The following is a 72,089-nucleotide window of genomic DNA, read 5'->3' as shown; positions in this document are numbered from 1 at the left end:
TATTGAATGGCTTATATGTGAGAAAAGCAACAGTTTAGTTAAATTATTTTGTTTTCTTATTCTTATTGGCAATAGTCTCCTTGAAATTAAAACATGTTTATGCTGTAACATTCGTTTTCAGTGTTTGCATAAAGCAACATTGTCTCAGCAGGAAATGTGTCATTATATCAATGGCTTTTAGACTGAAAGCAATACCAAAGTCCAATAAGTACTCAAATAGTACAGAATTGTAGAAGTCAATTAAAGAAGTCAATTTAATACATATGAGTATAATTTTCTCTGCAATTGAAGACAAGTTTTTTTTTCAGCAGAACTCATAATCACTGAATAGACATAAACAAGTGAAGAAAATTATTTTATAGATAAAATAATCAAAACCATTTTGACTTTGTGATGATGCAGTTTGCATTTGTAGTTTTGATTTCAAGGAACTGTGCATGTCTAAACATATAAGAGAGGTCCAAAACATTTTGAAACGATATAAAGAGAATAATTAGAAATATCATGATGGGTATTCAAAGGAATTCTTTGGTAGATACTGAAAAAACAGGACATTAATGAGAATGTTGCAATAAAGCTGTGGACTGGGCTATGAGTCTTAGTTGTATAATGTGAATTACAACATATAATTATAGCACTTACAATCTAAGTTATGAAATCAGCTAGTATTTATGGCCAATATCCACACATGCTGTTGTTGATGGCTGGCGAATATGCACAGCAATCAATGTAGGATAATAGAACTTCCAATCTCATCTTTTATCTCTGAAATTTTGCATTTGTTTTAACACTTCCACAAAATGTTTAAACAAGCTAACTTGCAGGGAGGCATCCCAACAATAGTTTGAACAGGAAAAAAAGACAAATAAAACCAGCATATGACCGTCCCCTTCCAATATAAAGGTTGGGTGAGCAGAAGACAACTTTTAAAAATCATTTGCAACAAAACTGCCTAACCTCTGCCTATTTGTCTAAAAGCAGGATATGGATTTACAAAGACAAAAGTCATAGTGTCCCCCATTCATGCTAGGGGAAACAAGGACTAATCAGTAAAGAAAATTTTGAATCACTATTGGCCTAGAGGAATCTGTATTAACAAACTTTATTAAGTACCCTTTACCTGCCATTTATTTGACTTCTCACAAGCTGTAGCCTCGTGAGATATAAAGTTGGTTTCCTTTGTTCCATCATTTCTCTAAAAGTTTACTGCTCTTTGTTGAAGATACTTGGTAAGTTGAAATTCAAAGCCACTTCTTTGAGGACTACTCATTCCCTAGACATATCTGTGTATGTACAAAATATATATGTTAGTAAGCTGGGTTTTTTTCATCTTGTTTTTTTTTTTTTTTTTTGACAAGGATCCTTTGCAACTAAGAACCTATGTTGAAAAAAAATGTTATTTTTCACCTGTAGTTTTAAAAGGGGGCTCTGAATAATTAATGTATGATAATTCTATCACTAGAGAGTAACTAACTAGACATGCTTGTTCCCAATCCTATGAAACACTAAAACTTGTATATTGTTTCAGTCAATGTTGAGAGATACTTATTCACAGGTCATAGGGATATCAGAGTCACAGCTTCTTTTGTGAGTTAGAAAGCATTCTAGATTTTAAAAAATATAAAACAACAAAAAAGAAATTTTCTATCCCTGATGTTTTTATCTGCAAATATATATAACATTTAATTGGATGAAACTTCTTCACCAGATACTAGAAAGAAACAATAAAATGGTATACATCTCAAACAATGGGTCATATATCTATATGTTTGCTGTAAAAAAATAGAGCTTGAAAGGCAGAATTCAAAGGAACCAGCTATTCTGAACATGTACAAAGGAAGTGGTTTCCTTAGCAACAGGAAATAGGTGAAAGCTCTCAGGAGTGATCCTTCCACCCATGTTTCCTTTGAGTTTGGTAATGTTTCCAACTCATGTAGGAAGGATAGAGTGAATTTATCCTGAAGAAACAATACTGCTAGTTAGGGAGGTTTTGCTGCATTTATGAGTTGGCAAATGCCTTGTTATTTACAGTTGTTGGCATAACAATAGTAGTGATTCTAGAGACTAAGCTTCTTTTTTTCTCCCTTCTGTGTATTCCCCAGACATATAAGCCCTTCAAAGGATGTTGTGAATTCTTAATAACTGATAAGGCCCGTCACAATAAAACAGCCACACACAAAAATGAAATCACAGCTTTTTGTACAAATCATCAAATTAGTTCATTAATTTCTGAATTCAAGTACAAGTGTGTTACTTTCTGCCTTGGTTTTGTCTTTTATAGAGAAATATCAGGACTTAATAAATAGGAAAGAACTTTTTTAGTATTGTTGAAGGAACATTATATTAATTAGCTAATACCCTTCAGTGGTAGGAATAAAGCTGAGCCATAGAGATCTTTTAATTTTTTTTCTTTTTCAACTTTCATTATACCTTTAGTTTTTGGAACAATGAAGATGTTTAAAAAATATTTCTGGAATAAATGAATTGCTTCACTTTTGACATTTTTTTTGAATCATCATATCTTATTTTGCTATAAGGAACCAGAGAAATGAGAACTTTTTTTGGCTAATTCTATTTAAATACTTAATTTATCATGCTCAATGCTAGAGGCTGGGAATATAAAGATGAATAATGAACAGCCCTGGCCCCCAAAAGGCCTGCAATCATTTTCACTATGAAACTTCAAGAATTTGAAATAATGTGGGTTATTTCAATAATTAGCTCTATTCTTTAATAGTTCATAAATTTATTATTGGGTTTGAATTTCATAATTACCATGTTTAGCAATAATAAAGGATAAGAGTGGTCTTGTAGAATTTGTGTATTTACAAATAAAAGTTTTAAGTAGGGCCAGGGATTTAGCTCAGTGGTTTCACTGTCTGCTACGCAAGTGCAAAGACCCGAGTTCGATCCCCGGTACCAAAAAAAAAAAAAGTTTTAAGTAAAAATCTTTTGGTTTTTAGATGTTTTGGAAATAAATCTTAAGTAATTAATGAAAAATACTGAGATAAACAAGTTATTCTTAAGATAGGCTTAAATGTTTAGAGTAATTGTAAGGGTTGAAGAAAAGGTAAGTCGATTCAAGGGAATAGAGTATTCATGCTCTATTCAAAAGTATATCTTACTAAATATAATCATTTTTTAAAACTTTTAATAGCTTTATTTATGCTATAACCAGAATTTTGTGTAGTTATCCAGTGCATAATTCTTCATAAAAGTATTTGAAAGACATTGCTAATCGCCTGATCATATTATATAAAATAAATATAAGTAATAATGATACCAATGAATACTTATTAAATTCATATTCTTTGTCCTTTATGAAACATGGTTTACATGCATTAGATTCATCTCATTTAATATGCTTAATAATAATGGAAAATAGATAATATTAACATTTTGAGTTTATAGGTGATGTAACTGCAGCAGTATAGAAGTTAACACCATACTCAATGGTAAGCAGCTAGCAGCTAGAGAAAAGAATAGAGATATCTATAAAATTACATAAATATATCATTATCTCCTATGTTTTATCTTTTCTTTCAAAGAAAATAGTGTTATAATAGTTATTTTATTCTGCAAATTTATTCTAACACATTTACTATGAACATGAAGTGCAGTATTAAACATACACTTGTAAGAAGTATTACTGAAAAATCTAATAAAGTTTTCTTGTTTTGTAGTAACTAAGGAGGTTTAAAAAAGCAAACATTATTTTTTGGAAAATATGACCATTTATTTGCTTAGATACTAACATGGTTTTTTTCTCAGTTACTGTACAAACTTATGTTTACATTTTCCTTTTGACTTTTCATGGTGTTTTCAGTACTGTGACTAAATTTATTCAGGCATTCATTTAAAAATATTTACTGAATTTCTACTAGGTCTTTAAAAAACTTAATAGCTTCTACAGATACACCAATGAGTAAATAATTTAATTGTATTTATGGAACATATGGTGTAGATGGTCCCTAAATTTGTTAGAAAAAGATGACTGAAAGAATTATGGCACTTGATAGAGAAAGCATAAGAAACAAAGGAAAGGTCTTGGAATCTCTTTTGAACATTTTGTTAATCAGAATCTAATGTTTCTGACTTTTGCCTCCTTTGTTCTCATTCATATGAAAATCATGTATGGTCATCCATCTTTCCTTTCCTGTTCTGTCCTTTCCTTTCCCTTCCTTTTCTCTTCTTTTTTTGAATAATTCCTAACCATACTACCAATTTTCTTCTATGGTGTGAAGCCTTATGGATGTTCCAGAGCTCTGTGGGTTGATTTCTATTTCAAGATAGGCTTGAGAGGTTTTCCTTTTATATTTGCAGATTTGGAGATTTGTTTTTGTTCTAGTCCCAATACGAATTGTACAAACAACCAATATTGTTTGCTTTATATAATGTAAGGCTTTTCATGTGTTGAAATGTACTATCTTTTATATTGCTATTCATAATATCCTTTGATGTAAAGAATTAGTTAATAAGGGCCAGGGATTTAGCTCAGTGTTTCTGTTGCCTGCCTTGCAAGTGCAAAGACCCGAGTTCGATGCCCGGTACCAAAAAAAAAAAAAAAAGAATTAATTAATAATAAATATATAAAATATTTGAGTCATTAGAGATACTAAAGCTCCCAGCTGTGGAGTTAATGTAGATGGAACAGAGAAGTAAATTTGAGTTTTTCATATTCAGTCTCTACCTACCACTTACAACATCTCTTTGCCTGGATCTGAGAAATAAATTCACTGCAAACAAGTATGTATTCATTTATTGAAGGAGCAAATTTTTAAAACTGAAAATCAATACTTAATGGGTCACAGTAAATATACTTAAGGTAAACATCAAATTGTTCCTGAGAATTTCTCTTTATATCAGATGATTTAAGATTTTTTTCTCAAAAACACAGAGATTCACATGCAAATACAGAATCATTTTATGAGAAATAACAAATTTCATAAGGCCAAATCTATCAAGCATACTAGTCTCAAAACTGTGTTCTACTAATTGTGGCGATCGTGTGCTCGCTTTGACAGCACATATACTAAAATCGTGTGGATAGTTCTGATTATTTAGAATTAAAGTCATTCTATGGCCTATACAAGAGAAATACTAATATGTTCTTCCTCAACTTCTGTTTTTCTTCCCTTAGGCTCTTTGATGTTCATCATCATAGGGTTTGCACCTGTTATTATATCGTTCTTTCTCATTTTAGCATACTCCCTTTTCATATTAAAATTTAAAATTTTCCATCTTCATTTACATTTATTAATGACTTCTGGGAGGTACCTTAATCATATCTGTAATGAGGTGTTACCTTCAATTAAAGAAGGTGGCCCTTCTCTAACCTGGTTTTCATGATCTTTATCTACCAGATTTTACAGGTTAAGACTCAAAGCATTGCAGTTCTCTGATTATAAAAACCAGTTCTCCATAGCCTTCTAATCATGAGGTGACTTCTTCCTTTTTCTTTCTAGCATTATAAATGAGATAAAAGATATGATATATGTTGTGCAGATGTACAACAGCATATAAAATGATGATGTAGTAGGTTAAAAAATGACTTGGCATAGGAAACAAGTGCCTTTCTTATGGCAGTTTTTTTGTAAATGTAGTTTTTGATCATTACTGTGAGAAGGGGTAAAGGAGAATCTTCATCTCATTTTGGAAATATGTGAAGTGTCAAGATATTCATAAAGAATATAAACCAGTGGTAGCTAGAAAATGGGGAAGGAGAAGTGCAATATGTTTTTATTTTTTTGTTGGTACCGGGGATTGAACTTGGAACCTTGCACTTGCAAGGCAGGTGGCACCACCACTGAGCTAACTCCCTGGCCCATTGCAATATGTTTCTAAATAGGTCTATGGGTTGGTAGAATATTTTAAAACACTCTAAGTCAGGTTCTTGTGCTAAAAATTGTCAATGACCTTGAGTGTGGTACTTTGATAAAGTGTCTTTATAGAATGCTGAATAACCAAATGTCTCCCTTAATATTCAGACAATATAAATCTATAAAGATGCATGACGGATCTATTGCTGCTGAAATGAGTGATGGGAATCACTCACATGCAGTATATCAAAACCTGCTATTAGCTAATAGGACATTTATGAAAACATAAGTAAATGAATAATTCAAATTAAGTTAAGTATATCCATTTTCTACGTAACATGCTCACTCTGCATTTTTAACATTCCTACATGATGCTAAGCTGTCTGATAGATCTATCTACCTTCCAGTCGTCTCAGAGAGTATATCTCAGTAAAGTGTTTGGAATGAAAAGTAAACTCTGACAACCACTTCAGTTATTCGAGCACTGGAGGGAGTTTCACCTCTCCACCTCATATTATGTTCAAACTTACCTCCGCAGGAGGATATGGTCACAGTAGTTTGCAAAATAACTTTTTATTAATGTAGGGAGGAATTAGAATTCTAGGTGGCCCTTGCAGAAGAGAAGGCATTAGTATGGAGATAAAATGGATAAAATAAAGCAGCAATGCAAGATGTAATGAATATGAAACCTTGAAAGAACAATTATGGAAAACACATGTACAAAGTTGATGATGAGAAGATAAAACTACTTAAAAGAAAAAATCAAAGTACTACAACTAAACGATTAACACAGAACAAAGGGGTATGTGAACAAAGATAAAATCAGTGACATACTTGCATATAAAGAAGTATACAGAAAGCAAACAAATTTAGCTGAAATTGAATTTTGTTTAAATAGTTACAGAGTCAGAAATTTCCATACAAATATGAAGTAATAGAGCATTGAAAGATCAATGTCTATGGTATAAATTAGTAAGTGGAAAAAGTGCTTTTTCTCTGATTAAACAACATAACATATCTAATTAACTCTACCCCTTCTGTTTGCTTTAACATTTTGTAATTACTTTAGTGATTAAGAAAAAGGAAATGATGGCTTTGAAGTTTAATGCTGGATTTAGATGACAAGATTAGGATTAAAATAGTGATAGAAATTGAAGATTGCTTTAATCTCCAGAATTTAAAGGGTAGAACCATAATTGACATTTTTCTTTTACTAAAACAAACAAATATACACAATTATTTTGAGTGACAATTACTTAAAAATATATCACACAATACAGAACATAGATGAACAAAGTAGCACTTTAAGACATTATACATCTCATTCATGAACAAATTATATTGTAAGTACTTTGCAAAATATGTACTAAACTCTTATCTCAACCCAACTCAAAATATGAAGAAAAATGTAATGAGAGAGATGAACAGGCTCATAAAGTCCTTAGATAAACTTTCATAAAATGAAATAACTGTATTACAGCACATCCTTGGAGTCAATCTAAACCATAATATTACTCTGCCCCAATCATTGAACAGTAAGTATGGACAGCCTGCATCTGGAGACACTGCATCTGGCTGGATTGGTCATAAAGAATTGTACATGCTTCAATGTGCATCCACTTAGCTATAAATATCACTAATTTCTCATTTTTTATGGCAGAGTGGTACTCTATTTTATAAAAAAACCCCACATTTTCTTTATCCAGTCTCCAGTTGATGGACATTTGGGCTGTTTCCAAGTTTTTTTGGTTTTTTGTATTAAATTCTTTTATTGGTACTTTGTAGGTATACGACACAATTACATTTCTCATTGGGAATTGTACCTTTATATAATGCATGTTGGTTCTTATTTTTTCCCCATTCCATACCTAATAGTTTCTCTGGTGTGAGAAACTGAAAGTGTAAATAAGGACTAAATGTATAATAGGTAATGTGAAATAGGAAGAAAAGGGGCAAAGGGGAACGAAGTGGGAGGGGTAGGGGAAAGGATAGAAGGGAATGGGATTAATATGAGAAAATGGAAAAGTAGGAACAAAATCTTTGTAAATAGGGAGGACTGGAGGGGTTGAAGGGAGGGCTGGGCAAGGGTGAAAAATAAGAACCAAGAGAGACTATGTAAAGGTGCAAATTTCCAATGATGAATGTCATTATATTGTATACCTAAAATGTACCAATGATTAGAATGAGTAATCAATAATGTAAAATAGGAAGAAAAGTTCCAAAGGGGTAAGGGTAGTGGGAGGGGCAGGGGAAAGGAAAGAAGAGAAAGGAAAAAATGATGAGAAATGGAAAAAATGGAAATAAAGTCTTTGTAAATAGGGAAGGGTGGAGGGCGTGAAGAGAGGGCTAGGAATGGGGAAAATATAAGAACCAAGATGCATTATGTAAAGGTACAATTCCCAATGAGAAATGTAATTGTGTTGTATACCTACAATGTACCAATAAAAGAATTTAATACAAAAAAAAAAAAGAATTGTACATGCTAGTTCTGCTATGTAACATATGCATTTATTTCTGACACCCACGTGGGACTAATTCAACTCAAGTCAAAAGAATATATTAAGGGCCAGGGTTTCAGCTCAGTGGTTCCACCACCTGCCTCGCAAGCGCAAGGACCCGAGTTCGATCCCTTGTACCAAAAAAAAAAAAAAAAAAGCCTGTTAAACAGCTCTAGCATAGAGAAACAAAAAGAAAAGAAGTAAAGAAAAGAAAAAAGACCTGTTCTCTGTAGTCAGCATATATAAAAGTGTGTACTAGAAGAGACAATGAAAGAGTATCACAGAGATAAGCCAAAGGAAAGTCATTCTCATCAAGCGAACAGAAAGTAGCATGAGCTGTCATTGGTGAATTGTTAAAGGAGGACAAATGAAAATGCTAAATCCTAGTACAGTCTACAATGCCTAGGTATATAGTGACTTGAAGAGTATGGCATATGCAGAACCCAATCTAAATACAACTACAGAAGTCAAGAATATTAAAGAAAGGTCTGCCTAAAAAAATTATTGTTTACTGAAATGCTCATAGATGACTTATTTCAGTAAAGGCTTAGAAACGTCCCAATCTTATCTTCTTTATAAATACTTTAGTGATAACTTTATAAAACAGTCTTCCTTCTAACATTTTTAAAATGTTTCACTAATTGCTTAAAAGTTTAAAGAATTTATTTCAGTAACATTTGCTCTACATTATTGCTTCTTTCCAAATTTCTCTATTATATTTGTCACAGTTTTGTGAAATGAATATCCTAAAGTTTGAACTTTAAGATATGTGGCTTTGTCCAAGCATTTTATACAATATGAGTTTAATGTTGAATTGGTTTCAAGGTGGGACCACTAAACACATAGGTTGGAAGAAAGCATAAAAATAACAAATACGTGATCTCACTCTTATTGGAAATCAAAAAGTTAACCTCATAGAATTAGTAGAATATTGCCCACTAGAGACTGGAGAAAGTAGGGGGAAGTTTACAATAGGTAAAATTATAGTTAATGTTGCATAGTTGAGTAACTATCACCAATAATAATTCACTGGGTAATTCAAAGGTGACAGATGTACTAATGATGCTTATTTAATCATAGCATATATACATAAATCAAAACATATTGTATCTTATAATTTTGCATAATTGTTATATATGCTAATTAAACAATTTTTTAAATTTTAAAAAAGATACAAACCAAAGAAAGGAATTCTCAATAGTTCTACAAAGCTGCTTTAGCTTCAGAACCCAAATTCAATTTCCATACCTCATAGTAATGCTTTGTATCTCATGATGGAGTACACTAATTTTTTATGCACAGCCTTGATTTTTAATCCTTTGGATACTTTCTAACCCTTAAAGCTACCTTCAGACGTTAAATATCTGCTGCAATAAACATTAGTTGCTCAAAATCCATTAAGGGCATTTTAGGAATTTGTAGAAAAAATGTTTTGCTCCTCATAAGAATTAGGTTCTTATGACAATAAATTAAAAATTGCATACTTTCATAGTCACATTTCACATATGTTATAGCTTGAGGACCAGCCTCCAAGTAAAGTTCATTAATGCTGATCTTTTTAACAGTTTCTATTTAGTTTTCATTCACAGATTCTTTTTTTTTTTTGCCCATAAACAATTCTTACTTTCACTAACATCAACATAAAAAAGGAGGAAGAAATTAATTCGGGTTTTTTTCTCAATTCAAGATTACACCTTCAAAATTTATTACATCAAACAAATTTTCCTGAAATCAGAATATCTGTTTAATTTTTAAAAATAATGACAAGGTATCATAATAGTATATTTTAGTTAAAACTGAGTTATCATATGTATTTTAGGATGTAAATATCAAAAAAATTAATAGTACATAATCTATCACGTAATTTTACTTGAAAATATAATTGTTTCATAAATGATATTTACTGAATACTAGTAATTAGCAAACTCTTCTTCCAGTAGTGATATATGGATCCAATATTAAAATTTAGAATATAAACTTGAGAGGTAAATGTAAATTGTTTAAGTACATAGATTTACACGGCTCTTCATTAATAAATTTATTGTTGGTTTTGCAAAACCTAGAAAAAAATGTTTTCTTTTCTTCCATAATCTATTATTATATGCAGTCAGCCAATTTCAAATATGGAAAATATTTTTTTGTGGCTGTGTAAGTTGTATTGGTTATGTTTCATTTTTCATGTGAATTGCTGACATCATCACAATGCTCATACACAATCAGCTACCCTAATTTCAAGCTCCATTAGCGACATGGGAAATATTATATTGCTTACATTTATAGAACTGAAGAAATACAGACCTTCAGATAATATAAAACAAAATAAAAGGTAATACTGTTCAACTTTTGAAATATAAGAACTATATATCTAAAGTAATTCACCTTTTGCTGTTATATTTGCAGTCTTATATGCATTAAGTAAATATTCCCAATAAAATTACTTTTTGAGTATTTTTCAGTGATCATCATACAAAGAATCCTATTATTTTAGCAATAATTCAGTTTTCAGTATATAACAATTATTTGAAAATGAAATTTTACTTGGGAGTTCAATAAATTATTTAAGCAGATGTGTCTTAAGACCAAACAATATATTCCAAAGTGAAAAGAAGCTTAGAACAAACTTGTAAAATTTATAATTCTTTTTTTTCCGGTGCTGGGGAACCTTCCCTGGGCCTCAACCATGCTAGGCAAGCACTGTCACTGAGCTATACCCCAAAGTTTTAATTAGTTTCAAAGAAACATTCTCATTCTTCAGCTGATAACTTCTTTTGCACCTACAACCCTGAAACTTAAAACTTTTACTTGAGATGAGATGAAGTATACAACTAATAATTTGTCATCACTACATCTATGTCTAATAGATATTTCAAATCCATTATGTCTTAAAAGAATTTCTGAGGTCTCCATTTTACTCCTGTCAAATAATGTCCCATGCTGCTCAGCTTAAAAATCAGGAAGCCAACTTAAAATCTCTTGTTCAAAGTTCTTTCAGCTTTAATTACCAATATTCAAGAACTTTTTAAATGGATTCAGTACTGATTGCCTAAATTTAATTCAACACTATTTCTTTTTCTCTTTTGTTTTTTTTTTTGGTACCGGGGATTGAACTCAGGTCCTTGCGCTTGCACAGCAGGTGGCTATTTCTTTTTTTATTCATTAATTTTATTGGTACATTTTAGATACACATTCTGATCACATTCATCATTGGGAATCTGTACCTGTACATAATATATCTTGGTTCTTATTTTTTCCCATTCCTCTTCCCTCTCTTCCATCCCTCCACTCTTCCCTACTTACAAAAGCTTTGTTTCAATTTTTTCCTTTTTTTTTCTTTCCTTTCTTTCCTCCCCCCCTTTACCCCCCAGTTCCCCTTCCCCTTTGAACCATTTCTTCCCATTTCACAATATCAATTATATATTTTGGTCCTCAGTTACACTTTCAGTTTCTCATACTAGAGAAACAATTCGGTATTTACACATGTATTTCCTATTTATTTCACTTAAGAGTATGGTCTCAAGGTCCATCCATTTAGCTATAAATATTTCTAGTTCATTCTTTATGGCTGAGTAATAAAAAAAACCACATCTTTATCCAGCCACCAGTTGATGGGCCTTAATTGGACTACTGCAATATCTTTTAAGCATTTTCACTTTTTTTGTCACACACAACCAAAAGTACCTGCCAAGTCTCTTCTGTAGAGCAACGAAAGATATCTTCTCAAAGCCTAAATCAAAATATTTCCCTCCTTTGGTTAGGACTCCACAGTGACATTCCACACAATTAGAATAAAAATTTGAACTTGTTGTTACGGCTAAGCTTTAGGAAATTTCAAATGATGATATACATTTATTAACTGACATCATCACATACAATTTAGCTTTCAGTCAATACATTCTGATTACCTTGACCTTGCTTCTAACATTTTTACTCTCAGTAAATCTTCCCATAGGATTTACTCCTCTCCTTGCCTGGAATTCCTTTTTCTCAGGTGTTCTCATGATTTCTTTCTTCAGCATTCTTAATTTAACTATCACATCCTTATAAAGGCTTTCCTTGATCATACAAATAAAGAAACCCCAGCTCAACTCTTTCCATTCATTTTGTTTTGTTTTGTTTTGAATCTCAAGCAATTGTTGTTATATTGTTCCACATTTATTTTTATGTGTTACCTACTTTCACACTTCAATAGCAACTCCACTAGCATATGAGTTCTAAGCATACAAGAAATGGGATTTTTCTGTCTTGTTCACTTTTGTATCCATAGTACTTAGTGCAAAGCTCGTCAAATAATAGTCTATCAATGATGATTATTAATTATCTAGTCATAACATGTCTTTCTTCCATGAGATCCAACCTGCTAAAATAATGGGACACTTGCTTGATTCAAAACCAGGAGCTGATATTATCTAATGAAGGAAAATGAAAAATGATCATATCAGTGTGGATTCCTGTTTCCTCTGACTGTTGTTGATATTGCCTCATAGTTTTGCTGATGAAAACAGGTATTTTGGTTGCCCTGAAATTGTCTTTTCCATTGCTCAATAATTTGGAATGACAGAGGTATGCACTGTGACTAAATTACAGAGATTTGAAACCTGTCTGCTGTTTCTGACACAGAGATCACATTCAGGATGAAAGCACCATTCTGGCAGTGGTCCTGCCTCAATTGCTCAGGCCTCCAAATAGAAACATAAGAATTAAGAGTTACCTTTCCATCAGTGAGTGTTATTAATCAGCTTTGGTCAGTTCATGTTCAGTAGGCCTAAATTTCCAATGTCATGGCTCGGAATGTTTTGTTCAGAAGCTCCTGTCTCAGGGAAACCAAAATATGTACTCAATAGAAGCATGAGCAGTGAGACATATTTAGAATTTCACCTGGCAAGAATTCTATAGGTGTATCTATTACACACCATATTCAAGGAGTAAAGGCTTTTTCAATTTATTCACTCAGTCTTCAGCCTCTACAGAGGTGCCTGATTGTCTGACATATCCTAGGGATGTTATGGAAGAAAGTTGTAGCAGTTTCAGTTATCATTTGTAAACAAAGTCAACTTTTCCTTTTCCTTTTATCATTTTTAGGAAAGAAATCTTTCTGAGAAGGCCCTCTTCAAACTATTTTTTTTAAAATAGAATTAGAATCACACTTGTCCGATTGAAAGCATGTGAAAATTAGTTTCTAGAATCTTTATTCTTTATAGGGACAAGCAGGTTGTAGATTTAAGGAAGATACAGCTATATCTGCCTCAGAAATTTTCTTTAATATATGTTTGGAATCATTTCCCAAAAGTCATAGCTAGATACCAAAGTAAGTCAGCAAGAGGTGTTTACTATTTTGAAAATAAGACGATTCCCTTAAAAAAAATCTTCCATGATCATTGTATTAGTCACTTTACTGTCACTTGGAGAAGGAAAAAAAAACTTAAAGAAGGAAAGGTTTATTTTGTTGGTTGGCTCCAAAGCAGAAACATCATGGCAGAAGGGCCTAGTGGAGAAAAAGTGTTCACCTCATGGTTGTCAGGAAGCAGAGAGCGAACGGAGGAGCCAGGGACAAGAATACACTATTCCACACCCTTGTGACATGCCTCCAAGACGGCTTTATTTCCTGGCAATGCATGAACTCATCAACAGATGTATCCACTGTTAAGAACAGCAACCCTGTGATCCATTCACTGCCCAAAAGTTGAACTTTTAGAGGGCATTCTAAATTTAAATTGAGAGCCATTTTACCTAGATTTCTGAAGGAGTCAGTAAGTGTCTCCAAGTTTCTAGGATCACTCCACTTCTATCCTCTGGAATGTTGATTCATATCTTAGTAGAAAGCCTCAAATCAATAGAGCTGAAATAGACATAAGACAAACATGCAAAGAAAATATCAAAGATGTACCACCTGCTAACAACCTTTAGAGGTCAGGGAATAATTCAAAGTGAAGAGCATGTACAACCAAACTTAGAGTTTTAGGCATTTTAGTAAGAAGAAACCGAATATATAAAGGCACAGAGAAGGTTTTCCTGTGAATATACAACTATATGAATAAAATGCATGAGTACCAGGAGCTTGACGTGAATTTGGATAGGCAAATGGTTATTTAAAAAATTTAAATAGAAAGTCTTAAAACTTGGAAAAAGAGCAGCAGTATAGGGTATAGCAAGAAACACACAAAGGAGTGCTTTGTTTGAAAAAGTGTTTAGAATTAATCCTGTGTGGAACATAAAACAGGGTGAGAAAAGGTAAACATCAAAGTGATACAATCAGCTAAGAATGATGGTGCATGCCTGAAATCCCAGCTACCCCAGAGGCAAAAGCAAGAAGATGGTAAGTTTGAGGTCAAAGTGAGAAATTGAAGGAGATCTTGTCTAAAATTAAATTTCAAAAGGACTGTTGATGTGGCTCAGTTGTAGAGCATCTTTCTAGTATGGGTAAGTACCTGGGTTTATCTCCAGTACTACAAAAATAAAAGAATAAAACTGATATTATCATAGCTCTATTAACAATTCTTCATTAACTCTTACTGACACACTAGTAAGTAGCTTATAACTTGTCTCTCTTCTGATGTTTTCACATGTTAATCTGATGAAGTTGAATGCCTTTATGAAATAGCCCAAATTACTTGCCCTCCCCTGAAACTGAACATTTCTACTCACTACATATGTCCTCTGGCTTTCCCATCTCTCACACTGCAAGGTCTTTGTGTCAAAATTCTGCTAGCCAAAAAAAAAAGTCATGTCACTTCTTTGAGAAAACTATAGATGTAAAATACATTAAAGATATATAATTAACAAAAAATTCCATGTTGTTTGATGTTATATATAGGAGACAGGGAAACGTCAGGAAATTTTTGGTGTTTCAGACTTTAAATTGTTGAAAAATACTTGTGTCATTAAGCATTACTGGGGATGACTGTAATAATAGTTTCACAAAAAAATGCAGAAACCAAATGTACATTGCTAAGAATTTTATAAGAAATTCAGATAATGATTATAGATTATTCCACTATAGAAGTCTCTGATGATAGAAAGAAGAGAAATAAGAGGGTGGATTTGAAGATTTTTAACAAGATAATTTGTTCTAAAATGTATGGGAAAATGTGACATTTAGTAAACAAAAAAAGGAAAAATATTATTGAGGAAATTAATCTTTCAAAGCTGGAAAAAGACTTCTTTTGCTGAAAATCCTTAATAAGCAAACAGGAAAAAAAGCTGGAACTTGGATTGGGAAAGTTGTTTGACTAGATTACAGTTTAATATAAGATGAGTGTTCATGTTGGAGGTCTCAAAGATCAAGGATTGTTTAGAAGACTGTCCAGACAAGAGATTTAAAGAAACAAAAAAAGGGTTGGTAAATGAGGAGGTATTTGAATTTGCCTGGCATACATGTGTAGAAAAATCAGAAATGCTATTTTATAGCTTTTCCAACTGAACAATGACTAACATTTAAGGAGAGCAAAAGGAGAAACTAGTGTCATCATCTCAATTTAAGATTAGCACAGCAGAGATTGCAGAAGAACAGAGCACAAAGGGACCAAGAATTCCAATGGAATCATTACTAAAACATTGACACTGGAGTCCAGAAAATGCACATGTAGTTGGATGGATTTGGTAAAGAGTCATAGAGTTGGAGGTAGAAATTAAAGTAGATGTATTAAGGAAGATAAGTTTAGAAAAACAGCTTATTTGTGTTTGGAAATGGAACACCTACTCTGGAAAATCCCATTTGGAGAGCTCACAAAAATTATGGTCATATATTAGAATTAAAATATAAAGGAAATTTAGGATAATGGAAATATCAAAGAACTTGGAGGTGAGTGTGTACCTAACTTTTGGCTGTTAATCCTCTTAGAAAAAATATTCTTCCTACATTCTAAGTCTATGTGATTTAAATTGCTGTCTATACTGCAATCCCAGGGGTAGTTTTGAAACCTACCTTGGTCAGTCAAAATGATGTGGGGGGAAGAGATGTAATTTCCAAACCTACTTAGATATCTGAAACGCAATTTCGTGTTCTCTAAAATCAAAGAATGAATTCTAGGAACAATGGAGGTTAAGAGTAGGAAAAATTTATTGGGGAGAAAGAAAGCTTCTGCCTAAGAGAGACAGAAGGGGGACCGGAAAGTGGGTTGCCTGCCCACCCAACTCATTTTTCAAAGATATTTTATACAGCAAAGCCATGTTGTGAGGTGGGTACAAAGTGGGACAAAACTATAAGACCCAATAGAAATTTACAAGGTGGGCATGAGGTGGGACAAAACCAATAAGATTATGGGTACTGTCACCCAGGTAATGTTGATTAAATGGGAATCAAATGGGAAGACAAGTCACATACAAGGAATTTCCCATTTAGAATATCAATAACTGCTATCTATCTCTAGGGGAACTAGTACTTCCTTTCCTTTTTATAGTGCTAACCAGTGAATGTGTCTCAATTGTTTTCCATGTTCGTTACTTGCTGTGTTGGCTCCTGGAGGGCTGGCACCTTAAGGGAGGCCCTGTCTACCTGCCAACAAGATATCTAATTAACTTACCTATCTATAATATAAATACAACATATGAACAAGACCACAATAGTCCAGGGCTGGCTGAGTATCTGATATAAGCTAGTTTAGTTCTAGGACTTCTAGAAAATATTTGTGCTAACTTGAATTTAAAATGTGAGCTTAATAGTGCTCCTAGGCATAATGGTATCTCAAGGAGATCATCTGACTTAGAAAGGAGTGGATTTAGGAAAATGATCTGTAGAAATAAGAGATGAAGAAAGTAAACATAAGATCCAATGAGTAGGAGCACTTTGATGAAGTTCTCCATATAAATTCTACTTTTGTTATTTTATTCTATTGTTATCTATTTGAATTGGGCATTTGTCATTTGTAACCACAAGTTTCTAATTATAAATCCCTACCAGGTCTTGTATTTCTTGAGAAGCAAGAGTAAAGAGAAAAAATATAACAGGAGCTCAGAAGTAAACTATTACTGATAAATATTTTCATGTTGTTTATTGTTCTTTTTTTATTCTGGTCATTTTACATGAATCTTCACCACTATAATAGGAAGATTAAATTAATTATATCTAATCACATCCAGTTTAATTTTTTCAGCTGATGTGAGTTAATTTAAAACAAAGGCAGTAACAGCATTTGGGGATGGGGGCCGGAAACCGATGTGGAAGCAGTGATAACTACGGATAACTTCTAATCTGCACAGCTTTTACTTTGTGAAAATGCATGTTATTTGGAAAAGAGCTCTCCGTAATACAGGGTTGAAAAACGTCCATGAAAAACGTTGGATGTACCATCACCTAAGTAAATAATATAATAAGTACAACTGGAAATAAATTAATATTTAGTGTAGAAATGGATGTTTTATTTCAGTGACTTGGATAGAAAAGCTACAATTATGGAGCTTTCAAGGATGATAGCATAATGATACAGTTCTTTATCTGATTTACAGAGAATGCTGCCATTTGAAACAAAGAAAAAGAGTAACTAGGACAGAACAAGCTCAAATTAAATGACCACAATACTCAGATTTTTCCCCTCTTAGATAAGAAGATATCATTTGGCTGAAAGAATGAAGAAAAAATAGGCGGATTCTATAGCTTAGGTGACTGCAAATGGAATACCTTTCACCTCTAATTGACTGGAATGGAGGCAGTCTCCATAGAGACTGGAATTCCTCCAGGAGGGGTGGCAGTTCAGTGGAGAAACTGCAGGTGGCGAGCAGTGTCTCCTTTCTAAGAGATCAGGGTGACAATAGGACAGGTGTCACAGGTTTTCATAGCTGACTTTGAATGCCTTCTATTCTCTGTATTTTATAATATTGTGCTTTTAGAAAAAAATCAATTTAAAGAATTATAACTTGTTTATGGTAATACATTGAGGCAAGGGAAATTTTTGAATTGATCTAGGTTTTAAAATACTGTTCAAATTATCAGACTTCCTTTAATATCCATCAGTATGTATCAGGTTTTTCTCCTTCTGTGTGATTATTATCTGAAATCCTGCCATTATATTGTCACAAATAAATGTTACGATTGAAGGGTTTATGTGTTCTGTCTCTAAGGTATAGTTTAAATTTTAGTAATAAAATTATACATTTTAATATTAGAATAGAAAAATGGGTCTTCAGTTAGCCACTATTTTCTTAAACCGGATTATTTTTTGCTTGTTTTCACACTTTTCTGTCTTTTCAGGTACTCATTTGCTACATATTAGCTTTTAAAAATTTGTCCAGATTTTTCTAAGTATTAAGTGTACTATCTAAGTGTTGGCATTTTTCAGAATTACATCCAGGCATTAATATATCTGCAACAAAAGGGCTTTTAACCTGTCCCTTAGATCACATTTATGGTATCTCTTCTACTCAGAGAAAGATATCTTTTCTTTTAAGCATGAATCAGTTGATGTTACTTCTCTGCTTAAACCCCTCTCGCCGCTTTCTGTTGCAGAAATAATAAAATTCAAAATGCTTTGCAAGGCTTCACATTAAGTGCTCCTTATTCTGTATGACTGACTGCCTGCCTTTTCATTCCATTCAATATTCTGTATCCCTGTTTTGTCTCAATTCCTCAAAAATGTTACCTTTGTTGACCCTAATTACAGCATTCTTCCTACAACTATAGATGTCTGCTCACTCCTTTCTTTGGTATTATTTAAAATGTATTGGCTTCAAAAAAGTCTGTCCTGATAATCTATTTAAAATAAGTTCTCAAGTATTATTCCCAATATTAATTTCTATGCCTCCTTCAAAAGCACACTACAGTCTGTACTTATTTGTTGATTGGACTGTTGGTTATATTTTATCTTCCTTCAGCATGAGAATATAAGTTAGCGCAGCCCAGGACTTTCTGTATTATTCACCAGTGAATCACCAGTGTCAACTCTAAGCTGAATGAATGTTTGTTATGACATTATAATGTAATACCTAGTGTGTGTGTGTGTGTGTGTGTGTGTGTGTGTGTGTATTTAAATTTTGGTCCCACAAATAGAAGTTCCTCTTGATTTTACCTAAAACATCAATGTGACTTGTCCCCTCAGCCACCCCAGGTACTTACTTAATTGATAACTTTTTGAGGTAATCACTTACTATATTCAAAATCCCCAGTTTCTTTCTATTTTCCTCCAGAAAATTTGTTACAATCTAACAGAGAACCCATTTAAATTAGTTATTTGTGTATTGTCTTTGTTCTATAATTTCCATGAAGCAATTTATGATTTGTTGTTGTTGTTGTAGTTTTTTCACTTAGATGGTTTCAGCTCACAGAAATGTTTGGTTGAGTATTTGATTGATGTTCCAAGTTAAATGTGGGCAATATAGACAAATTATTTTGAGGAAACAAGTCATTGTATACTACTGTCTTACTTTTTTTTTTTTTTTTGGTATAGGGGATCAAACTCGGGTCCTTACACTTGCTCAGCAGGCTGTGAAACCACTGAGCTAAATCCCTGGCCCTGTATACTACTGTCTTGATCATTTATAATATTTACTAGAATATTAAGTTTCTGATAAATGCTGCAGCAATAAAATACGCTAACTTTAACTCATTGTGTACTTAATCACAGGGTTTCTGTTAACACCTTGTAGAAGTAATGCCCTATGGATCATATTTGTAGGGAAAAGAGTCTTTAAAGTGGATTCAGTGCTTGGATATAGCCTTTGGAGTCCAGTTATAATGCCCTCCCTTTTGAAGGGAGGAAAATAAAGATGAGATTCCCAGTGTGACTTATCCAAGAGACACAGCTCATCAATGACAGGGCCAAGATTAGGTCATTCCTCTTCCTGAAACCCAGAAAGATGCTTCTTATACCTGAGAAACTCCTCTGATAAACTAACAAATACCTGCAGCAACAGTAATATAAATTGCATTCCCATTGATTCAAAGCACTCTGATTACTCAAATAAACATCATTGTCTGGAACATAATAGTCAATAAGCACTTGTTGCATTAATAAATGCCAACTATCTTATTTTCTACACTACACAACTATTTTTAAGCAGCGTGGTATATCCTTTTGGTCAGGAAGAGCAGTATGAAGTACAAGAGTCAGGAGTGGGAGATAGTACATTGAGAAATTACTTCAAAATGCAAACGCTCTCCAAAAGGATTTCTAAAAGTGATTCTGTTGTCAAATTGTCTTGCTATGAGCACTCAAGCACTGAACAATCTGTGCATCAAACATCACATCTACCCTGTGATTACAATTATATTGGAGAGACCTCTGCTTCAGATTATGAAGATACAGCTAATCTTCCTGGTTTAAATGGGTTTGCTTGTAAAATTACACCTAAGATGACATTTTTGCCTGTTCTTAAATCTGTAACAGTCTGCATTGTGATGTTTAGGGGTTAATTTTAAAATAAGATTAGCTGTTGTTGTTTGAAAGAATAGAATTTGTAGTGCCACACAAATCTGGCACATGTTAGTGGATATCTTCCTCCAGAAATCTTCTTTGGCACATTTTAAGATGCTCTAAAATACTTGCTTGCTTTCCTTTTGCATTAAGAGGAATAAAATAGACTGGTGATTACTAATAAAAGACCAAAAATTTAAAGACTCATAGGAAAATAGAAAAAACACCTAACCATTTCTATAAATGTCACCCTCTGTTTATATTCACAATAACAATAACTAGTGTAAATGAGCTACTGATATAAAAATGGTTTAATCGGCATTATTTTGTAAGAAGTTAAACACAATGAAAATAATTCTATTTCTTTCTTCTTCTGTTTAAGTTGAAACAGTCTTGAAAATTCATTTCTTCAATAAATCAATATTGGACTTTTACAAATAATGTACTGTATTTAGTGTAAGCTCAAGTAAGGACCCAAAGTAATTTCCCAATACATACAAATACCATGTATATTAGAGTTCTTTCTATATCAAAATAAAGTTGGGCCATCAATGCAGTGAACCATGTCCAGAAAAAGTTTATCACTTAAGGTTGTGTCTCAGTCTCATCAAATATTCGTTTGGTACATGCCTAAAGAGCTATTCTAAATCTAGAGTCTGCAAGATGTTCATCAGCTTTCACCTTATGATCATTCTCACTCTCACTCAGTCACTTACACATTCTTCTCTTCTTCAAATTTGACTCAACATTCTTCATCTTCTTGGTTCTTCTGTAGATGGGTTCTGATCAAGGGCCCCATATTGAATCACTCCTCCATTTCCCAATCAGGGATCAGTGTTCAACTCCACACATGCCTTCTTCAGCCTCTTAGGCAGGCTCATTAACTTCTGCCAATTTTCCTCACAGGATAGCCCCTTAATTCCTTCTTAAGAACACCCTTAAACAGCTTTTTAATGGTCCACCTTGATAAATCTTAAATTCTTTTTTTTTTTTTTTAGTATGTGACAGCTAATAGGCATTTAGTCCCCAGACTCACAAGAAAATTACCTGAAGATACTCTCTCACCTGGTTACTGTCAAGAACTTGTCAAACTCAAGTTTTTCTATGAAATTTTAGCATTGACTCAAGTCCTCAGGACCCAGAGAAGCATCCTATTTATTTACAATGCACTTGTCATTGAAGCAGAGTTTAGCTTAATGGGACAAAACTCAGCCATAGTTGTTAGAATGACAGATAAAGTCTTCTACCAGGTTTCAATGATTCTATTATTCTAATTAAAGCAACTGCTTATTCTTCAAGCAATGATCTTCCTAGCAAACAATTAAAATTATGTCACTACTTCATTTAACATCCTTAAATTGCCTCTACAATTTCCTACAAGATCTCTCATCATTTCCCTTATAATATATTTTAAATATTTATAATAGTATACAAACTCCATGGTTTCCTACAGATCATATCACTAACCTTTCCTAATCATTTAAACAAAGGATACTCTTTTTAGCCTTAACCTCATTGTCCCTTCATATGGAATTAATTTTTTTGCTGCACTTACACACCCAACCACACAAATACACTGGTTTTTCTGCTTTTCTAAGACTGGCTAACATCAACTCATCACTCAGGTTACAGCCCAGGCAACCCTTACATGGTTTTATTGAGTTTCCTTAGGCTTCACTTTATATGTTTCTTCCAGTAATTATATGCTCTTGGATGTTAGTAAAAACATTTTCTAATTGCTTCTCCAATAGGCATTCAAAAAATAATTGAAGGATAATGAAAGATGGGCCATCTATCTGTAACTGGTTCTTAGAAACCTAGATCTTGTTTAGGTGCATATTCAATTTCACTAATATTTTTTCTTGTGGGATTTAAATGTATTCCTAGCCTTTGAATTCATGTGTATAAAAGATTTACCCATATGAAATAATATTGCATTCCTTTTTATGTTTACAACTTTTAAGATGGTATTTTGAGGAATCTGTGGACAATATATTTTATTTGAAACAGTATGAAATCCTTAGAAAACAATATTACCTACAGAGATGAAACTTCCTTACTACAGTTTTACATGGCTCAGCAGTGAAAGTTGGTTCCTCAAAGAGCCATATATTCTTTTCAACAGCAAGCTCTTAACATCAACAATCCAACATTATTTGCAGCAACTATAAATATTTATATTATTTTTCAAATTATAAAAACTTGTCTTACAAATTTTGTCATTAATAGTTACTCTCTTTGCACGTGTAATTTAGTTTTTGCAACTATAATAATTAACCATTAATATCACTGTCACTTTGTTTTTGGAACTGATAGCAGTAGGTAGTCATTCACCCTGAAATTGGGATCCATATTTTTTCTTCTTTACGTGGTCATTATTGGAACCAATGCTGAGTAATTGCTCAACAAATTTAGATCGAAGATTAGAGCTTGGAATCAGAATTTCCAACTAAAATGATCTTGTTTTATTCACTTTATTTTGTCAGTTTATATCAAACTCATTATAATCTTGAAAAAATATGAGGACTCTACAATTTTGGCAAGGGATTTCATCAACAAATATTTTAAATGATACATTAATGTTATTGAGAACAAATCACTGTAAACAAATTTAATCTTGTACTACACAAAAATACTGGCACTTCCTAAAGTACTCCCTTAGGCTTACACATTAAGGATTAGATCTCTCAACTAGAGATTGTGAAGTAGTGATTTTCATGGAGAAGATTCATTTGCTAGTCTCTATGAATGATATGTGTAAGGGAGAGAAAGAAAAAGGTTTGAGTAAAAGAAAAGGTGAACTACAATGCACTTGTAGCAAACATTTCAGTGATCCAGAGAGTGGAGGAAAGGGAGGAGTTGTATCCAGAGTTGTCTCAGTTGAAGCAAGGGAGCCAAGCCATTGTATTCACACTTCCACCCAGTGCCTGTTTACGATCCCCAAGTGGGGAAGGGCCATATCCTTCAGAAGGCAGCTCTAAACTGCTGAAGGCTATTCAGCAAAAAAGGACTTTGCTGTGATCCATCAGTAGCCAGAGAGCTGTGGGAGTGGGCTCCTCAGTACTAAGGAGAACTGAGTGGTAGACTATTACTTCACCTTACCCACATATTTAATGGAAAATAAGTATGATAGAATTTTTCACATTTTTAAATTATCAATTTAATCTCACATTGCAATATATTTGTCAGCATAGCTATTTCTTGTTTACCTTGAAATTCTCATTTTACATTATGCATTTGTTTTCTATTCTGTCCCCTTACTAAAATACAGATACTAAAAATTTTGAATCTCATTGTTCACATTTGATCTCCAACAACTAGGAAATGCTGTTGCCAGTAGTAGACACCCAGTGAAATCTGGTGCACAAATGTATAGAATCAACACATCCATCTCAAATTACTAAACAGAGCTTGTATGTTAGTTTCCAGAGACTTAAAGGTACTTTTTAAAGAAATGAACTGACCTTGAACTCATGGTAATTGGCAATCTTGTATTCAGTGACATATAATAACTGATCCAAATCTGGACATTATTAATTATTAAATGCTTGCTCTTTTTTTAATATGATATGTTGTGACTTGCTCATTTAAGATAAGACAATCAAAATGTAAAATATGTTTCAGACAAAAGTTACATTTTGTGAATTTTATGCAGCATATGCATAAAGCAAACCTAATCTTTTTCAAGGGAGTGCTGAAAATACTTTATATTTGATATATGAATGTGTTAGCTAATATTAACCACCAACTTGTTTGGGTTGAGAAAGACCTCAGAAATTAGTGAAACACACTTCTGGTTGTGATTGGAAGGGTGTTTTCAAATATGATTCGATCATGAAGGCACTAACTTCCTCAGTTGAAGAGCTCATAGATGAATGACCTATTAGGATATGGGGCCTGGTAGGAGGAAGTGGGTCACCTGAGGGCATGCCTTTGAAAGGTACATCTTGTCCCTAGCCCCTTTTCCCTTTCTCTCTCTCTCTCTCTTTCTCTCCCTCTCTTTGTACTTTCTAATTACCATGAGGTGAGCTGCTTTCCTCCTTCATGTCCTATCCTACTGCCAGATAGCCCTATTTCACCAAAGACCTAGAAACAATGGAGCCAAGTGACCATGAATTGAAACCTCTGAAACTGTGTGCTCAAATAAATCTTTCCTCTTCCACATTGTTCTCAGGTACTTAGTCACAGGTACAAAAAACTGATTAGCACAATAGAAGCCTTGTTCTCTCTGAGCAACTAACTTGATTTAGACCATTAAAGAATCTAGAAGTGAGTAAAGAATGATACTTCACTGAGCTGTCTTTCTTTTTACAACTATATAAACCTTAGCAAACTCATATTCTAGGTAAACAAATAGGTAAGATCTCCCAAAAATGGGAATAGGAGGGTTTGCTTATATTTGAGATTTTCTTTTAGTTTATTAAAAATGAAAGCATTTTAGTATATGAATATCTGAAAATCAAAGTCATAAAAAGCAAATGCATTAGTATATCTCAAGCACCTGTCTATAAGCAGTCCATGCAAAATTCTAAGGTACAAGCAGCATTCAACTCTATACTAGTAATAGAAGATAGTGAAGTTTCATTGGCTCCATTTCCAAAAGACTTGTTCTCACTGCCAAAAAATAGCAGTCATAGATAAAATTATAAATAGACAATAAATAAACAAATATATATAACAGATATATTATATATATATCAAACAAAACTATTCTTTATCACTGAAGAATGCTATTTCTGTTTAAATTATGTGCAAAGGAAATATAATTCTCTTTCCTCACTATAGCTTGATCTTACACAGATCTTCCACCTTTAAAACCACCTTTTAAATTTTTATGTATGTAGGGGTGAATAATATTTATTTTTCCTTAATTTGAGTCTGCAATGGTTGTGCCTAGATGTTCCCTCAAATCCTCATGCAGTCATAGGTAGGACTTTCAGAGGTGGCTGAATCTAGATTGTGTGATGCTGGGATTGATTCATGGTGCAATGCTAGGCTCAAGGGCACTAGGATTAAGGGTGAGAGTGATACCCACCCTAAGTAGCCTCAGAATAAGATATAGGGGATAAAAAAAGCTGTGGTTTTCTCTTGTTGCTCTTGCTACCTTTTGTTCTCCTTGAACTGTTTCTGCTCTGCAATGTCTGTCTACTGTGCCACCCTGCCTGGGAACTGGCTGATTACGGACTGAAACCTGCACAAACTGTGAGCTAAATAAACCTTTCCTCCCTTAACTTGTGAGAGTTGGATATTTTGTCTTAGCAATGAGAAAAGTAATTAAGACAGCATTTGTTACCAGACAAGTGGGATCATTCCTGTGACTGTACCTAATCATGTGATTCAAAAGTCTTTGGAACTGACTTGTGGGAAAAGCTCAGAAAGGTTCTGAGATGCCAGCTGAAAAAGTAGAGCTAGATGCTTTAGGCTGTAATTATTCTGGTCAGAACTCAGAACACCAGAAAGCTGATAGAAATACTGCTGGTAAAGACCAGGCTCAGGAGGTTTCTATTGGGAAGAAAGATGCCTCAGCTGTTGGAATCCAGAAGACGTGTGGTATGCCTTAGCAAAGTTGGTCTATATTTTGCTCCTGTCCAGAGACTTTGCCTGTGACTGAGATTAAGGGCGGCAGACTAATTAATCCAGCAGGAGAAATATCAAAGCAGCTTAGTATTGAGGCAGTGATATGGCTACTGTTGGGGGCTTTTAGCCAGATTTATGTTAGGAATCAAGAGCAAAGAGCCCAGCAGAGTGATTTAAAATATTTTGAGTTTGGGCAGAACGAAAGCTCCAGTGAAATTGCAGCCTGCAAAGATAGAACAGAGGAGAAATTGGTCAGTGAAAAGACAAGCAGGAAAAGGCCAAGTACTTCAAAAGAAGACCATAGAAAATGGCCTGAGGACATCAGAAGAATCAACAGGACTCCACTATCTGCAGTCTCAGAATTGCAAAAGTGAAAGACTGCTTTGAGAAGAGAGCACCATAACATCATAGTTCCAGAATGACAGTGGCCTAGGGAAGTTATTCTTCAGGATTTGTTTCACAGGCACTCAACACCTACAGCCAGGACAGAAGAAAGTTTGGCTTTGCTCCAGCTGGCAGCAAACAATGACATCATCCATGTGGTGCTGATTTTAGGTGTATGCAGAATGCAAGAGTTGTGGGGTCAGGAAGGCTTCCACCCAGATATCAGAAGAAGGCCTAGGAGGCCAGGAAGTGTGCCCCTGAGAGGGCACTGTGTGAAGCTGTGAGTGCGAAGCCGAAGGTACCTCAGAGACTTCAGAAGTTTGGAGAAGCCAAGAATGAGAATTATCCAATGAAAGCTGCAAGGAGGGAGCAGAGTTGGCTACAGAGAAAAGCCATGGCAGCTGCAACCACCCACAGTGTCACATAGGCAGAGCCACCCAAACCTTTTCGAGTTCACAACTTACTACCGATTGCCAGGGATACTGGAAGTGGAAATGTGGAATTTAATGTTTGCCCTGCTGGATTTTGGTCTTGCTTTGTTCTCATTACTTGCTATGGCCCTGTTTGTAACTTTTGGAAAGGAAATGTCTCTCTTGTGCCACTGAATTTTGAAAGTGTTTAACTTTCTTTTCATTTGTACAGAGGCTTGCAACTGAGTTTGCCTTAAATCTCAGAGGAGACTTTGGACTTGGACTGGACGTTGGCAACTCTTGGCGATGATCTTTTCCATAAAGAAACATGCAGGAGTCTTTGGGGCCAAGGATGAAATATCACAGCTGTGTCTAGATGTTTCCCCAAAGCCTCACGCAGTAATATGTGAGGGTTTTTCAGAGGTGGCTGGATCTACAGTGTGTGCCACTGGGATTGATTCATGGTGCAATGCTAGGCTCAAGGGCACTAACATTAAGGGCGAGAGTGATACCCACTCTAAGTAGCCTTAGGATAAGATATAAGGGATAGAAAGAGCTGTGGTCCTCCCTTCTTGCTTTTGCTACCTTATGCCCACCATGAACTTCCTCCTCTGCAATCTGTTTACTGTGCCACCTTGCCTTAGAGCCAGCCCATTATGGACTGAAACCTCTACAAACTGTAAGCTAAATAAACCTTTCCTCCCTTAACTTGTAGGAGTTGGATAATTTGTCTCAGCAACAAGAAAAGCAACTAAGACAGGGTCATTTGTAAAACGTGTGACATTTCTGTACAAAATTTTATGAATGATTCTACAAGAAATTGCATTTTTTAAACTCTCAGAGAAATGTGAAAATCCTAAGAATTTAATGCTTACTTTCTATCAAAAACCATTCCTTCTTTCATGTCTCATACTATTCTCCTTATCTCCAAGTTATCATGCATTATATATTGACATTGACAGCATACTGACTTTCTTATTATTTGAACTAGTGGAAAGCAGTTTGGATTTTTGCTGTATAATTATTCCTATTTTTCTTCAAATAAATTACATGTATAGACCTGAGATAGTCCAGTGAGTCCCAACTAAAGCTATTAGAAAATTCTCCCTAATATTTAATGATTTTAGGTTTTCATTTTCATAAGTTGTTCTCTTAGGGGGCTCCTCTTCTATATTCAAAACATCTTACAACCTGATGCTCTCTCAACTGTCATCTAAATGCAATCCCATGAAGTACTTGAAGATTTTCTTGAAAGTGAATTTGAGTTTAGATCCTTCATTCTCCTAGATTGAACCAAAAGGGACTCATATTTTGCAAGTCAAATGCAGTTGAACAAGAGCAGTGTTTTATATTTTCAAGGTTATAAATGAGAAAACTGAGATGTAAAACCCTTAAGTAACTTTCCCATGTTAAGTAAGCCAGGAATGTGAACCAGACACGAGATACCTGTTTGATATATTCACTGTTAATTTTACCCTGGCTGCTTTAAACATTGTGCTACTTTTCACACCACCAAGGCACTGGGTAGGGGTCTCCAGGCAGCTACCTACTTCATTCATTTAGAATAATTGCTGTGTTTCTCATTGTAGAGATGCAAAATAAATTTTTAAGTACTTAAGAATATACAGGCAAAATACCTGTGTGTTCCTTAGTCCCAGGGGACAAAATAGGATTGACCTGTTACTTCGTAGTACCACCTCCTTCAAGTGTCATCCTCAAGGGGTACATTTTAAACACACTAACTGTGACAGCTATTTTTGTATGTCCCACAGTATAATGTTCCACAAAGGGCTTGTTGAATTAAATGTAATGGAATTGAGCGAAATGTGAAACCTCAGTTCCTATAGATTTTTGTCAGACACATGCTCCTTGGTTGTATTTCTTTGTTCTCAAGATCTCAAGTTTCCGTCCTCAATGTTCTTGCATATTATCGCACTGATACCACAAATTTAATGCTAAAACTATTCTTGGTTCGTAAGGTCACAGTTTAAAATTAATATTAATAATATACTGGAACTATTTCTATAATAAAAATCATTAAAATAAAAATATATGTTAAAGAAATTAATTTTATCCTTGACTAGACAGTTCAAAATCCTCTTCTCTAATTATAAGAAGGGTCACTAATTATCTGTTGCCTTGCTTCATTCAAAGCAATTGTTTTCAGTGAATTCAAATGAAGTCACTGATATAAACCATCAACTTGAATATGCAAGATTAAACTGCATTATACTAGTTTATAACATGATTTCACTGAATTGATTTCTATGTATGTTAAGAAGTAATCATTTTTGTGAATTAATTAATATTGAATAGTTCTGTAATGTTCTTACTGAAATAATCAGTATTAGGCATTTTTTCCCATTGTCTCCAAGTTTTATTTATTTCTTCTAATAGGTTTGTTTTGTACTTAGAAGTCAAAGTATAAAATATTTGCACCCAATCTTTAAAAATATCAGAAATAAGGTTTGCTAAAGAACAATATATTTAAGGATAAGTTTTAAATTTTTTAGTCCAATTTAAAGAGGCTGCATATATACTAATGTCTATTATAACTGTGCACCTGAAATGTTAACCTATTCAATGAGTTCTGTGTACCAAATAATTAGAACAATTCCCCCAAAGCAATGATGTTAACTAAGGCTGACAGTAAGGGACTAATGAGACAGGAGAAATAAAAATATAGAGAAAATTGTAGGAGAAAATCTTCTAAGATAAAGATGAGCAACAGAAATATGGAGTATAACTGCTCAGTTAACCTGAAAGATGTCATAAAATGACAAGTCACAAATATTTTTCTAGTCATAGGTAATACTGACTGAAGTCATATATAAAATAATCATCAACTAAAATCATATATGTGTTAAATAACCAGTTGCAAGTATTCAAGTCTGCAAATTGAAAACTGCAAACATCTGTGACTCCCTGGAGTTTTCTTTCTTTCAACACTTTCAGTACATTTTGTGACACAATGAAACCTTGTGGCAGTTGCAAAAATACATACCTTAAAGATAAACTTTGAATATTTTGTGGTCTTTCGAGGATATGTTAAACATTGCTCACATTCACATACAAATAAATACCTGGTGAACACAAGTATTGATAAGAACTTGTGGTATGGTGGTGGCATATTTATTTATTGAACTTTTCTCTCTTTTGCTTTTTCTCATTTTTCTTTCTTTTTTTTTTTTAACGAGGTCAAATGCTACAGATCTGCTACAATCAGGTGCCCTCTGTATAATCAATCTGTCTTTTTTCTTTAGGAGAGGATACACCACTCAGACACATGGTTTTTGATGATCTGAAAAATGTGGGTTTTCCTCAAGGGATACTGATCTAGAAGCCTTCATTTCTAGAAACAGACCAAGAGAGGCTTTCTCCCAAAATCTAGATTTGTTTCATAAAGAAAACCAAGAAGATTAAAAGTTTTATTATTAAATCATTTTCTCCACTGAATAAAACCTGTTATCTTCTATAACGTTTTAGAATTACAAGGAAACTAACTATATTAATATGTTATAATTAATAGTTCATTCTTCTGAAAAGTGGATACATGGTTACAGTTCTTTAAATCAAATAATGAACCTCATGTCTCCAGAGTCAGTGATATATTTCAGAATTAATTTATCTGTACAAGTTACTGTTAAAAGTTATGGAGATATTTGAAGTATCAGGATTTTAGGGAAAATTTTAAAAAATAATTTGAATGTTCTGGATTGGGGTTTGATCAACTTGTGAATTGACACACAAGCATGAGAGTATTATGAGTGCTACAAAATTACCATAAATTAACTGACAAAATGTGTGCTTCAAAATTTGTAGAAAGTACTGAATTTATGTAATATCTCAACACTTTTATGTGCTGTGCTAATGATAGTGATGGCAAAACATGAAATTATCCAGTGTACCAACACCATACATTGATGCTATTTCCAAAAAGGAAGATTGGGAGTTTAAGTATCATTATTTTAACTTTACAAAATGCCCTTACTAATCGTCTAGCCTTAAAAGAAACGCACTCTACATGAAAACATGAGCTGAATGGTTTCAGGATTTTTGCAGCCCATTCTCACTTTCTCTGATATCCAGTTACTTATTTTTCCATATGCACAAATGATATAAAATTGCTCAACTTTCTATGTCTGGGGCAAAATTCACTCCTCCTGTTTTGTTCTGAACACTGCATCTGCAGCTCAACCCATCTATTGGCATTCCATTACCTGTAAAATGAAGGTAGTCAAATTTATATGATAAAATATAATTGTAGATTGTGAATAGTGATTCTGTTCTTTAAAGTTCTTGGTGATATTTGGGGAAAAATACAAAAGTAAACATAAACTACAATTATTAATAACAAAAGTACTGTGTGTGATTTGAAGAATTGGGAATTGTTTGATGGATTATAGATCAAGTCACCTGTCAGATGTAGAAGCTGTTGCAAATTAACTAAAGGGGTGCCAGGAGTTGAAGAGGAGACAAAAATATCACGAAGAGCTTTTAGTCAGAGCTTAATATTTATAGTTTTGTTAGGCAGTGTGAGATTAGTCAAACTTGTCTAAATTGGATTCATAGTGATACCATGTGGGTTGAATATTGGATCAGTGAAGCTTTAACACTGCTGTGCTTTAAAAATTGTCTTTAAAGTAAGCAACATATTGCTTTTTTATGTGCTGCTGAAATTTATACAGTGTGAAGGTAATCTTTGAAAAAGTAAGGATAAAAGTGAAATTAAAGATCCTAAAAGTCAATTAACTGATCAAATTGCATAACCTTTAAAAATGCTTCATACTAATAATTCTCTATACCTGACAGAGAAACCCAAGAAAACAAAGATTTTGAATTTAAATTTTCATAAATCTAAGTGTCTGATCATTGAGTAAAATGCACAGTCAAATCCTCTGAAATTAACTGTGCTCTAAATTCAATCACTTTCATAATTCTTAAAACTCTAATTAAGGACATAATTTTATATAAGCTTAGGAGTAGCACTGAAATTAGTGTGCTACTGAGTGTGTACTTTATTTCAAAGATATTTTGAAAAATTTGTCATATTGCATATCATACAGATAAATGTATGTACATACATAATATTAAGAACAGTTGCAATCACCAATTTAAATTAGCATAATTTTAACAAATGTAGTGTTCAAATATTGTTTTCTCAGATAATATCAGTTGATAACTGTTTTATGCATTTATCAGGCTAGTTCACATTAAACCAATTTTGCTTAGGAAGAGTAAACACAACAGCAAATAAAGTGTTCCCAGAAATAAAAAGCAAAATGCCAATATGTATGTGATATAAAAATTAAAATGTATTGAGCAAATGCATTTCCATTTGAAGTCTTTTTTTAAATCCCTAAAACAGCTTAATTCATTGGGAGATTATTAGGACACATTTTGGTGTTACATATGCTTCCATTAAGCATCTGCTTTAGTATCAGAACTAGGTCAGATGTATTGCATTAAATGTTTTACACCCAAAAGAAGTTAAAAAAAAATATTTGGCAGGAAGCAGGTTGTATGGGTTTTTAAAAAAATTTTTATTTTATTAGTACATTTTAGGTATACAATATAATGACATTCATCACTGGAAATTTGCACCTCTACACAATCCCTCTTGGTTCTCATCTGCCCCCCCCCTGCCCTCCCTTCAACCCCTCCATTTCTTCTTATTTACAATGACTTTGTTTCCAATTTTTCATTTTCTCATATTAATTCCATTCCCTTCTTTCCTTTCCTCTAGCCCTCCCACTTCCCCTTCCCCTTTGCCCCTTTTCTTCCTACTTCACATCTATTATACCTTTTAGACCTTATTTACACTTTCCCTTTCTCACACTAGAGAGACTTTTACACATGTGTGACCTATTTATTTCAAGTAAGAGTATTGCCTCAATGTGCATCCATTTAGCTCTAAATGTCTCTAGTTTCTCGTTCTTTATTTCTTAATAATACTCCATTTTATTAAAAAAAACCACATTTTTTTATCCAGTCTCCAGTTGATTGGCAATTGGGTTGTTTCCAAGTTTTAGCTATCACAAATTGTGCTGCTATGAACATGGGTGCACATATATCACTATGGTATGATTCTTTTAATTCTTTGGGGAAGATACCCAGCAGGGGAATAGCTGGGTCAAATGGAACTTCCAGTCTTAGTTTTTTGAGGTGTCGCCATACTGATTTCCACAGTGTTTACACCAGTCTACACTCCCACCAGCAGTGGAGCAGGGTTCCTTTTTCCCCACAGCCATGCCAGCATTTGTTATTGGTTGATTTCTTGATTGTAGCCATTCTTTCTAGGGTGAAGTGGAATCTCAGTGTTGTTTTCATTTGCATCTCTCGAATGACCAGTGATGTTGAATATTTTTTCATGTGTTTATTTGCTATTTCTACTTCTTTGTCTGAGAAATGTCTGTTCATTTCAGATGCCCATTTTTGGATTGGGCCTTTAAATTTGGGAGGTCTGATTTTTTTTTTTAAAGCTTTTTATAGATTCTAGATAGACCTTTCTCTGAGGAAAAACAGGTGAAGATTTTTTCCCACACTGTAGGTTGTCTCTTCACACTGCTGGTGGTTTCTCTTGATGTTCAGAAAGGAAGCTGGTTGTATGTTAACTAATCATTAAGTGACTCTTGATCAGAATAGAGCATGGCTCAACAAGAATGTCTGGAGGTATAACTGTTTGACATTCTCTTTAGTAAAGGAGGACTTTAAGGAAAACCAAATCATGAATATAATAAATGTCCAATGCAGCTGCCCAGTTCACTGAAGTGTCAAACTGCTGTTTTAAAATCCAATTAAGACACTTCTAAAATATATTCTGTGAAAACCTACTTTTGCTTAAAAATATTTACCTTTTGTGTTACTAGAATACTGTATAAGTGAATCACAATCCAGATGTGGGATAGGTGCTATGCAACAAAGTATTGATAATCATGCTAATGTTGAATCCAAAAAGCTGAGTCAGAATGCCATTTTGTAATCTTCAACTTCATATATAATGACCAAAATGTTAAGCATGATATGGAATATGATTAATTTTTATTTTCTACCTCTCCCCCTCCTATTTCTTCTTCTTGTTTCCTTTGTTATATGAAAACTTCCCATTAAATCTGTTATCTTTTATTTGATCTTCAAAGTTAATTCAAAAGACTTGGAATGTTTTAATATTTTTTCAATCCTTTCAGTTATACTGTATTGCATTTATCTTCTTTCTGTTCTTTGCCCATGTCATTTCATTCTAGAATGTACTTACTTTCTCTATTTACCTCAGAGGTTCTCAGTGTGAGCTGCATATTGGAATTAATTGAGGAACTTCAAAACCAAATATTTGTGAATCACAGGCTTTAGTCCATTTTTCATTGCTTGGGGATGAGTATTGGGAAATCAGATGTGTGAAGCTGATGTGGCTATTTTGTTTTGTTTTGATTTTTGAGATGCTGGAGACTGAACCCAGGTCTGTGCACATGCAAGTCTAGTGATCTACCACTGAGCAATATCCTTTTTGTTTGTTGGTTTGTTTTTTGAGACATTGTCTCACTGTGTTGCTCAGTTTGGCCTTGCAATCCTGGGCTCAAGTGATCATCCTGCCTCAGCCTCTTGAAGAGTTGGGATTATGAGTATATGCTTGGCTTGAAATTTTTAAGTTTTGAAATTCACTCTGTTGTTTAGTTAGAGTTATGAACCATTGAGAACTCCACCTACATACTCTTGAGGATACACAACAAATTATTCCTCTAAGCTATGCTATCTTCTGTCATAACACATTCAGTAGAAAATTCTCTGTTTCCTTTCAATAGTCAACATTTATGCCTCTACCTACTATACAGTTATGATGCACACTCTTTTTGACTTTAGTTATTTATTATTCTTGTTTTCTTGTAAACTTCTGTGGTCACAGATTATGTTTTATATATCTTTTGTTCATGTTGTGTCTATATACTTAAAAGCTAGGTTTTGTTATGTTAGTATATATTAACTAATACACTATCAACAATTGCATATCTTACAGGTCCATAAAAGTAAATATACTTGTTTTGCAGTATCCAATCTGATTCAACATGAATTATTTATCAAATAAACTGTAGGTATTTAAATATATATATATATATATATATATATACATACCTGCATATTTAGAAACATATGTGTGTAGATATTAAATAGGGATTAAAGTGAGAAAATGATTTTAAAAAATAAAGGAAGAAACAGCTATAAGATAATAGATCTTTTCATTGTATAAATGAAAATATATCATATCCAAATCTTCTTAAGGTTATACGCATTTTTTCTCTGAATTTCTCCTGCTTTAACTAGTACTTGGGTCAAAATAAATACTTCATAAAATGTTGTGGATTTAAAGAATTAAATAATGAATTTATTTTTATGTCTATTAGAAAACAACCATATTTAAACAGAATCTTCCCTTCAGAGTCAAATTGAATTTTCCTTTATATGAATGAGGAACTAGTATAATAAAGCAAATTCATGTAGATTATATCAACTTCTTCCTTGAAAAGCAGTTCCAGCAACCTGAGAGACCATTTGTATAGAGTGGTTTAGGTACAGTCTTTTTGGTTGACCATTGGACTATATTTTCTTTTCAAAATAGTAAATTTAAAATATGGTTATGATTTATACAAGATAATTCTCCAAAAATAAGATAGAAACTTGACTTCAAACTATACTGTCTGTCACACGTATTGTAAAAATGGCTTTCTTTCCTGAAGTAAAATAAGCTTTAGACCATGCTAATTCTGAGTTGTTGCTATGGTAACTATGTGTGTCTTGTAAAACTGTAAACAATTGTATAAAATGGTCAAATAGAGCACAGTTTTATAGCAGTACTAGTTCAATTCAAATATACTTATACAGACCATTTTTAATATTATCTTTACAAAGAAATATTTATTCACTTCAGATGGATGCTCAGAACCTTCTTCCAAAAGATTATGGCCATTTGTGTGTGGGTACATGGTGTGTAATTGGGGGGAAAGTGACTTTTCTTTCCATTTTCCAAAACAGAAAATGAGGTGATTATAATACAGACAACTAGAATCCACGGTTCATCCATATAATTATTATGAGTAGTCTATGAAAACATGCCAAAAGCTCTTATAAGAATTAGGCCCTCAGGTATAAAGATTAGCATGGTTAAATTGACTGCTGGTGATTTGAACAACTTCTAAAGGCTCTGCATAAAATCTATTGACAATGAAAATTTTCATTTAAAAAATGTGCTGCCATGGGGAATCCATGCTAACCAATTTATAGTCTCTATTTTTATAGAAGTTTGGAAGAAAATGCTTTTAAACCAGTCAAACAAAACTCTCTGAATTTGTTATAGATTAATACATGATGATTTTGCCACCATTAAAAAAAATGACAGAAACTATAGGAAGTCAAAGGGCAGTCAGCTACCACATGCGTCTAGCTCTGTTTACGGGTTTGAATTGAAAAATGATTTTTTGTGTGTGTGGTGCTGGATTTGCTAAATCCCTGAATGAGACAATGAAATGTAAGACTAAGCTTCTGTCTAAGGACATTTATTCCCAAAGAAAATTTAACCTAAAAAAAGACGTTATAATAGAAGGTGGCTAATTGTTAGCGACAACAACACACTCATCCTGTTTTTATATATTTTAAATATCATATAATAACAGCGATCATATTTAGGTTCACTCACTCATAAACACATTTTCTAACCAGTGACTATTATTAAAATTAGGATCTCTTATGGATCTTGGAAAGTACTGTTCCCCAAAGAATATACTAAATAAGGTAACATACAATTTTTAATAAAAGTTTACATAAATTTACTTTTTTTTTATTTCTGGGATTTTTTCACTTAGCTACTTGATAGATAATAGCGGGTTGAGAGGAATAAGTAAAATTAAAAGGTGCATGTGTGAAAACAAGTTTAAACAGAGTTCTGTAACTAGAATGAGAAAGGTGAGATTGTGATAAATTATGTGTTGTGCTGTTTCTTTAAGAGTGATGTATTCTGTTACTATATGCATTAATTATGTAGCACATTTTCTCACTACTGCTGTTTGAAAATTGAAATGTTACTACTTTCAGAAAATGTTTACTTTTACAAGTATCTTTTCAAATAAAACCATAAAATAAAAATTACAAATGCCACTGAGTGAATTTAAGAGAAAATTTCTCTTGTAGAAATTACAACTCTCTAACTGTATAATACTAAAAAAAAAGCCAGAAATATTCCAAGTCAGACACCAAGGTTTTGTAATTACCTGAAACAGTATAATAATGCAACAAACATAAAAAAGATAGTTTCTGCATATATATATATATATGTAATAGAATTGTAACAATAAGCAATATGTCTAAAGAATATTTTCTATGAGATAAAATCAAATTGTGTCTTTTAGAGTTATGAGGTTAGTAAATGAATTAAAATGCAGAAATAAGATGTGTGTTTATTTTAATATAACACAATACTATGTTTCATAAAATTTTACTCTGAAATTAATTCAGAAGCCAACTAGCAATATAAAAATTCTCACATGAATTGAAAACTAAAGAACGTAAAAGAGTTTTTACAACAATATCTTTTCTTCCAGAAAGAATTAACTCCCATTTTTAAAAAGTGAAAAAATATAATTTTTAACTTCTGATATATACCTTCATGTGTGTTGACCAGGCACTTATGTAATCTTAGTGAAATTAGGGAAAAATGAAAGGAATGGAGAGTGTGTAATACCAAGTGTGATGAAGCTGACCAAGCACTCATGTAATTTGAGGGAAATCAGAAAAAAAACTAAAAGAAATAGAGAAAGTGTAATATAAAATGTGATGGGGTAAAATTGCAAATACTCATCTCATTCTCTCTTCTACATACACAATTAAAATTTCCTCTATACACTAGAGGTAAAGCCCTATACATTCTGCCAACAAAAAGGGAATTTAATATAAGCTTATCCATTTTCTTCAAATCTGTTATTACAATGGTCTTCATACATTTACCAAAAAACTATTGAGCAGTACTTGCGTGCAAGTCCCACTACATTGGAGCTAAAACAATAACTAAAGTATGGAGTTAATGGTTCAGATATTGGATGGACTGTATGAAATAACAGTGTAAAATATGAACTACATACTCAACAGTACTAGGAATAATTCTGCACAATCCCTCCATTTATCAGTTGTGTCTTTTACATTCTTTCAATTCAAGCAAATCTGACATCAACTAGTCACAATAAAATAAACACAGAAGAACTAGATGGTACTTTCACAATGATAATAAAGACTAATGCATGAAGTATCGGTCCAAACAAATCTTTGAGGGGTGTGCAGGTGAGCTTTCCAAGAGTACTGACATGATCAGGATGAAATTTCAGTTGCACAGGGAGCGATATGAGGCCAGCAGCAAAGAGGGCCAGAGCAAAGAATAGACAGGTATTCATAATTTATTATTAATTTATTCCTCCTCTAAAACAGTCAAATCTTCTAAGTATTTATAAGTAAATAACTATTTATAAGTAAATAGTTAAATCTTCTAAGTATTTATAAGTAAAATAAGTAAATTTATAAGTATTTATAAGTAAATAAGTAGGCTATAGATTATGAACTATCATTTTGAGTTACTGTAATCAAATTATACCCAATATTACTGTTAGAAGTAATTTATTAAATATATGTAAATTTCAAAGCCAATTCTTTTAGTTCATTGAACTCATAATGCTAGTCATCATTGTACATTTAAACATTCATTTTCAAATTGTTTAAATTTTCATTGTTTGTACTGAACCCCAGTGACATGCTTGCTAAGCACGCTGTCTACCACTGGGCTCAACCCCCATCCCCTCAGAATTTCAAATGTCTAAAAACATCTATTTCCATGGTAGTGAATTCTATGTTTAGTAATAGAATGATTATTTGTCTAAAACATCATGAAAGATTTAAAAAAGCAGTTGGATGCAAATTTTAAAATATCATTTAAAAATTTCAAATTGTCTTTCTTAAAAATTGATCCCTCATGTTTAATTTTGTCAGATTTTAAAATGTATATAGTTACCTGATTTCACGCAAAGAGAACTATTTGGAAAATATAAATAATTTTTAACTCAACAAGTCTTCCCTTCATTATTAACCATGGTTCATTCCAAAGAAGAATGTTTGCAATGTGTCTGGATCTCATAGCTCATGTTATTATAGAATTTGCAGAAGAGTGGTGCTTATTTCATTAATATGTGGAATAGTTGTGTGCATGTACTTATGGTAAATTTCATTTTCCTAGGAGAAAAAAGATAAAAGGACCTAGGGGATATAGCTCAGTGGTAAAGCACTTAACAATTATGTTGCCCTGGGTTAGATCCCCAGCCCTGCAAACAAAATAAGTAAATAAATAAATAAAGATGCATGAACTAAATGAATTAATAACTCCATAGAATAATATTTAATATTAAATGATACATTTTTAAAAAAAATCTGGGTTTTGAGGGTAAAAATCTAATACTAAAACCCAGAGAGTATAAATTTATAAAATTGTGAATCTAAACTCAGATTCATTTCACAATAGACAGTAATGGTTTGTAAAAGTACAAAATGAACTATAAGTGGCTTCCCTGAAAATTCTCAAGTGGAAGAAATGACCTGAGGCTGATTACTGCTGCTGCAGTGGCTCTGGTTGAATGAACTCTAATTTGACCTTCAAGTGACAATTTTACCAGAGAACAACAATGAGAACTATATGAAGACAGCCATTTAAACACAATGATTTTAGAGGTGGGCTGACCTAATGTTAGTATCAAAAGTAGGAAGAAATTGAATGGATTTTCTAAAGACTAAAAAATCCAGAAATGTTTAAGACCTAGCTTATCAGTAGCCAACCAAGTATTTTCAATAGAGCAGATGTGAACTCAGTGGACTGTCATATTCAAAGCAAACCTAGTTGAAATATGTCATTATATAAGATTATACGAACACAAGGATTCACTAAACTTGAAGGTGGATATGGAGATTTATGATAGTTAATAAAAATGTATGTAGTATAATGTGAAAAGCACATGATCTTACTTTCTATAAATAGTTAGATCCTGCTAGAGTTCAAATCTAAAATGTCCTCCAAAAATGTCATGTTCTTGGAAGGTTATTGCATCACAGGGGCAGTCCACTCATCAGCCGTTCATCTATTGATGAATTCAGTAGCTAAATTTGTTGTAAGGAGTTGGACTGATAGTTGATGGGTCACTGAGGGTCTGACCTGGAAAGGTGTATTCTTGTGCCCATCTCCTTCCTTCTCTCTCTGCTTCCTGGCTGCCATCAGGTGAGTAGCTAGCCTCCACCAAGCCTGTCCACCATGTCCTTTCTGCTTTGGAGCCAACTAATCATATACTGAACTCACTAGAAACTGTAAGCCAAAATAAACGTCTCCTCACTTAAGTTGTTGGTGTCAAGTATTTTGTCCTAGCAACGGGAAAGTAACCAGTACAAATCTTAAAGTTACACAATTCTGAGACCAAAGTTACTAAGAGTGATCTCCATACTGTGCCCCTACTTCAATGTTTGTTTTTGCCTCCTGGGACATCTACATTCTCTTCAATTATTCTCAGTTACAAAATCTGTTCTTCAACTACAACATATATCTAAAATTTTGTTCTCTCTCTCTCTCTTTCTTCATTTTAGTTCCTAATTTGTTATTTTATTTATTTTATATACTGGTAGGAGTTTGAAGGTGTTTGGCAGATCCTGAAGGCTTTATCATTTGTTTTGATTTAATTTAACAATAATTTAAAATTAATATAAACAGTCTGCACCACGACGATTTTAAAACTATTTCCACTCAGTTAAAATCAACTGTGTATATGGAGGTTTAATTTAAGTTTGTACAAGTTGAAGAGTGTTACTTTTTTTAATGTGTCAGTAAGGTAGTATCTGAAAGCCTTTTCCTTTCTTTAACCTAAGTCAAACAATGACAGTTTTTCCCTCTTTAACATAAAACATTTTGCACTTTCTGAAATATTCAGTGATTATTTTCATACAGAACTTCCTCAGTGAATATTTATGAAATAATTGATTATATACTCCAAAAAAGAAATTGATATTACCTTCAAATCCCTTACTATGTTGGCCGTTGACACTAATATATAACTTTTATAAAGTGTCCTGACTAAAAAAGTTATGTATATCCACTACCCCAGCACATCTGAAAGGCAAAAAGAAGAGTCAGAAAACAAAACTATTGTACTAGATGCTTTTTCCCTTTGTTTGTGGGGCACTTGTTTTCCATTGTTGTCAGTATTGGTAACTCAGTCCATTTTCTGTCACTATAAAAATCTGAGCCTGGATACTGAATAAAGATAAGTTTATGTAGTGCACAGTTAACAAGAATTGAGGGCATGGTGTCAGCATTTCCTTAGTTCTGACTACACAGTGTGACTTCATCACAACATACCGGACAGTGTCTTGTCGAGAATTTGTGCAAGAAGGAACAATAACATGGTGAAATAAGAAACCAGAGTGATTCATGGGCCAGGGTTGCTCTTTTTTTTTTTAATATAACAAATTGTTGTCACAAGAACTAACCACAGTTCCACATAGAACTCATTAATCCCTTCCCACAGTGGTGTTCTCAATGACCTAGTCACTGTTCACTAGGTCCCATGTGCTCTTAAAGTTTCCATCACTTCAACACTGCCACACTAGGAAACAGTTTTCTAGCACATGAACCTTTAGGGGACTCACTCAAACCATATATGAATCAAAGCAATAGGTTGAGAACTGTTTTCTCTGAGAATTGCCCTCACCCAACTGGAAATACTGCCTGCTTAGGAATCTGTGCTGGAAATTCACTCTGAAGTTAATCTGCAACTGAACGAATGCATTTATGTAGCTCATTGCATGTGATGTCTTGTTTCTTCCCCTCCTCTTTTTCTCAGAACACTCTTCTCAATTAAATATTTGAAAAGTATCCTAGTTTCAGAGGCTTCTTCTAGGTAACTTGTTGCACTTCAGAAGGAGTATGAACTAAATGAGATATTAGCAACAAACATACTTCAAGCAAATCTTGAAACTTCTTAAAATACACCTCTTTAATAATTTCAATGATATTAATTAGTTATTTTATAAAGATAACTAATGGTTAAGAATTTGTGCCTTCTCATTCAAACATAATTACTATCCTTTTAAGGTCTTAATGATAACATATTATGCTGCCTCTAGTTTGAGTATATAAATATAGTATAAAAAAAGATAAAATAACATCCAATAATCTCTGTTTTAAAAGAGTAAAACAGTATTTCATGGCTGCCTTAATTATCTACACATCCATGACAAATTACCATAAAATGTAGTGATGAAAACAGGAGTCTCATTTAAACGTCTGAGGATGAAGGATCCATTTCCAAGTTCAGTGGTTGTTGGCCAAATTCTTTTCTTTCCTGGCTGTTGGCCAGAGGTCTCCCACAGACCACTTTGGTAGTTTGCTCTATTAAATTATACAAGTCAAGAAAGTAAGAAAGAAAATTTTCTAGTGGTAATGAAATCACAAACTTTTGTAAGATAATTATAGAATCAATGTCCCTTCAACTTTTTCCTCAAGTGTAAACTAAGATCTGTTCATACTTGAGGGAAGCAGATTAGACAGAGCTATATACCAGAAGATGAGGTTCATTGGAGATCAGCCTAGAAGTATATCTAAACAATGGAAGGAGATATTTTTTCTAAACATCTATATATCTAAATATCTATATTTACTTTCAATGAAAATACCACCAAAACAATGAAAATACCACCAAACTACTAATTTGCAACAAATGTCTCCTTAAAAGGTTGGATGCTGAGCTGGGGATTTAGCTCAGTAGTGCCTTGGCCTGCCTTGCAAGAACAAGGTCCTGAGTTCAATCCCTGGTACAAAAAAAAAAAAAAAAAAAAAAAAAAAAATTGGATGCTTGTGGTCTGCCCAGACCTATATTCTTTTTTTTTCCCATTAAGTCTATCGGTACATTTTAGGTATAAAATACAGTTACATTCATCATTGGAATCTTGTACCTTTACATGATGTATCTTGGTTCTTATTTTTCCCCTCCCCTGCCTGCCCTTCACCCCCTCCACCCTGACTTATTTGCAAAAGCTTTGTATCCAGTTTCTTTTTTTTTGCTCAAATTCTTTCATTGGTAAATTTTAGGTATACAATACACTTACATTTATCATTGGGTGCTTGTACCTGTATATGATATATCTCGGCTCTTATTTTTTTCCCCGTTACCTGTGTGCCCTTCACCCCCTCCACCCTTCCCTATTTACATAGGCTTTGTTTCCAATTTTTTCTTTGCTCATAATTTTTCCTTTCCCTTCTTTCCTTTCCCCTTCCCCTCCCACTTTCCCTACCCCTTTGGACCTTTTCTTTCTATTTCAAATTATGAATTATTCATTTTAATTATATTAATCCTTACTTATACTTTTAGTTTCTCACATTAGAGAAACTATTCAGTGTTGTTTTCATTTTTTTCCTTTTCTCATATTTTTTCTTTTCCCTTCTTTCCTTTCCTTTACCCCTTCCATTTCCCCTACTCCTTTAGACCTTTTCTTCCTATTACACAATATCAATTATACATTGTTTTAATTACAATATCAAAACTTAGAGGACATTACCACAGACTTTAAAGAATTTAAAAGGATATAGAAAGCATATTACAAAAATCTTTTTTTGAAATAAATTTGACAACTTCTAAGAAGTACCTTGGAAGACAAATTAATGAAATTGACTCTGGAGAAAATATAAAATTTGAAGAGCACCTATTAAATAAAATATATTCCTAGATTGAAAACCTACCTATATGACAACAGCAGGCTCATATACATTTTTACTGATGAGTTATACCAAACATTTAAAGCAGAAAAAAGAAGGAATAGTTCTCTCATTTTAGGAAATCTACATTGTGCTAATACCAAAATTGGATAAAGATAATAGAAGAAAAAAGTATGAGCATAGATAAAAATTTGTTTTACAAAACAAACTATTAGAAGTCAGAACTGGCAGTATATAAAAAGTAATTTTATTATAGGGATGGCAGTGTTGGTTCGGCATTGGAAGATCCACCTCCAAAAGTCATCATTTTAACAGAGGAAAAGAAAAAGCCATGTGATCCTGTCATTTGCAGAAAATGTATTGGACTAAATTCTACAGCTGTTCATGATAAAAGCTATCAGGAGACTAGAAGTAGAACAGAAACTTCTGAACAGATAAGACATGTACTGCATAGTTCCAGCAAAAGTGCCTTATATGAATGGAGAAGATACAATCCCTTCTCCCTAAGGTGGGGAATAAGGGCAGATATGCTTACTCTTCATTTGTCCATTAAACTTTGAAACATAGGCCCAAACCAAAATACAATAGCAATAAAAATAAACTAATAACATATGATTGGCAAGATAGAAGTAAAATCTTTATATATAGATGAAATGATCATCTGCAGAGAAAATATTAAGAAATCTCTAGGAGCCCCTAGAACTTGTATCTGAATTTAGCAGGATTAGAAAGCACAAGGTATATATAAAACTTCAGGTCTATGTATACTTGCTATAAATGAAGAATTAGATATTGGAAAGTTATGTAGGAGTACAAAAGACCTAGAGAAGTAAAAAGAAAAAATAAACAGTGTTGGAAGACATTTATTACCTAATTTTAAGACTTCCTCTAAAGCTACAGTGATCAAGGCAGTGTTGGTGTAAGGAAAGACATATAGATCATTCGAATAAAACAGAGAATCTAGAAATAGAACCACACATATATGGTCCCCTGAGTTTTGAAAGATTATTTAACATTAACATTTTACAGACCATAAACTCAACTCAAGAGCAGAGGAAAAGATACTGTTTTCAGCAAATGGTACTAGAACACCTGGTATCTGTATGTAAAAAAATTAACCTCAACCTTTTATTTCCATACATAAAAATAACTTGAAAGGATCTATGAACCTAAACATGAAAGCCTAAAAGTATAAAACTTTAAGAAGAAATTATAAGGGAAAACCTTCATGAATTTAGGGTAGGCAAGAATTTCCTAGGATATGAAAAACATGATGTATAAAAAAAAATTAGTAAATGAGATTCCAACAAAATTTGAAACTTTAAAGGACATTGTTAAGAAAATTAAAAGTAGTCCTTAAACAGACCATATTTATAATACATATAACCTATTACAAGAATATATAAAGAACACTTTCAGCTCATTAATAGAAAACCCAATTAAAAACTAGACAGAAGAAGATGATAAATAGCCAGTATAACACAAGGAAAGGTGTGCAACACTAGAATCAGAAAAATACTAATCAGTACAATAACAAGATCGTATTATACATTCATTAGGGAGATGAAGTTAAAAGTTTTAAAATAACAATTGTCAGCTTAGGTGTGAATCAGTTAGAATGGTCTAATATTGCTAATGTGAATGTAAAATGATGAAACTGTTTTGGAAAACAATATAGAAATTTCTTGTATTATTGTTAAGAACCAACAGTTCTGTTTTTAAGTTTTTACTAAAGTTTTAAGAGGAATGAAAATACATGTTCACAATAGATTTGTACATACAATTTGGCTGTCCCTTATCTGAAATTCTTGGGACCAGAAATGTTTCAGATTTTGGTTTGAAATCCACTTGGTCTGCAAAGAGGATAGCTACTCCTGCTTTTTTTCGGGTTCCAGTCACATGGAGTATTGTTTTCCACTCTTCAATGTTCAGTCTTTGAGTTTCTTTTTGAATTGTGTGTTTCTTGTATGCAGCATATTGTTGGATCTTGCTTCTTGACCCATTCTACCAGTCTATTTCTTTTGATTGGTAAATTGAGACCATTAACATTGATGGTTATAACTCATATGTATTGACTTATCATTGTCATGACTTTTTCTTTTTGTTGGATTCTCCCACTTTGTGTTTAATTTCTTGTCATGCCCAATGGAGTCATTCTGCTGGGCTTCCTGGGGTTGTGATCCTCATTGTCTTTTCCTAGGATATTGTCTAAAATTTTTCGGAGTGCTGGTTTGGTATTCATGAAGTGCTCTTTGTCATGAAAGTGTCTTATTCTACATCAATTTTGAAAGATAATTTTGCAGGGTACATCAATCTGGGTTGGAGCCTGCTTCCCTTTAGGGCTTGAAATACATCACTCCAAGATCTTCTTGCTTTCAGGGTTTGTGTTGAGAAGTCTGCTGTGATTCTGATGGACTTTCCTTTGAATGTGATTTGTTTCTTTGCTCTAACTGCTTGTAGAACTTTGTTCTTCTGTTGGGTTTCTGGAATCTTAATTATATGCCTATGTGTAGATTTTTTTTTGATCAAAGCTAGCTGGAGTCCTATATGCCTCACTTAACTGTATGTGAAGTTCTTTTCCCCTGCTTGGGAAGTTTTCTGCCATCACTTCTGTAAACAGTTTTTTTTTTTATGTCATCTGCACTCTCTCCTGTTTCTTCTTTGACTCCAATCAGTCTTATGTTATTCTTCTTTGCATCGTCTAGCAGCTGCTGGATTGATTTCTTGTGGTCCCTTACAATTTTAAAGCAATTTTTTTTCCTGGTCACTAATTGCAATCTTATCTTCTATATCTGAAATTCTTTCCTCACATTGGCTCGTTCTGCTGTGTAATCTTTCTTTCTTTTTTTTTTTCCTTTTTTTTTTTGGTACCAGGGATCAAACTTGGGACCTTGAGCTTGTGAGGCAGGTTCATAACCACTGAGCTAAATCCCTGGCCCTGCATAAACTTTGAATGGAGTTTTTAATCTCCTGGAAATCTGTTTGCATCTCTTTTATGGATTCCATTTCTTTCCTATGATGGGATTCCATCATGTTCCTTAGCTCCTCTATTCTTTTATATGTGTCCTCTCTAGATTTATTAATCATGTCTTGTACTATGGACACAACCTCTGCTGTTAGCTGAGAAATTATTTCTGATTTCATTTTTTCCAGATCCTCTTTTATTGCCAGTTCAGGCAGTCCAGGTTGTTGAGTGTCACAGTGTTTCATCTTGTTTTCTTTTGGGGATGCTTTGGGTTATCTGGAAGTCTGGTTTTGAGACTTTTTTACATGTCTTCTCATTTTGACAGTGGGAGGGTGTTGTTGATGGAGCCCGTGCGGCTCACCTCCTCTGTGCTGAGGAGGTGGTATGGCGGCCCAGAAGCCTCCTTCAACAAGACCTATGTTCTAAGGAGGTTTCTAATCTCTTTTAGAGAAAGGAGGGACATGAGAAAAGGGTAAAAATAAGTGTAAAAATGGCTATGTTTTAAAACATTTCATTATCTGAGTTATAATGTATGATGTTACTGAAATTGCAGGTTAAGGCAATGAGATGAAGAATGAAGCTTTATTAGTTGTTTTTTCACATGAACTTGTATCACTTTGTTCCTTTCCTTGAGGCCCTTCACATAACATCTCATAGCCATGAAAATCAAACTTCCCAGCTTCACTGGACCCATGAAGTCCCTGAGTAATTTGGCTTATGTTTGACTCTTAAATCTTTTCCTAACTGTCCCTTACTCCACATCTGCCTCTTCTCAACCCTTGGGAGCTATTTTAAGTTTCTATGAACTGAAAAAAAAATTTTTGACTTTGTACTTGCTTTGCCCTTCTCATTTCATAGAGTAGATCCTTCCCAAGTTGTTCTGTATTTTCTCCAGTAACAAGTCACTGCCACTCTCTTCTCTGAGAATTGCTCTTACCCTATTAGCACCTCCTCTTTGTGGAAGCTATTCTGCCTTGACTTTACTACTGTTCCTTTCACCCACACTTGAATCAGTGACTGACTGAATGGAATATCAAAGGCTTAATTCTCTTTCCTACAAAGATATGAATTGGTGGATACTGTTACTTCCTAGTAGGTACCAATGTTTGGAATTACTTTATCCAATTTTTTGCTTATGTTTGTCTATTGCTTTCATTTGAATGAATCTTTTTATAAGGAGGTAAGAGCTATGTTTATTTGAATCACTGTCAAAACACAGACAAGTAGAGAAATGTCTAGCTTGTTGTAATCTCAGAATCAAAGTATATTGTTTTCATTAACAGTGATGAATTAATAAAAATGGATTGAAATAGAAATGGTTCTTTTGGCCTTATTTAAATTCATACCATGGCACATCTGGTCTCTTCTGGCTTCTTTATGTATACAGTTAGTTCCTTAAAAATTCCAGCTCATGTCTAATTCCTTACATAATTATTTATTACTTCCCCTTCTTTCTCAGAAGTACCCTAATTTGAATGATAAATAAATGCCCATCTTATTTTTGTCTCCTTAAACCTTCCTTTCCTATTCCTTTATTGTTGTTATCATTATTTTTCTCAGTGAGATCATCTTTTAGAAGAGTAAAATCTCAGCAATTTAAGGTATAAAATCTTGAAGAAGTTTCTTAAACATCGTTAATTTATATTTATATCCTTCAATGGTCTTAACAGACCAACAGTATAATGCTGTCACAATTTGTAAACAGGACAAAGCTTATGCAGGGTCAGATATTAGGTGTTTAAATGATGTAAGAGAACCATGTGACCTAAGCTAGCTGTAGTTTATTAAATATGCCTAATATTATATTAGATAATATTAGATAAATGTTTTATTTCCTCTACCTTTTGCCTCAAGATATGTGATATCCTAAATGTAGTATAGGGAAAAAAATCAGTTCATAGTTAGGTAGTATAATTTCAAAAACTTAGTTCTTTCTATTCCATCCACCCACTTGAATGAGCAAGCATTAAAATGTATATCAATAACATTTCTAAGATTTAATAAAACACACTCAACTTGTACATATAAATAATGGAGATCGCTTCTCAGCCTTTTGGCTAAGATCAAATGTATAAATAATGAAGAAACTATTCTGACTTCTTTTGATATATGTATTTACAATCTGAATTATCATCACTAATACAAATAATTTAAATTAATAATTATCATTTTTAATTAATTCAGTGTTTCCGTTTTTTATTGAGGAACATGGAATGTTCCTGGTAAAATTATCAGTTAATTTTATGTTGCCAGTAAGTATTAGCTTGGCTACATGTTTTAAATAATAATACTAAGACTTTTTTCTTATCCTAATTTAGTCATCAAAGCAAAGAAAATTCTAAGAAAAAAAAAACTGAGAAGGAAATTAGTAAAGCAAATAAGCTCCCTCGCTACAGCTTATAAAGTATTTGGGTTAGAAAGCCAGAGAGCTTCTATTTGAAGCTCAACTACCCAAATCAATTTAAAGGAATGATGTTTTTAATTGAGGTCACTAGAGCCCAATTATACTGACATCCCCTCTCTCAAAGCAGACAAGCCAATAAACAAAAATACTTTAAATCTCTGGTTACACACATAAAAGTGTAGGAGAAGTAAGTCAAATGCTAGGGTAACTCATGATTAAAAGTATTTTTTAACATATTTTATAATTGAGGTCTCATACACTACCATTTTAAATAAGGGCCTTTATTTAGTAGCAATTGTTGAAAAGATCAAGCAGAGAAAAACGTTAATGGACCAAAATATGGGCTTTTTGATGACCTGGAGAGCTACAATTAACCAGGCCTTTCTCTCTTCTATGATAGCAAGTAGTAACAATGCTAGATAATGAAGAACTATTTGACAAGTTTGAATAATAGTGAAGAAGTTTATCTCCTATCTATCAGAAACCTTGAAATATCTGGAATTGTTCAATTTAGTTCATATGGGCAATAACATGGAAAACTGGTGTATAGTAATTTAGTGGCTTCCCACTTCATCATATACTGTTTGCATTTTTGTAATGGATTTGATATGTGTTTTTTGTTTTTGAATGCTAAATAGTGTTCATTATATAAATGAATCAAGCCACTTGGTGACTGTGGAGGCATTGTTTCTATGACCACCAAAAATTAGCTGAACAACTGCCATGAGTGATGATGGGGAACTAAGTCCTTGCATATGCTGAAAAAATATAAAAAATAAATTCCATGTGTATTGTAAGTCCTTCAATTCACAGCTGGTTAAGCCATTAAAAGTACCACTTTATTTTTTTCAATTTGCTTCACACTGAATGGAATTTATGAATCTATTTATAAAATTAACATCCAACCCTCTCTGTTATTCACATTCTCTTTATCTTGTTTTAAATGTCCAAAACTACAATATAAACACTTTCTCCCTCTAGTCTTCTGTTTTATACTATTTTGTTCATTATTTGTTAATAAATCAGACAGATTATGGGCCAGAAAGTCAGTGAATACTGAAAACAATGGAACTAACAAATTCTCAGTGTCTTTACAGTTTGTGACAAGAAGTTAATGGCAGGTAAATGATAGATAATGGATGGATACCAAAATAAGAGAAAGAAATTTCACACACACAAAAAATTAGGCACACCCACACTCACACATTTGTCTATACGAATACCATCAAACAACCCTTACTTAGAACCCTTCCTTACTGGCTTCTCTGACATTGGTTTTATAATTTTTGGCTTTCAATGGTGTCTTTATATTAGGCCAGTTGGTTTTATTTAGTAGTATCTTCCTATCTCTTAAGATCCTCAAATTGCTTTCACTTCTTATTCAGTGTCCAATTTTAGCAATTTATTAAATGTTTTCCTTAGAGGCTCAAAGTTCAAGTCAATTTACTGACTCATTAAATAACATTATAACCGTAGATAGATCATCTTTTCTTTCTTAGTGTCATTATCCAAAGATAAACTTGATTAAGAACACTTTTTTTAACCTCACAAGAAGACTCTTAAGAGTTGGGTAGGTGGTAAATGTAAAAATTCTTGTATAGTAGAAGTATACTGAAAAGAATTCTCTGGGAAGCCAGGGCAGGAAGATTGCAAGTTTGAGCCCAGTCTGGGAAAACATGCAACTTAGAATCTTTCTCAAAAATAGCAAGTAAAAAGGGCTAGAGATATAGCTCAATGCAAAGGTTCTGAGATCAATCCTCAGTACCACAGGGAAAAAAATTACAGGTGAAGATCACGTACAAGCCATGTTATAAAACAAATTATTTCAATCACTTCAATGAGCCCTTCACACATACTTAACGTTCAGGTAACGGAGGAAATAGTAGTTTGATTTGGTTTCCATTTTTTGCTAAACATATATTTTTGATATAGTAAAATGGGAGGTAAATTAATCAAACATTCCTTAATGCCTATGTGCCTGAGTGGTGGCTTTCCTACTAGTTCTGTTAGAAACAAAAATTTTTAAAGTTTTCATATTAGATTATAGCATTGCTCCAACTTTTGGGATTAAAATGAATGTGATTAGCTTTGCTTTCTTTTTTTAAATCAAATTTGTAATCATCAATGCAAAGCTTGAATACAGTACAGACAATATTATAACAACATACACATAAAATAAAATTTATTTATATTAAAAATCACTATAGCTTTATGGATAAGTGAAAATTGTAGTACTCTTTCATTTATTCAAGTGCTACCCTTTAAAAATGTATTTCCCTAATATTAATCTTAAATGGATCATATAGTGGTCAGTTTCTATCCTTGAAAATGAAGGCCTTAAATCTAAAAATACCATAATAAGATTCTGAATGTGAAACAAAAGGAAATTAACTCTGATGTTAATTTAATTTGGTAATGAGCCAAGGTTTAGAGTATTATATGTACATGAAAACACTAAGTAGACATTTGGGAAATAGGAGGAAAATGGACAATCTTAATATTTTGAGACCCAAGACATTTGCATACTTTTTACAACTGTTTTGAGAATAACAAAGAATTGCACATTTTTTTAGATTAAAAACAATTTCAACTGCCAATAGGAATATTTGTCATTCCCATACCCTCAGAGGTAATCTAAAGTTTCTTGGAAGAATCAGAAACAATCATTCTGTGCTTTACAATAATTATAAAAGCCACACGATGCAGCCTATTTTTCTGAATATTTAATTAGACATACCTTTTTCTAAATTAAATTCACAAATATTACTATAACTAGAGAATCTGAAGCCTTTCAAAGCTTCTTTGGCCAATTCTAAGGAAAATACAGAAGTTTTATTGTGCTACTTATTTATCTAGCAAATATATTAAATAATAAAAATAGACTGAACAGAAACTAATACACTATTGAGTACAATTGGTTTATAAATATGCTTTTCAATAAAGAAGGACTACTATTAGATAGATAGCCTGGTTGACAAAGAAGGGAAAATAATATTTATGTGAAAGATTTTCCTATAGTATGCTTGATGAATTCATTCAAGTTCCTCTCATTTTGTATTGTTTTATTATCTGACATATGTTTTTTCTTTTCTAATAACAGAGTCAAGATTTGTTGGGATAGATAGTATAGTCTTTTCCATGAAGCCCAAAAAATAACATCATGAACATTTTGGTAAATGCTTCCAATCAGTTAAACATGTGGTTGTCAGTTTTCTCCAATATAAAAATATCAAATAAGTCTGAAAAGTCTGAAGTATATTGTCAAGGAATAGTTGTCCAAATGGATTCAGAGCCTCCTCATAAATATTCACAAAATAAACTCTAATTCCAAATTATGCTTGTCATTGTATTTAAGGTTCAGAATAACATCATCTCCAAGGTTTTTGTGATGCACAGGTAGATTGACCTAATATGAACTGGTGAAATTTGGTGAAGTTCAATGAAGATGTACATAGTTCCACTCAGTAACCGCATTTTTTTCTTCAAATTTTTTGCAAGTTGTATCTTAAAAACATAGAATAAAAAGAAAAAATATTCTAAGGTCATATCACCTAAAATTAAATCTAGAGAATTTCCTTGTGTTTACAAACACTATAGTGAGGTCGAATTTTATTTCCATATAAAAACAATGAAATAAACTTTTACAGTGCTAAATAAAAATGTTTACTGATAGTTACTTCTCTATGTCTTCAGTTCATGTCTCTAGAATGAAATAGTTATCAATTGGTAATATGTACTAAAATGCCAAATTAAAAAAAAAGTTCAATATGCCTACTGTCAACAAAACAAATACAAAAACAATACTGCATATGTTATGGTTTAACAACGCATAAAGAATCTATGATAAATGATTTATCATCATGAAGATATAAACTAGGAAAATACACTAGAATCATATATGTATGAAGGTATTTAATTAACGTAATCAAGTCTCACAAAACATTGGAGCTTTAGAAACAAGATTTCAGGAAAATAGCTAATTCTTATATGAGAATTATTACCTGTGTTTTACTGAAGGCTTATTTGGTTTTTTGTCAAGAATAATCTCATTTATATTCCAATGCCCTTCAAAAAATGTACTATCAATTCTACTGTAATAGAATAATTAAGATTTAGAGACCTTACTAGGTCATCTAATTTATAAAATGCAAGTCCAATACTCACATCAAGAATATCAATTCCAAATTATGTAACCCATTCATTCAAATGTTGACAAGAGAATGAGATGACATATGAGGAGTAAACAAATATAGTTGGCTCAAATTAAACATGAAGGGAAATGGAATTCTCCGTGGTGGAATTATGGCCATGAGAGGTGAGAGATAATCCAAGTTAAATGTAATGATTAAAAATTTTAGTGTGGCAAAGTTTTTAGAGAGGCTAGAATATAGAAATGCTTTACTAAGCTACATGTCTAAATTTTGGCTTTCTTGTATTTAATATCAACAATCACAACAACAGTTGCAATCTTTTTACATATCATCTTCTCCTAGCTGATTGCACACCTAAATGCCAGCAAAGCCAGAATTAAGTTAACCAGGAAAATTGTAAATATCAAGCAGAAAAACAAAATCATGAGCTAAACCATTTATTATTGTAAAGTTGCTACATTTGGGAGTGATATGCTACACAGTAAAACTGAATTGACGCAAATATAACCATAATTTTAGTATTTAGTAAGTAAGGTTTTCATGAAGAATCTTTAGAGAGTAACCCTCAGAAACAGATATTTCAAGTACATTATATTGAAAAAAATCAAAGACAAGTGAGAATATACTGCTTAAAAAGTGTGAGAGTTGAGCTGGGATGGAAGCTTACTGGTAGAGTGCTCACCTAACACATATGAGGCCCTCGGTTTTATCCCTAGTACAATAACAACAACAACAATAATAATAATAGTTAGAGCTACTTTAAATTATTTGAAGTTTCTTCATATATCATTGATAAGATAAATAATTTTAAATACATTAATGAAAGAGTTTTCTTTAACAATCATGTATAATAATGAAAAATTGCAATAATAAGGCCGGGGATTTAGCTCAGTGCCTGCCTTGCAAGCACAAGGTCCTGAGTTCCATCCAAGGTACCAAAAAAAAATTACAATAATAAAAGATCCCAAAATAAGTGAAACAGAAGATTGGTAACTTGAAGTTAATTACATGCTCTACATTCCCTACTTTGAGAATTAGAAATGATGAAAGTAACATTAAAATACTTTTTCTGCAATGTATGTTTAAACTAAGTTTTAATCCTAAAATTTAAATAACATTGGAGTTAACATTTGAATTAACATTGAGAGATCCATTATAAGTATAGCTTGCTAAGTGCCGCAATTTACCCAGCTAGAAAAGTTTTTGCTTTTTATATATTTATAAGCAAACATGAGAAATTTCAAATGATATAGGTTAAAGGATACCTATGGTTCTAGCATAGGTAAGGTTGATGCTCCCAGAAATGAAACATTTGCCAATATATTTAAAGGAAGGCAAAGAAAACTCTTGGCAAATAAAATGTTCTCCATAACTGAGAATAATAAAAGAAAAAAGAATTCAGGAAGGAAAGGAGAATGTAAGAGTTAAACAAGGAAGAGGAATATCATTTGTGAAGGGTGATTTCTAAAATATCCTTTTTAAACTTGAACACATCAGTTAATTGGATTACTATTGCTTCAGTTTTTCATGAAAAAAATTAAAAAATTTTAAAAGTTAACGATATTCAGCTTAAAATGTTTTCATTTTAGTTTCATTAACCATAAGACTTATTAACTGAAGTATTGTTTGCAAAGGGCGTTGTTTCTTCATGCTTGGAGAGTTTTAGAGAAATGTTATTTTCATTTTTTATCTATTCAGATTCTCAAAATATGGATTCACTAATTTTCACCAAATTCTCTTCACTTGTGTTAGAGCATTTCTTGTCATTTCCTGTGAAATTGCTATTATAAAAATGAAAATTTTAGCAATTAAAGAATAATAAGAATATTTTATGGGAGAGCTATTAGTTCCATTTTCAAAATTATAGAATCAAAGCATGTTTTAGAAACTCCCTCAGTCTTTACTATTATCCTTACAATAGCCTTTGGTATGTAGGATGATGTGTTGAGGGTAAAAGAGAATCTGCAAATCAAGGAGTTCTGAAAGCACAGGAATGTGTAGACACATAAGAATTAAGACAACCATGTTCATCTGCTCATTTTGATATTTTTGCCTTGGTATCGTTCCCATTGTTAGATGCTACATATCCAAGCTAGTACTATACTTATAATTTAGTTGAACACTACTTGATGTCATTAGTTTTTTTAAAAAATTCAGCCACATTGGGAATGGACACTTGGGTGATTATAGCATGTCTGAGTGTGAGTGGTCTTCACATTACAGTTACATGTAGATGTTTTAAGCAACATTTTCTCTTCTAATCATTTGAAATCTTGGTTATTTTTAAGCTAAAATTGCACATTTTCACAGGAAAAAAACTACCAGGAGGAGAAAGAAGAGATGGTGGACAAAAATTAAAAAAAAAAAAAAAAAAAAAAAAAGAAGAGAAAGAAAGAAAAAGGAGCACATCAGAAAATTTATAGAAAAGAAGTATAAGGTAAATTGAAAAGTAAATTATAAGTATTTTAATTATTTTTGTCCTCAGGAAATGAAATCAGATTTTTAAAAGGATCTAATTTTGCTCTCTTTTGTGCTTTGATTCCCTGATTAACATTTGCAACCACTAACTCACTTTCCCGATGGAGGTGACTGTCAGATTGTGCTACTTTCAGAGCCTGGCGCAGTTTCCAGCTGTGGATGCAGACAGATCAAAGCACAAGATGGACTCTCTACAACACAGTCTATCTGGAATACTAATAATAGTCTGTAGTACTTGTAAAGAATCAAGTCATTTTTCTCCACTCCTTCAAATAATCAGGGTTTCCTTGTACATGCTATTAATTGATTCAATATGTGGAAGGAATGTCTGAACTTTTCCCATGCCTTACACTTACTCATTTTTTATAATATACATTAGTCTACCTCCAGAGGTTGTTTTAATTCAAATCAGGTTTTTTTTTTTTCATAAAAATGGAATGGGTACAACTTGTTATGCTTAGTTTTATATGCTATGCATTTTCTTATGTTGTATAATTGTGTGTATATGTGTCATCACCTACCCTGTTCAATTTTGATTCTGCTCAACTTGCTTAGAGTAGAATTTCATTATCTATTTTGCTAGATATTGTGATTTTTACAATGGATACTTTATAAACATGGCTTGGTCTTGTTAGAGGTTTCTAAAGATTTTTGAAACCAGTAGCTTAAAGTATCCACTGATAATATTCTTCAAACCTGCTACACTATGGAAGACTGAGGTCTCCTGTTTGTTTAGTTTAGGTGAGACAGTAGTTGTCTTCTTTTTTCATTCTGTATATGCTATTTGCATGTTTATAGTTTATTCTCTTTTTAGATAATTTTGGAGATTTTTTCACCTAAGAAATTATTTCTATTGTTTGAACCTCTTAAGACTGCGGAACATGTTATTGCACTCATAATGTGGTGTTTTCCTAATGTTTTCAGAAGACAAAAAGCTTAAGAACCATATCTTATAATTCTCATTAAATATATACTTTTAATATGTATAAAAGCTGTATGGTTCGATGGTGGAAAAACATAAAATACAAAAGACATAAAAATTGAATGTCTTCTCTTACATCATGTTCAGTTCATTACTCTAAAATGTCTGTAAGATTGGTGAGAGCTTCCTTGTGGTTGCTGTTTGCATAAACACCAAGAATAGAATTGCCTTCTTTAAACTTCCTGTATGCCAATCAGTGAAGGGTACTTCCTGCCCTGCTGTGAGTATGACAAAGATTCTCTCCTTGACCAAACTGCATTTGAAGAGGCTCTAGCATTGGACTCTGGCCTTGGCCTGCTTAGTCCATTTTTAGGAAGAATTCAACTGAGTCAGTTTATTAGAAAATCCTCCACCTTTGATATCTGATCACCTTCCAGTTCTGATCAAATTCCTCATTTCCCACCCTTGATAACTTATCAGCCTTACATACCTATGAGAATCTTGTTGAGTCTTGATGTTCCCCTTAGTAGTTCCTGTACACTGTTCCCTCACTCATGTCCCTAACCCACATCCCGTTTTCCTTGATATACTCACAGTTCAGCCTAATTTCTCTCTTTACTACAGAACTCCATTGCAGTGTTCTTTCCTGAATGCAAACTTCCTGATCTTCCTTATCTTCTTTAACAAGTGTCATGAATACATTTTTTCTTTTAATATTTATGATACCTATGACTCATAAAGGATAATATTAATCCTTGTAACCCCAGACACCTCACTGGAAATCCCACATGCTTACCTTGTGAGCCTTTGTCTTCACTACTGCATATAAGTCTGGGATCCACTGGGGGAAACAAGCCCTAAGTCTGCCTCTCAACAACAGTCCTTGGAAGCATGGTATGGGCAGATTTGAATTCTTGTGATTTTGAATATATTCTCTGAAGCTGGCTCAGGGTCCCAGGCATCTTTGGAAAGGTCTTTCCTGGGCTGGAAGTTCTTCCTGGTAACTTCTTTTGAGTTGGGTTCTTTCCCTGATACCTGACTTGGAATTTTTTTCAGCCACTTTGAGAGGCCTCTACTCTCTCTATTTGATTCTCTTCTCCCATTGGATCTTCTCTGTCAAGTGAAACCTCCCTCTCAAACTTGTAGGACACTAACTCAGTCAGTTCTTATCTGGGTAGTGGGGGTAGTATGGAACTTCAGTTGCTTTTGAGAAAACATGAGGTCTCCCAAAGTGACTCTCTGTAAAGACCCCTCCTTTCCATCTCATTTTCCATCTTCAGTCCCTGTAGATCTTTTGTTGGGTGTTATGAAAAACTGATATTTTGAGGGCTAATGAGTTTATATGCCACAAAAATTACAGTGGGAGAATCTTTGTCACCAAAAAAGACTTTAAATTTACCATTATAAATTTCTCATTTCCACCTTTAAGTTTCTGAGTTGACAGTTTATTTCTAGAGCACTCTTTGCTCTTCAGTTCACGTATGAAACAAATATGAATTTTGAATTTTTCTTTTTTTCTTCATAATGATGCATATAACAAAACAAAACCACGAGACTGACTCAATGATTTTCTTAAAATAATGTCAGTTTGATGGGTGGAAGCTTTTTGTACACCAACATGCATTTTAATTTCTGATTGTTTAACTTAAGTGTAAAAGAGTTTATACATGGAATCAGAATTATTTTCATTCATTATACCACCATTGGCAAGAGGATATAATATAAATTTGTTACTTCTATTATTCAATATCCAGAATGAAAACAGACCTATCTTGCATGATTCATGATTGAGCATCACAAGAGCAAGTAGACAAACAAAATTTAAGGTTCTTCACCTTTAGCTAGGGTGTAAAAATGGAAGCTATCCATAATTAAGCATGCCCATGGTGCAGTGAAACACAAACTGAGTTCCTAAATTCCATTTTTGTCTACATTTAATCCAAATTAATATATGGGTATAAATATATATATTAATAAGCACACACATATGAACACAAATGTATATAAATGCAGATCTAACACATTTTAGTAGTGAAAACCCCAGATATTAAGGAAATGGGTACAAAAAGTTTGAATAAATATACATCTTTAAATCTTGGTGTGGTGGTGCCTGACTGTAGTTCCAGCAGTAAGGATGTTGAGGCAAGAGGATCTCCATGAGTCTGAGGCCACCCTGGTCTACATCATGAGCTCAAGGCCAACCTGAACTACATAGCTAGACCTGGTCTCAATAAAAACCCTTTAAATTAATAAGGAATGATTGATACTGTGGGATTATTATGACACTGACTACACTGGAACTATATGAAAGTTATTTTAGTAATTCTTCAGTATTATTTTTCTTCTGAAGCTTTTTAAGAGCAATGCACATATTTACATTTTTAAAATGGTGGTATAAACTTCAAAACAGCTGTTTCTTTGGATAAGCAATACTATTTTATCAGAGCTGAAAAAATTTCCACTCATATAGTATTTTTAATCAGAGTTCAATACCTGACACTAATGGTGTTTTAAAAGTTGATGATGTAATAAATCTTTGAATGTGTCAATGAAAGTCTTTTACAGTATTTGTGTGATGAGACTGGTAACTGTGATTGTTATATTGGAAGTTCTAAAGAGATGATTGGACCATGAGAATGAAATGAATATAATGGCTATTCATAGCTAAATGTGCTGTTAGGGGGAGCAGTTCAAGGAAATGAGTCATTGGAGGCATGCTTTTGGGGGTATATCTGTCTCTGCTACCCTTCCCTGTGGGCTCTGCTTCCTGAATACCATGCAGTGAGTAGCTTTGCTCTGCCATGACCTTCCTCCATGGTGTCCACTGGAGCTTGTGACTTGCTTTAAATTGTGGTGTCAGGTATCAGATCCCATCAATAGGGAAGCTAACTGAAACATATGGGTAATACAAAACAGAATACACAAAATATATCCACTAAACCAAAACTCATGAAACCAAGAGATCTCTTAAATAAAGGCATTTCTGGAGTTTGTCTTAGTTAATTTTCTCATTGTTGAGACAAAATATGCAACACCTAAAGTTAAAGGAGGAAAAGTTCATTTAGCTCACAGTTTGTAGAATCAGTTGTCAAAATATGATCTTATTGTACACCTAAAAATGTACTAATAAACTTAATTCCTACAATGTGCTAATAAACATAATGAATTAAAAAACACTCCAGTGTTATTCTGGAAGTAAGATGTACACTAAACACTTAAATAAAGGTTATATTTGTGGAAGTTTGACACTTCAAATGTGAAAGCTAAGTACCCCAGTTAAAATTTGGTAATATTTATTATGAAATTGTGTTTTTAAGCCAGGTATGATAGCACATACCTTTAATCTCACACTTGAAAGACTGAGAAGATCAGGAGTTTAAGGTCAGACTGAACTACATAATAAGACTCTGTCAAAAGAAAAGTAAACAAATAAAAATATCTGGAATTCTAGTTTCTACAATAAGAAAGTTGTATTGGAAATTTGATCCTGAAGTCCTAATCAATGCTAACATTTTATTCATGTATATTTTGAGAAGAAAATATATCACAATAAATAATGTTTGACAAATTTTTACTTATAGTATATACAAGTTTTATAGAAATGGGCACACCTATTTAAGACATAACATGTAGCATGTAACAAACATTCCTATTCCTTTTTATTTATTTTAGAAGACAAATATACTTGCTGTAATAAATTACCACATTTTTTTTGGTACTGGGGATAGAACTCAAGCAGGCATTGGCACCACTGAGCTAAATCCCCAACTCACACAAACTTAATGACTTAAAATGAAACAAATTTATTATCTCACAATTTCCATTGGTCAGAGGTCCAGGTAGGTATAACTGCATTGGCATCTCAACTAAGCAGAAATCAAACAGGGCTTCATTTCTTATTATACGTTGTTGGAAAGAATCCATTTCCAACCATGTTCAGATTGTTAGCTGAATTAGTTCCCTTGCAGTTGTAGGACTGAAGTCTATTTCTTTGCTAGCTGTAGTGACTGGGCCTTCTTCTTCAGAGGCTACCACTATTCCTTGCTTATCTTGCTTTCTGTGTGGCAGCCAACAGCCATGATGCATTCAGTCTCTCTCACACTTTAAATCTCTCTAACTTCAACTTCTGTAATTTCTCCCTAACTCCAGCAGAAGAAACTCCTCTGCTTTTACAAGCTGATGTAATTAAACTACATCTACCTGGACAGTCCAAACTAATGTCCCCATTTTTAAAAGTTGTAATTTTAATTACAGCTGCAGAGTTTCTTTTTCATGTAAAAGTAATATGCTCATTCACAAGTTCCAAAGATGGGGGTGTGGGTGTGTCTTGGGTGTCAGTTTGCCTGCAAAAAAAATATTATTTTTAAATTCTTTAAAAATAATGACAAAAGTTTTCTAAATTTTCTGAGTGCTTATATGTTCTGTATGGTTTTAGTCACATTTATACATACAAATGAATTTGGCTGACCACTGAAGTAAATTGTTAAGGTATTGAATATAAACACTAGTTTAGGGGATATCTTATCACTATAGTTAATAGGAGAAATTGTATTGGCACAAATAAAGAAAAAATTTTGAGTTAGATTTTCATCACTCCGACAAAATAGAGGAAAGTGTGTTTTGGCTCACGGTTTCAGAGGCTCCAGTTCATAGTCAGCTGGGTCTGTTGCTTTTAGGCCTTTGACAAGGCAGGAATGCCATGGAGGAAGGACATCCCAGAGGAAAGCTGCTCACCTTGTTGACAACCAAGAAGCAAAGAGAGAGAGCAAGAGGATAGAGAGAGAGAGAGACAGAAAGAGACAGAGAGAGAGACACATAGAGACAGAAAACAAAAGGAAAAGACTGGGGCATAGAGATAATCTCCATGGTCATTCTCCTATGGTCTTTCTTCAATCAGGTCTTAGTTCCTTCTGTCATTAACTCTGTATACTGCCTTCAAATTACAACCTCATCGATGGATGCATCCTTTCAATAAAATTAGTGCTCTTGTTAGCCAATCATTTCTGACTACTCATATCACCTGCCAAACAAACCAACACGTAAGTTTGGAGCAACATTTCAAATCCTAATCATAACAATATGCAAATGTATTTATTTTTTGGTTTGTCTACACCTAAACTACCATGATTCCCCCTTAATACATTGGCATTAAGGTACCCAATGAAGAGCCCAAAGCATTTTTGGAGGCTACCGGAGTTGAAAATGGGACCTTTACACCAAGCTTCATCCCAAGCTCTTTTTAAACAATTTTGATTTTGAGACAGGGTCTCACTAAGTCACTAAGTTGCCCAGGCTGGGCTTGGAATTTTGATCCTCGTGTCTCACTCAGCCTCCTAGGGTCATTGGATTACAGAGCTGCACCACCATGTCTAGCATGAATTTCCTTTTTAAACTAAAAATGGAACTACAGAGGCCAGAAGTACAGATATCTTCCAAAAATAATTTAGGAAACCAGAGGTCTAAGAATAAAGAAAGAAAGACCAAAAAACTCAGAAAATATGGCAGAGATGTGTACAAGGAAGAATGAAAATAAGAAATAGTATCATAAACATGGCTCTAAATTAATAATACCCAGCACCAATATACATGCCTCAGTATTAGGGTTGATGAAGTGTCTGATTGAAAATTAAATTTTCTTGATCATTTAAGCCCAAATTTTTCTAGTAAATTTAATTTTTTTCTTTTTATGTTGACAAATTTCATATTTGTGTTATTACAAAAAAGTAAGCAATGACAGCAGATGAAATAAATGCAAAACTTATGAATAATAAGGGACTAAGCAGGCTATTACATTAAAGCAAAACTTTTAGAAGAAATAACTATTAGAAAATAATATATTTTCCATTTAAGCAAAGTAACAAAATAAATTTTTTAATAAAGATAGATTTTGAAATGCATACCTATTCAGATTTGTTTACTCACCACCTTGATGAGAGGAAAGGTTATCAGCTTCAGCCTCTTGAATCCACACAGCATAGTTCTATTCCCTGTAGCTTGTCACATTGGTGCAGCTCTGTTTGATCTGATTTATAGACATTTCTAACAAGGGGATGAATTCGAAGTTGATGGCTATAACTCACTGTAATAAGTTTCCCATGCCAAGGGTATTCCATGAAATTGGAAATGAAGTGTGCAACCTTGATATTCTACAAGCAAAATTTAGATGCAGAGTGTATATCTGGGTTACCTGTAACTTTAGGGTACCTAATAAAACCATAGGCTCTGGCATCCTGTGTACATAACCCAACTACAATGATATGGGGATGCATGTAGGGTGCAAAAGAAAAGAGGTTGTTTCCTACTAATATAATTGATGTAACCTTCTTTATCTTTGGAAATTTTTCTATTGCTGACTGTCTTCCTGAAGTATCATGATAATCATTTAGTTATGTATGTAACAACTTTTTAAAGGAACTACTCTGTTCAAAGTCTTAGAAAAGCATTAAGGGACTTGTTTAGTGATTCGATGGAAAAATAAAAATGTTCCTTTGGTCACTATGACTTCATTTTCTTTCTTCTGCTTTCTTATGCTTCTAGATTTTCTCAGATTTATATTTCTCATGTTTAAAATAAGAGGTTCATCACCCTGCATGTACTATGGTATACAATAATTTACAGGTAAATGCATCATTTAAAAACTCATATGGTAACACACAAAAAAATAAGTTACCCAAGTAAAAAAGATATGAAATATTTTTTTAAAATGTCTTATATAATTGTGGAAAATAGGAGAAATTTGAAAATAAGTTGTCAGCTGAGAGGCTAAGTATGTATATTATGGCAAACAATTCACTGAGGTATTATGTAGTCATTGAAATAGATATGATAAAGAAATGTGAACCAAACAAAGTAAAAGATCCATCTGTGTTTTTAATTGTAAAAGCAAGACATTTATATATCCTATATAAATTGAAAGAAAATAAAGAAAAGAAGGGAAGGGAAAAAATATGAAAAAGAAAAAAATGGAAACAAAGTTTTTTGTAAATGGGGAGGGTAGAGGGGTTAAAGGGAGGGCAGTGGAATGGGGAAAAAATAAGAACCAAGACATACTATTGAAAGGTACAAATTCCCAATGATGAATGTCATCTTATTGTATACCTAAAATGTACCAATAAACTTAATGAAAAGAAGAAAAGAAAATATATAAAGAAAACATTTTTAAGGGCAAGAATAAGTGGTTTCATGTTTTTAGAAAATTTACCTTTTATGCCATTTTAATGTTTACTGACTATTGTGATAGGCTAAAATACATGATGAGCTAAAACATGAAAGAGCTGAATTAATATTCAAGTTCCAAACTAGATGAAATATCAGAATAAGCATGTTCCTTACTACTTTCATTCCAATCATCTTTGTCCTTTGTGTATGTGTGTGTGTGTGTATGTGTGTGTGTGTCTTATAAACATAGCACAATTTTGTCCTAGTTGGTCTAACCTACTTACCTAATCTAGCAGTATCCTGCCTTTGCTGTCATCTTTCAGCTACCTTGTTCTCCACATTGTAGGAGATATCTCTTCAGAAAGTAATATCATCATGGATGTCTATTCCCCAAAGCACTTCATTGTTTTATATTTGCTCAGAAGATAACTAGGAAAATTCTCTTTATGCTTTTCAAGGTTTTAATCTTGCCCCTAATTTCAATCACCAACTTTCCCCAAATTATTTAGCCTTTTGTTCATGGATTTTTCTACCTTCAGGGTTTTACTTGTTATTCTTCCTGTGTTTAGAATGACATTCAGTTCTTTGGTTTCTGCCTAGCTTTCTACTTACCCACTTATCTTTGCGAGGGCCATCTCTTAGACACCGCAAAATATGTATTAGTATTGGTATTAGGTTTCAGTGACTAAAAATTTAAATTAATGGACTTCAGCTGAAAGCCAATGTACAGACTGGCACTTTCAAGCTGGCAAGCCTAGAGTCAGTATGAATGAATAGAGCCCTAGACATTTCATGTACTCTGGGAGATGATGTGTCCATTTCTAGGCTCTCACTAGGTGTACAGAAGGAAATGCACTGACTGACTTTGGTTTGGATGAAATGAGCTGCTTGCTAAACTAGATATTGAGAGTTTTGCCTAATACAAATGATCTGAATGCAAGAAGGATAGACCAACCAAACCAAAACCACAAATTTCTTACAACATGAAGGGAATCTGAAGATTGAATGGCAAAACAATAAACATCCACAATATCAGGGGCTTTGCACAGTGCATATGCAGAAAGTGTGAACTCAACATACACCTGTGGAATGAAAGAATGAATTATACCTTATAGAAAACTGTGTATTTAAAATACCATTGAAAACTGATGCTCAATAATATGATGTTGATAAATTAACGTACAATAAAATATGTCAAATAAAGATGAAAATAAAACAAAAAAACTTTTTAAAAAATCTATATTTATAAATTTTATAAAACATCCTTTAAACTGTATGTGGTCCAGAAACGAGCACTATACTTTATACAAAGAAATGAGTTAATATTTGACTTTCAAATTATATACATAGAATTAAAATATAATGCAGTAATTCAGTGTTTCTGAACAGGAAATAGGCAATATTTAAAAGGAGAAAGAAAATCTTTGATTTAGTTATTTTACATTGGGTAAATATTATAATAATATTTCCAAATAAAAATAATCATTTTTTTGTCAAAAACATGTAATAGAATCTAAAAGAAATAGGAATATATTAGTGCTCTTTTGTCATAAAATTAGAAGGAAAGGAAATACTGAAATATTTTTTCTTTAAAATAATAATGCATGAATTAATGCAAATTCTCATGGAAAATAAAAGCATATTAAAATATAAAACAAAAGTATATGTCTAATTTAATTATAATAAAATAAGAATTCTGCTTGAAATGGTTAAAATCTAAAGAGGGCTATCTTGTGGTAAGTAATGGGTTATGTAAAATGGCTTCTTATTATTTATAGCAATGTTAGTTAAATACATATTACAATGCATATGGTATTAAAAGTGGTGGAGTGGCCCAATTGCATTAGTATATAACTCCAACAAGCTTGTGTTATATCTCTAGATACAGGTATTTTTCTCATGGACCATGTGTATTGCTCTCACTAATATTTAATCATATCTAAGAATTGGGATCTTTAAAGAAAGAACATGTTTGTTTCTGAATTTTTTTTCTTTATTGGGTAGTTCCTTAGATTTTAAGTCAGATAAAAATTATTGATTATAGGAAGTTTAAATTCAAAGATTGTTTTTGTATTATTCCTTGTCATACCTAGTTTTCTCAATACCACCAGTGCTATATTCTCTGTCAAAAACAGAAAAGACTATCAATTATAGTAAAATGATTACTTTCAAGTGAAAGAGAATATGTTCATATTTTTCCATACATCTCAATTTTCCTAGGGTTCAGCCAACCATAGAAAAGCAGCAGACTTAATGCAAACTTCACTTTAATTATCTGTGGTCATGAAGAACAGCAATTGAATGGTATAGATAATCTGAAAACCTAATGTAACCTGTAATATAAAGACTTTCTGACTCTCAGTCATTTCTAGGAGTTAATACTGTATTAGTCTAGCTGAGTGACCCAAAAGCCATCTTCGCTCTCCCATGTGACAGTCTGTAGGGTATGCAAATGAGGCCAAATGGCCATTAAAGCAAGTAGGAGAAAGAGAGAAAGCTAATTTCTTCTCTTGACATTTAGTCTCTCAATTATATAGAAACAGCTGGATTTTATTCATCAAATTTTCATCACTATGGAACCAAAATCTATTTGAAGAGACCAATTTAAAGAAATAATGTAGGTTTATGGTTTTGTTTTATTGACTAATTGTCTACTACATAACTGGAATAACATGATATTTAGGTTAAAGATAGAAGAGAGGAAGTTATTTGTCCTCCAGGGATAAATATCTATTTACTATTGTTTCAAAATTATAATAGAATGTAGTCATAATTGCAATTTAATTGAATATGCCATGCTTACGTTGTATTCTTCAGTTCTTTTTTCCTAGTACTCCACCAACTCAACTGCCTTTGGTTACCATGAAAAACCAACACAATTTTGTGTCTATGGCTTCATGGAATATTTGGCGAAAAATGAAATTGTGTTTTTACTATAGTGCTTGAAGTTAGAAAACTTTCTGTGACTTAATGTACAATGTACAGTATAAAACTGAATGTTCACATTTTCTATAAAATTTAATGGAGAGAAACCTCTATATCAGAAACGATTTTCATTTTTACTAACATGGTACATGGGGGAAAAATATTCATTTATTCTTTAAAACATACATGGTGTTTGGGCCGGGGAGTTAGCTCAGTGGTTCTGCCACCTGCCTCACAAGCTCAAGGACTCGAGTTCAATCCCAGGTACAAATAAATTAAAAAAAATATATATATATATATATATGTGTATATATGTGTATATATATATACACATATATATATGGTGTTATCTTACATCTTAGTGATACAAATAGATAAAATAAATCTATTAGTCGCATAAAAGGCAAAGACAAAGGAAAAACTATCTGAATAGAAAATCTTACAATAGTATACTCAGAGAAATCTTTAGAATCAATAATAAATTTGAAGGTAAGATAAAAGTACTCAGCAGGTACAATATGGAAGCCAGAACCAAAATGGGAAATAAACAGTATAACAGATTAGGTTAAAAGTATAAAAAATGGATAACAGCCATATGATGGAAGTGAGCAACAAATTTCCAATCTTTGCGAAACAATGTTGTGAGTGTATAGTGTGTGCTTGAAGACAAACTTAAAAAAAAAACAAGGATAAAATAAACTTTAACATATCAGGTTAGAATTGAAGTACCAGATTGAATTCAGTTTTAAATAGCAATACAGACTGATAAATATGGAAAGAAACATAAGTGTGTATGTGGGAGTGAGAATATATCCATGCATTCCATAGCTTTATATTTTGGGAAAGGCCTAGAAATACATGATACCAGTACCAATGAATACAACTAGAATGCAAATCTTTATTTATAAATAGTATTTTTCAGTAAAATCCATCCCTATTCCTCAGAGAAATCATTAATTTCAATCTGGGGGCAGGAAAAGTAAAAATAAAAAAGCCCAGTGTATCTTTTGTTGCTAAAAGTAAAGAAATGCTCAGAAATGATGGGGTATATTGGAAGGACACAGAAATCAACATTATCTTTAGTGTTGATTAAAGACTATCCCAGTTGTCAAGTCTGGTATAATATGAACAACCAGTAATGATATTATAATGGATTATAAACCACAGAATAAATGAACTATCTACATGTTTATTATTTAATTGATTGGAAAATGAGTAGAAGTTCTCCTTTGAGTGGTAACTATAAGTAGACACAATCAGTAAATGCAACATGGACTCCTAGATAGATTCATGACTAGAGAATAGGACGTCAATAAGAAAATTACTGAAATTCAAATAGTCTTTCGATTACTTAGTGGGATGTAATTTATCTTAAGTTTCTATTTCATATAATTGCACTTTTGGTATACTGGTGAAAAGTGCTTGAGAAATCTTTGTAGAATTTTTGCCACTTTTCTCATTATATTATTTAATCAGCAAAGCCAAAAATTTTTTCTAGAAAAAATAAATGAAATATAAAATAGTATTTACTTTGATAATGTGATAGCAAAGCAACTGACAAACCTGTATCATGGTGCAAACTCTATCCCTAAATTGCTGCACAACTAATTGCAAAACAAATATGTATGAGAAAAATAGGATAACATATTTGTAAGCAATATCCAATATTTTCATTTTTCAAACTTCATATAATCTTTTACTCTATAAAAAACTACTGTGATAAGTGATGCTTAAGTATCCTAAAGGAGTCTAGTAATAAAGATAATTTATATTTGAAATGTCTGTTCATTTCAGATGCCCATTTTTGGATTGGGTCTTTAAATTTGGGAGGTCTGTTTTTTTCAAGTTCTTTATAGATTCGAGATAGTAGGCCTTTGTCTGAGGAACAGCAGGTGAAGAATTTTTCCCACATTGTGGGTTGTCTCTTCACACTGTTGGTGGTTTCTCTTGCTGTGCAGAAGCCTTTTAATAAGAAGAGATCCCACTTGTTGATTGTTTGTGCTAGTTCACGGGCAAATGAGGTTTTGTTCATAAAATCTTTTCCTACACTGATGTCTTCAAGAGTTCTACCTTACCTCTCTTCCAGGCGATTCAGCATTTCTATTTTAGTATTTAGATCCTTAATCCATTTTGAATTTAGTTTAGTGCATGATGAGAGATACAGGTCTAGTTTTAATCTTTGGCAAGTTGAAAGCCAATTTTTCCAGCACCATTTATTAAAGAGGCTATCTTCCCGCAGTGAGGTTGTTTGGCTTCTTTCTCAGACAAAGAAGTAGAAATAGCAAATAAATACATGAAAAAATGTTCAACATCACTGGTCATTTGAGAGATGCAAATGAAAACAACACTGAGATTTCACCTCACTCCAGAAAGACTGGTTTCTATCATGAAATTAACCAATAACAAATGCTGGCAGGACTGTGGGGAAAAAGGAACCCTGCTCCACTGCTGGTGGGAGTGTAGGCTGGTGCAACCACTGTGGAAATCAGTATGGAGATACCTCAAAGAACTAGGACTGGAAGTCCCATTTGACCCAGCTATTCCCCTGCTGGGGATCTTCCCCAAAGAATTAAAAGAATCATATCACAGATATATGTGTACCCATATTCATAGCAGCACAATTTGTAATAGCTAAAAGTTGGAAATAGCCCAAATGCCCATCAACTGCAGACTGGATAAAGAAAATGTGTTTTTTTAATAAAATGGAGTACTACTCCAGCCATAAAAAATGAAAAATTAGAGGCATTTATAGCTAAATGGATGCACATTGAGGTGATACTCTTAAGTGAAATACATGGGAGACACGTGTAAATACCAAACAATTTCTCTAGTGTGAGAAACTGAGTGTAAATAAGGACTAAATGGTATAATAGATAATGTGAAATAGGAAGAAAAGGGGCAAAAGGGAAGGGGAAGTGGGAGGGGTAGGGTAAAGGAAAAAGGGAATGGAATCAATATGAGAAAATGAAAAAATGGAAACAAAGTCTCTGTAAATACGGAGGGATGGAGGGGTTGAAGGAGGACAGGGGAAGGGGGAAAAATAAGAACCAAGAGATACCATGTAAAGGTGCAAATTTCCAATGATGAATGTCATTATAATGTATACCTAAATTGTTCCAATAAAATAAAAATTTTACAAAAGAATAAATAAAAAAAATTATAATTTGAAATACTAGTAAAATATCTTAGAAAATTAATTTTGAAAGTAATGGAATGCTGGCCCGAGGAAATATTATAAGAATTTATACTGCATATAGGGTTTAACAGATTGAAAAAGAAATTACAATAAGGGACATTAATATGTCTGAGTTGCATTTAAACTAATAGGGAAAAAACAGAGAAACATTAAACAAAAATATTCTTTTAAATTTTGATGTTTTAGCACTTCAACTATGTACATCTACTTTCACAATGGTTTCAATGTTTGATTTAAATATAAATTCAAAGAAAGACAAATTTGTGTGTGTGTAGTTGTGTGTGTATATCTCCACATATTCCTTCTATCAAAATACTATCCATTCAATAACTAATTAATCTGAATCTTCAGAGCTTATTTGGTTTATACCCAAAGTTTATTTTGAAATTAAGAGTATGAACTGGGTTAAGTAATTCAAATTTAAATTTGTTTATTGAGAAAATGATTCAGAACCTACCTTCCAACAGAAGTGACCATTACTAGAATTCATTAATTTAAATTATTTAGTTATTTTTATGTTTATCTTTTTCAGTGCTGGAGAATGAATTTAGGACCTAGAACATACTAGGCAATCGCTCTACTAAGGAGCTACCAGCACAAACTTCAAAATATTAAAACTAAAAACATTGAATACATCTTTGTTAGAAAAAATTTGATAAGAATATGGACAGTAGATAAGGATATCAGGCACTCAACATGATCTCTCTCATATGTGTTTATAAAGTGTAGAAAACTACCAATTAAACACATAGATGATTAAGGAAGATATAAATTGTTTGTTTCAATTTTTTAAATTGCAGTTTGAGGCTACATTCAGAGCTGCTCACTTAATTTTTATTCCTGACTTTAAATTTTTGAAATATTTTGTAGGTATGCCCCAAGGGGGCTAGAGTAAAGAAAACTCTTCTCATTTTTAATACTATTTTTATTGATATAATTTCATTTTTTTCTATTACACTGAAGAAGATATTCATGAGGATATATAGATGGTTTGAATGGAATGTCTTTGAAAAGATAAATTAGACAATACTTAATTGAATTTTAACATAATAAAGAAACTAAACTTTAATGAAACAAAAAGTAGTGGAAAAGATTAGCCTTATGATACTCACCAAATGCCTATTTGATGAAAAGAAAGGCTACTAAGAAGCTCAACAAGCAACATGTTAAATTGTAAAACTACATCAAGACTAGCTAAAAACAAGTAGATTACAGCAGTTAACTTTAGTAGGTAAAAAGATATTACACATCCACTGCCCAGGAGAGAGACTTCCGCAATTTTTTTAGTTGATAATATTGCTTTTCATGATGTCATGATACCCATTTGCATTGGATCCATATATGTGAAATTCTTAAATCAATCAAATTTAAAAGTCAGGCCCCAAATTCCACAGGCTCAATGTAAAATTTCCCTCCATTTGTCAAGCCAACTTATATTGAATTTCCACTTACATCAACCTATTTGTTTCACTAGCTATACTGTGTTTTATAAGGCTTTATACTACTTCCCGGTAACACTGAGAGGAGACAGAACAAAGTCATAGATATAACGAACATGCTTTCCTAAGTATATCATATTGCTTTGCTTTATCGAAATTTCTGTGTGATCTCAGGAAATTTTATACTAAACTTGTTTCACTTTCTATATAGCATTAGAACAAAGTTGACAGAAATTTTGAACATATCAGATCTTGATGAAATACTCATTTTTTTTATGTATCATATTTGAATTTTAAAGATTAATATTTTATTAAAAAAACCTTGTAATTATTTCAGGATAATTTGAAAAGAAGATAATAGATGAATTGAATTTCTTTTTAGATTGTGAAATGTAGTTCATTTTTAATATGTGAAACAAAATCTCACAGTCTAAATTGGGATTATTTTTTGGCCCTAGAGATCAGGGGTGGCTATAAAGAGTCTTGTAAAAGTGAATACATTGATATCACAATAATTATTTTGTTCAGTCATTCTAGGATAAGCAAACATATTTATTTAATACAATAAAAAGAAAAGTTGTTATATTTTACCTTAGCAGAAGGACAACTTTTTCCTGTTACCATGCAGTTTTCAAGAGAACATTTGCA

The sequence above is a fragment of the Heterocephalus glaber genome, unplaced genomic scaffold, assembly GCF_053883595.1.
Source record: "Heterocephalus glaber isolate CG9 unplaced genomic scaffold, H.glaber_assembly_v1.0 deba00001553, whole genome shotgun sequence".
NCBI classification, from domain to species: Eukaryota; Metazoa; Chordata; class Mammalia; order Rodentia; family Bathyergidae; genus Heterocephalus; species Heterocephalus glaber.
The sequence above is the reverse complement of the archived record's forward strand: the minus strand, read 5'-3'. Positions refer to the sequence as shown.